Source organism: Salvelinus namaycush, chromosome 14 (genome assembly GCF_016432855.1).
Source record: "Salvelinus namaycush isolate Seneca chromosome 14, SaNama_1.0, whole genome shotgun sequence".
NCBI classification, from domain to species: Eukaryota; Metazoa; Chordata; class Actinopteri; order Salmoniformes; family Salmonidae; genus Salvelinus; species Salvelinus namaycush.
In genome coordinates, this window is record NC_052320.1 from 10,720,613 (window position 1) to 10,792,701 (window position 72,089).

Consider the following 72,089-nt stretch of genomic DNA (forward strand, 5'->3'; position numbering starts at 1 on the left):
CTTTGAAGTGTAAAGTGTAGCAATGCAGGTGAAATCAGTAATTGACACAGACATGGTTGCGTAGCGTTCCACAGGGATGCTGGCCCATGTTGACTCCAATTATTCCCACAGTTGTGTCAAGTTGGCTGGGTGTCCTTTGGGTGGTGGACTATTCTTGAAACACACAGGAAACTGTTGAGCGTTAAAAACCCAGCAGCGTTGCATTTCTTTACAAACTCAAACCGGTGCGCCTGGCATCTACTACCATACCCTGTTCAAAGGCACTTAAATATTTTGCCTTGCCCCTTCACCCTCTGATTGGCACACATACACAATCAATGTCTCAATTGTCTCAAGGCTTAAAAATCCTTCTTTAGGAGAATATAAACTCAGCAAAAAAAGAAACGTCCCTTTTTCAGGATCCTGTCTTTCAAAGATAATTCATAAACATCCAAATAACTTCACAGATCTTCATTGTAAAGGGTTTAAACACTGTTTCCCATGCTTGTTCAATGAACCATAAACAATTAATGAACATGCACCTGTGGAACGGTCGTTAAGACACTAACAGCTCACAGACGGTATGCAATTAAGGTCACAGTTATGAAAACTTAGGACACTAAACAGGCCTTTCTACTGACTCTGAAAAACACCAAAAGAAAGATGCCCAGGGTCCCTGCTCATCTGTGTGAACGTGCCTTAGGCATGCTGCAAGGAGGCATGAGGACTGCAGATGTGGCCAGGGCAATAAATTGCAATGTCCGTACTGTGAAACGCCTAAGACAGCGCTACAGGGAGACAGGACGGACAGCTGATCGCCCGAACATCACACCTGCGGGACAGGTTCAGGATGGCAACAACAACTTCCCGAACGCACAATCCCTCCATCAGTGCTCAGACTGTCCACAATAGGCTGAGAGAGGCTGGACTAAGGGCTTGTAGGCCTGTTGTAAGGCAGGTCCTCACCAGACATCACCGGCAACTACGTCGCCTATGGGCACAAACCCACCGACGCTGGACCAGACAGGACTGGCAAAAAGTGCTCTTCACTGACGAGTCACGGTTTTATCTCACCAGGGGTGATGGTCGGATTCGAGTTCATCGTCGAAGGAATGAGCGTTACACCGAGGCCTGTACTCTGGAGCGGGATCGATTTGGAGGTGGAGGGTCCGTCATGGTCTGGGGCGGTGTGTCGCAGCATCATCGGGCTGAGTTTGTTGTTATTGCAGGCTATCTCAACGCTATGCGTTACAGGGGAGACATCCTCCTCTCTCATGTGGTACCCTTCCTGCAGGCTCATCCTGACATGACCCTCCAGCATGACAATGCCACCAGCCATACTGCTCGTTCTGTGCGTGATTTCCTGCAAGACAGAAATGTCAGTGTTCTGCCATGGCCAGCGAAGAGCCCGAATCTCAATCCCATTGAGCACGTCTGGGACCTGTTGGATTGGAGGGTGAGGGCTAGGGCCATTCCCCCCAGAAATGTCTGGGAACTTGCAGGTGCCTTGGTGGAAGAGTGGGGTAACATCTCACAGTAAGAAATGGCAAATCTGCTGCAGTCCATGAGGAGATGCACTGCAGTACTTAATGCACCTGGTGGCCACACCAGATACTGACTGTTACTTTTGATTTTGACCTCCCCTTTGTTCAGGGATCCATTATTCCATTTCTGTTAGTCACATGTCTGTGGAACTTGTTCAGTTTATGTCTCAGTTGTTGAATCTTGTTATGTTCCTACAAATATTTACACATGTTAAGTTTGCTGAAAATAAACGCAGTTGACAGTGAAGACATTTCTTTTTTTGCTGAGTTTCTAATCAACGTCACACCAAACACGATGACATTTCAAAAGGAGGCAAATAATTAGTCTGACAAACGTATTTTTTTCATCATTGTGATGTAGCCAGATTTACTTCAGATGCAGTATAACTTTAGCTAGCTAGCTAAGAATGAGGGTTTTTCACGCTCAACAGTTATCATCAATTTAAAACCTTCACTATAGGAAGAGACAAGCATGAAGAGGGAGGACGGGAGAGAGTGGAATGATAGAGAGAGCTGCTCTTAAAAGGGTAATGGAGAAAGTGAGAGATGAGTGAATATACCACAGACAAGGGCGAGTGAGGAAGGTAGACTAGGAAGGGATCAGGGAAGAAAAAAAAGGGGGGGTGGAGAATTAAACAAGAAATAAAGTGGAAGAAAAAAAGTGATTTGGGCAAGAGAGGCAGAGAGCTGGGGGGCAGGCAGCCTGCCTGGCAGAGGTCATAAAGCCTATTGCTGTATCCCAAATGGCACCAATTTCCCTGTATAGTGCACTACTTTTAACCAGAGTTCTGATTAAATGTAGTGCACTATATAGGAAACAGAGTGCCATTTGAGACAAATCCTAGTAAGATGCCTCTGGCTCTTCATATCTTTTACATTTCTAATTAAAACAGATAAAGAGTGAGGGAGACATCAATCCACCAGTGATTTCCCAGTTAAGGTTTTAGAGCAGGCTGTAAACCAGGCAGCCCGGCATCATTGATTTTATAATTAGCCACCGTCACCCCAGACATGAGCTGGAGGGTGCAGAGCAGAGGAGATGAAGGAGAGGGGGAGTTGGGGAAGGAGAGAGGTACAGGTAGAGAGGCAGGAGGGTAAGAAAAGAATGCAGAATGTGGTCCGAGGTCAGAGAAGAGAGGGAGTGAGTGAGAGGGAATGGAAGAGAGAGGAGATAGATATTCAGAAGAGAAGATGAGACATGTGATTAGCAAATTAGTATCAGAAATGTCATACCCTGAAGGAAGCAACCCAAAATGTTTGAATATTTCTCTTCCATCAAAAAAAAACAGGCACATTAGACACAAATGATACAGATCCGTTTTTTTAATTTTATTATTACAGAAACCAATCCACACGCTTAATGACCCTATATATAAATACCAAAGAATATAATTTTTTTTAAATAGGTAAGATGACCTCAACAAACAAAACATCATACACACCAGCAAACCACTGGAGCCGTATTGCAATGAGAGTAGGTATCCTGGAAGAAAGTTTCAGCATACCCTCATGTAGCTCACAGTACACATAGAATAGAACTCCCACAGAAATCTAAAATGACGTCAACAAAAAGGATAGATCTCAGTGCTACGCAACTTTAGGTGCACATACCAGCATGTCAAATTCACCCACGGTAGCAAATAGAGGTGTTAGTACTAGATTACACTAGAGGTAGAGCTGAAAGGGTGTAGAGACGAAGAGGGGTACTCCAAAACCCTCTGAAGCTCAGCCTTCAATGATCAAGGATGTCCATCACAGTTGAATTACAGTGCATTTCTGTATTACATTTTGAATAAATGTGCAAATTAAACCATGTTTTCACTTTTTCATTGTGGCATATTGTGTGTAGATGGTTGAGAGAAAACATATATTTAATCCATTTTGAATTCAGGCTGTAACACAACAAAATGTGGAATAAGTCAAGGGGTATGAATACTTTCTGAAGGCACTGCATATGTTACAGATGTCACACTTTCACTACAGCTACACCTCTGTGTGAAGGAACACAGTGATGTCCTATACAGTAGAACCAATATCTCTAACCTTTGGACGAACATTTCAAACCTTATCAGATAGTTGTGAGAGGTTACATTTACCTTTAGAAAGAAAATCAGAGAAAGAAAAATAAAAGAGTAATAAACAAAACACTATGGTAATGATTATGATAATAACATAGACTGGATTAATAAGGAGTATCCAAGTGTAAAAATTACATTAAAATGTAGCCCCCAAAACATCTCTTATTGCAAAAAAACAGGTGCAAATACAGCAAATTACAAATCTACCAAGCAAAAAGTGTTCCTAGCACCTTCTTCTTTCTTAAAGGGGGCAATCTGCAGTTCAAACAACAACAATCGCAGATTGCCCCTTTAAATGACCTAGCTTTAGTATTCTCTTCTTATCAAACGTCATTAGCTTAAACTAAACCAGAATATAGCTTCATTACGATACAACTAAAGTTGAGTATTGGTTGAAAATCATGAAAAATATAGTATTATTAAACCAGTACTAATAATCTTTTCCAGGCAAACCTTCCATAAAGTCTTGTAACATTTGCATCTATAAATTACATTATGTTATCATGAGATTCCTTAGTTTACTAGTCTTGTTTGCCAGACTGATGACGCTTGGCTGAAGAAGAGACTATTCATTTCCCAATTAGTTTTTTAGGCACAAATGTAGATCTGCATCACTCTAGAGCAGAGCTTTGTGCAAACCATGTACTGTACGTCTAGTCTAATAAAACTGGTCATCTAGAACGAATACATTGATTTAGCTTTAAAACCAAACACTGATTTAAGGTTCAAATGTGGTATGATGTATGCTCTTATTGCAGGGACTCTACAGCCATCAGCCTGCAGGAGCAATAGCTTTATGTAGATGAGGATAGAATATATTATGAGTTTAATAAAAACATGAGAGAACATTAAAATGTCACTCCGACCACTCTAACAACTACCATTCTGCTCTACCATTCAACATTCATCTTGATTAATCTCTCTATTTCCAAACTTCCACCAACTGTTTTTCCCATTTCAGATGCTTCTCTGTCTGTAACTATCCTCTCAACTGTTTTTCCCATTTCAGATGCTTCTCTGTCTGTAACTATCCTCTCAACTGTTTTTCCCATTTCAGATGCTTCTCTGTCTGTAACTATCCTCTCAACTGTTTTTCCCATTTCAGATGCTTCTCTGTCTGTAACTATCCTCTCAACTGTTTTTCCCATTTCAGATGCTTCTCTGTCTGTAACTATCCTCTCAACTGTTTTTCCCATTTCAGATGCTTCTCTGTCTGTAACTATCCTCTCAACTGTTTTTCCCATTTCAGATGCTTCTCTGTCTGTAACTATCCTCTCAACTGTTTTTCCCATTTCAGATGCTTCTCTGTCTGTAACTATCCTCTCAACTAGCACTAGAACAGCATTAATAAAGCAAAAGTTAACTAATAATGAAGAACAGAAAGCTTATAATATAACATCTTAGGTTTGAATATGAGGAAAATCATGTTATGTGTCAGTACTTTACAAGGATTCTTCTAATATAGTTGTAGTGTGTTTCAATAACTATTATTACAGAATTTGCTGCGCAGACAGAAAAGTTCAAAGCAACTTTTAGATTTTAAATGGAGAGAACTGTGAATATAGCATCATCAACCAGACTGACTCAACCAGGCTACTATGAATATACTGTAACAAATAAATGCAATGTTTTTCATCGTTCTTTTCTAGGAGACGAAACATTGAAACAATTATACAGTATTTCTTTCTGGCTCGACTGAAATCAGAGGGAGCCTTTAATAACTGACTTATGTTAATTAGTGACCTGTCATGATGTCTCATAAAGTGACATAACACATTTCACAAAGCTCACGACATCAACTCCTCCTGCAACTGAAATAACCCTGTTATAAAACATTACTATTAAAAATCGAATTAACACTTTAAAATGTCAAATGTTTTACGCTTTATAACAGTCTTACGTCAGGTCGTAACTACGATTTGAGCTATTACGACAGGTATTATGTCATTCTTAAGACAATGTTAAGTATAATGGGGGCAACACAACAGCTTAAAGTCATACGTCAAAGAAAAAGTTCATATAAAATGTAAAAGCAAATTGCATATTAACATAGTTTGTCAAGAGTAGAGTTGAGTTGTAGTGTGTGTGCTTGTATGCTGAATAGGCAAGTTAAAGTACTGGCCAAACAGCCAGTGCTGGTGTAGATCTGATCCTGCTTCGCCACTCTACCACTGAGAGGTGTCAGCCAGGTCACTGATGACAGGGAACAACCAAGAAAGGAAAGGTGGTGAACAATCAATCAATCAAGTCAATCAATATCTTTATCGTCCCAATTGATACATTTGTAGTGGAGTCAAGGCACAGCAGAACTGTAGAAAAGGAATGCATATGAAAACAAAGAGGTGAGAGATGGAGGGAGGGAGAAATATAGAGGGAAAAGGTGGGAGAGAGAGTGCTTTAATGATGCTGAAAATTGGCCCGTGACTGCGGTACTAGCCTGTAGGCAAATCATTGCTACAGCCTGCTGTCAACGAATCTGTCCCCTTGTCCTCCCTTATCCCCCCCTCCCTCCCTCACTCCCTCCATGCGTCACTCACTGTGCCTTACACTGTCTTACACCATCTCTTTCTCCTCCTCCTCCTCACCCTCATTCAACTTCTTTTACGACCTGATATTGAAAACTTCCATCTCTGAGAGCCATACTCAGCCTATCATCGTAAATACTGTGTGTGTGTGTGTGTGTGTGTGTGTGTGTGTGTGTGTGTGAGAGAGCGAGAGTATGTGTGACAGTGTCTGCTTGAGTGTGCAGTGCATGTACAATACATGACTGTATGAGTGTCTGCAATGCCTGAGGGTCGGTGCAAGCATGCGTGTGTGAGGAGAATGACAGTGTGTGTGTGTGTGTGTGTGTGTGTGTGTGTGTGTGTGTGTGTGTGTGTGTGTGTGTGTGTGTGTGTGTGTGCGTGGAGAATGACAGTACAGTGTGTGTGTGTGTGTGTTACCTGAGGACAGTGGTCTCAGGCAGCAGCAGAGCTGTCTCGTCTCCAGAGCTGTGTCCTCCACATAGGGCTGTGTCACCCTCCTCCTCCTGCACACACACACACACACACACACACAAATACACACACGCAGAAATAGAGAGAGAGAGCAGCGAGGCACACATGTAATAATCATATACATGTCCAGCAATAAGCCATAATAGTGTAATCAGCCATAATAGTGTAATACGTCATAATAGTATAATAAGCCATAATAGTGTAATAAGCCATAATAGTGTAATAAGTCAATGTAATAAGCTATAATAGTGTAATAAGCCATAACAGTGTTATAAGCCATAATAGTGTAATAAGCCATAGTAGTGTAATAAGCCATAAGTGTAATAAGCCAATGTAATAAGCTATAATAGTGTAATAAGACCATGTAATAAGCTATAATAGTGTAATAAGCCATAACAGTGTAATAAGCCATAATAGTGTAATACGCCATAGTAGTGTAATAAGCGACAATAGTGCAATAAACCATAATAGTGTAATAAGCCATAATAGTGTAATAAGCCATGGTGTTATATACCATAATAGTGTAATAAGCTATAGTGCAATAGGCCATAATAGTGTAATAAGTCAATGTACTAAGCTATAATAGTGTAATAAGCCACAATAGTGTAATAAGCCATAATAGTGTTATAAGCCACAATAGTGTAATAAGCAACAATAGTGCAATAATGCAATAGTGCACAGGCAGGCCTAATTACCTTCACATGATAACAACTAAACCAAATGTGTCACAGTCAAAAGATGATAAGTCTTGTTATCACCAGCCTATAAGCCAAAGGAAACAGCCAGGCTAATTGTACAGGATATGAGCCCAGAATGAGTGTGTGTGTGTGTGTGTATGTGTGTGTGTGTGTGTATGTGTGTGTGTGTGTGTATGTGTGTGTGTGTATGTGTGTGTGTGTGTGTGTGTGTGTGTGAGTGTGTGTGTGTGTGTGTGTGTGTGTGTGTGTGTGTGTGTGTGTGTGTGTGTGTGTGTGTGTGTGTGTGTTTGTATGTGTGTGTGTGTGTGTGTGTGTGTGTGTGTGTGTGTGTGTGTGTATGTGTGTGTGTTTGTATGTGTGCGCATGTAAGAGCATCTGAAACCGCCTCTTACCGACTCAGAGCTGTGTGTCAGGGTATCTCCTGATTGCCTTGGCAACGAAAGGGGGGCGGGCTGGCTGATGACTACGCCCCCTCGGGAGAGGGGCGGTGACATATCCCTGGGGGAGGAAGGGGGGGTGGAGGGGAGCAGGGAGTCAGGCTGGGTCTGGGGGTCACACAGGCTGTAGTGGGCCAGAGGGCGGGAGGACAGAGAGGGCTGGCGGGGGGGCTGCAAGGCCTCAGGGTTTTCATCCTCAGAGTCAGACAGAGAACTGTCAGGGAGACCTGTCAGACACACAGAGTGGAAAAAACAGTGTTAAGTGATCAACAGAGCACGGCAAGGGTCAGGAGTTCTCCCTGGAGGGGCAAAACTCCTGGCTCTAGTCTCCGTCTACGTATCTACCTCATGATAGGTTCAATTAATCTCAGATTCTATTCGGTGTAGAAATAGAATCTCTTGTTGTGACAGCCCAGAGATCAAATGAGCACTGCTGTATTGCTGTACATACAGCTCAGTGTTAGGGCCGGGTCCACAATGTTTTAGTGTGGGTGTGTCCGCTCACTGGTGGGGGCGAACACTGCAGCGCTCCACTTGGCGTCTGCCACAGCCTCCATCCTCTGTTCCACTTGACGCATGTACTCCATCAGGTCCTGTACAGAGGAGAGCAGGAACGTCAGACACTCATCTACACACACAACTGTTATCCCAAGACAACATATTAACCCCTAGCCTCTACACCTCTAGACACATCAAATCAAATCAAATTGTATTTGTCACATACACATGGTTAGCAGATGTTAATGCAAGTGTAGCGAAATGCTTGTGCTTCTAGTTCCGACAATGCAGTAATAACCAACGAGTAATCTAACCTAACAATTCCACAACTACTACCTTATACACACAAGTGTAAAGGGATAAAGAATATGTACATAAAGATACATGAATGAGTGATGGTACAGAACGGCATGGGCAAGATGCAGTAGATAGTACAGTATATACATATGAGATGAGTAATGTAGGGTATGTAAACATAAAAGTGCATAGTTTAAAGTGGCTAGTGATACATGTATTACATAAAGATGGCAAGATGCAGTAGATGATATAGAGTACAGTATATACATATACATTATATTAAGTGGCATTGTTTAAAGTGGCTAGTGATACATTTTTGATCAATTTCCATCAATTTCCATTATTAAAGTGAGCTGGAGTTGAGTCAGTATGTTGGCAGCGGCCGCTAAATGTTAGTGATGGCTGTTTAACAGTCTGATGGCCTTGAGATAGAAGCTGTTTTTCAGTCTCTCGGTCCCTGCTTTGATGCACCTGTACTGACCTCGCCTTCTGGATGATAGCGGGGTGAACAGGCAGTGGCTCGGGTGGTTGTTGTCCTTGATGATCTTTATGGCCTTCCTGTGACATCGGGTGGTGTAGGTGTCCTGGAGGGCAGGTAGTTTGCCCCCAGTGATGCGTTGTCCCTCTGGAGAGCCTTACGGTTGTGGGCGGAGCAGTTGCCGTACCAGGCGGTGATACAGCCCGACAGGATGCTCTCGATTGTGCATCTGTAGAAGTTTGTGAGTGTTTTAGGTGACAAGCCGAATTTCTTCAGCCTCCTGAGGTTGAAGAGGAGCTGTTGCGCCTTCTTCACCACGCTGTCTGTGTGGGTGGACCAATTCAGTTTGTCCGTGATGTGTACGCCGAGGAACTTAAAACTTACTACCCTCTCCACTACTGTCCCGTCGATGTGGATAGAGGGGTGCTCCCTCTGCTGTTTCCTGAAGTCCACAATCATCTCCTTTGTTTTGTTGACATTGAGTGTGAGGTTATTTTACTGACACCACACTCCGAGGGCCCTCACCTCCTCCCTGTAGGCCGTCTCGTCGTTGTTGGTAATCAAGCCTACCACTGTAGTGTCGTAGGAATTATTATCTGTGTTTGTGTGTGTGTGTGTGTGTGTGTGTGTGTGTGTGTGTGTGTGTGTGTGTGTGTGTGTGTGTGTGTGTGTGTGTGTGTGTGTGTGTGTGTGTGTGTGTGTGTGTGTGTGTGTGTGTGTCTCCCTCCCCATAGCAAAAGGACAGAGAGCGTCTGGAGTAGTGGATAGGGGATAGCAGTTGATTCAGAAATGTGAATGTAAGTGGACAGTGGGAGAGGGGAAATGGTGGTTGAAGAGGTGGACAGGTGTAGAGAAGTGGTCCTGCCTGTTTCTCCAGCAGCAGCTGTTCCTTCTCCTTCTGGGCCACCCTCAGACTGGCCTTCAGCTCCTGGAGCTCCCTGCGTGTCTCACTCAGCTGCACCTGCAGGGGGCAGTCATCAATAGGAGTCATATACTGCTATACACAGCCTGATCAGCAGCACAGCACATCATAAGTAATCAAAGAGACTAGTTTTTCCAGTTTGAAGGTTTCAGCATGTTGACAGAAATATATAATAACCTAAAATAAAGTATTTTATCGGAATAAACCCACAATTCTGGAGTTGCAAGTGCCATGCTCTACCAACTGAGCCATACAGGACCAACAAGTCTGAATGGTTTTCAATACTATAGAGGACACATTTGAGTATCAGTGGAGGCTGCTGATGGGAGGACAGCTTATAATAATGTCCGGAATGTAGTCAATGGAATGGTATCAAACACGTTTTTTTGGGGTTTCATGTGTTTGATATCATTCCATTTACTCGATTCCAGCCATTATTATGAGCCGTCCTCCCCTCAGCAGCCTCCACTGGTGTGTATAGAGAGCTGATTTTGATTTCCAAGTTTGTTGTTGTATCTGGTCATATCTGTAAATGTTGATTTCCATGTGGTAGAGTAGGTGTTCCTCTTTACCCGGTTACAGTCCTTCTCTCTTCCCAGCTCCACTTCCACCTTCTCTCTCTCCATCCTCTCCTCCTGAAGCTTCTCTTCAATCCGCTGCATCTCTCCATTCAGCTTCTCCAGACGCTCTCTGTCCTTCTGCCAGGGTGAGAAACATACCGTTAACAGTTAGTCATTTAGCAGATGCTCTTATCCAGAGCGACTTACAGGAGCAATTAGGGTTTAAGTGCCTTGCTCACGGGCACATCAACAGATTTTTCACCTAGTAGGCTCAGGAATTCGAACCAGCGACGTTTCGGTAACTGGCCCAAGACTCTTAACCACTAGGCTACCTGCTGCTAGGCTACCACACAATCAAAAGAATGTTGATATGTTATTTTGCTGCTAAGACATTCTGCTACTTGCATTCAAGGTGAATGACTACTTGAGTAATCCAATTCATATGATTAGGTCCATCCATATGATTATTACTGTCTGCGGTGGTGTGTCCTACCGAAGTGGTGCGCTGCAGGCTCTGTCTCTCCTGGGCCCAGTGTGCTCTGCCCTCCCTCAGAGTCAGGCTGGCGTCGGCTAGCTGCAGGGTGAGCTGTGCCGCCTGGAGCCTGGCCTGGTGCAGCTCTGTCTGGCCCTGGTCCCTCTGAGCCACCAGAGCACACAGCTCTTCCTTCAGGCCCTCAGCACCACGCTCCCTGGCCCCCTGACGCTCTCGCAGGCCCCACATCTCAGCCAGGGAGGCCTCGCTCTCCGCCTGATAGGAAATATGAGAAGAGGGTGAGAGTGGGATGCCATGATAGTTCAACAACAATAACATGGTTTTGTTAGATGACTGGTGAGGCCTTGGAACATTGGGTACTTTCCTGTTGCATTGTCTTTAATCACCCTCGCCACTCCCTATCCAACTTCCCATCCCTATACTTCCAACCAGCAAAGTTTGCAATGTTGGTTCAAATAACCTCAACAGCAGTGTTTTTATAGATGACTGGTGAGGACAAGGGACAGCAATGTGTACTGCCATGTTCCTGTTGTATTGTCTTCTGTTCTTCCCCTCCCAATCCCTTACATCCTTTTATTAACTGTACTTATCCCTCTCTGGGTGGTGCCAGTCTCGTCTGTTTGCTCTGTGCTGTATTCAGCCTGTGTGTGAGGGTGGTGATGGTGTGTGGGTGATGGTGTGTAAGGGTGTTGCCAGGCTCACCTCTTTCCTCTGTGCCATGTTGAGTCTGTGTGTGAGGGTGGTGATGGTATCCCGTAGCTGCAGGGCGTGTGTGTCTCTCTGGGCCAGGGAGCTCCTCAGACCCTGGAACTCAGCAGACAGGCTCCGCAGTTCCCCCTCGGTCTGCTCCAGCTTGAGCTGAGGAAGACACAGGGAGAGAGGAAGAAGAGGAGGATGAGGAGTTTGGGATCAGACATGATGTGTGGTTAGGGTTTGGGAACAAAATGGCTGCTATGCTTCACCCAGGTAAGACACTACACGTTGGTAGTGAAAAACACTTAGAAAAGCACTAAATAAATCCAAGTCATTATAGTACCTGCAGAACTTTCCTCTCTTTCTCATCCTCCATCATTTGAACTGCTTGCTTTTTGTCCCTCTCCTTCATCCTACACACAGAGACAGAGTTAGCGTTAACCAGAGAATAGTTTAAGAATAACAAGCACAAAGATGGAAAGATAAGAGATTGAGGGAGACAAGGAAAGAGAAAATGTCTTTAACTTTTGGAAGTGTAATGTTTAATGTACTCTTGTTCTGTTTATTATCTATTTCACTTGCTTTGGCAATGTAAACATATTTTTCCCAAATGCCAATAAGCCCATACATTGAACTGCAATTTAATTGAGAGAGAGAGAGAGAGAGAGAGAGAGAGAGAGAGAGAGAGAGAGAGAGAGAGAGAGAGAGAGAGGGCGAGAGAGAGAGAGAGAGGGAGAGAGAGAGAGAGGGAATGAACTACAGGACAAAATACAAACCCTCCAATCCAAAAAGGCCTGTGGGGTTGATGTTATCCTAAATTAAATGATAAAATATACAGACCTCAAATTCCAATTGGCTAAACTCTTTAACATCATCCTCAGCTCTGGCATATTCTCCAACATTTGGAACCAGTGGAGTGGAGACAAACTTGACCCCAATCACTACCATGGGATATGTGTCAACAGCAACCTTGGGAAAATCTTCTGCATTATCATTAACAGCAGACTCCTACATTTCCTCAGCGAAAACAATGTACTGAGCAAATGTCAAATTGTCTTTTTACCAAATTACCGTACGACAGACCACGTATTCACCCTGCACACCCTAATTGACAAACAAACAAAACAAAACAAAGGCAAAGTCTTCTCATGCTTTGTTGATTTCAAAAAAGCTTTTGACTCAATTTGGCATGAGGGTCTGCTATACAAATTGATGGAAAGTGGTGTTGGGGAAAAAATATACATTATAAAATCCATGTACACGAACAACAAGTGTGCGGTTAAAATTGGCAAAAAACACACACATTTGCTTCCACAGGGCCGGGGGATAAGACAGGGATGCAGCTTAAGCCCCACCCTCTTCAACATATATATCAACGAATATATTCTACAAAAATATCCTCTGCGTACAACGTAGAACACCAAATAATGCACGCAGAGCAGAATTAGGCCAATACCCGCGAATGATCAAAATCCAGAAAAGAGCTGTTAAATTCTACAACCACCTAAATGGAACCGATTCCCAAACCTCCCATAACAAAGCCATCACCTACAGAGAGATGAACCTGGAGAAGAGGCCCCTAAGCAAGCTGGTCCTGGGGCTCTGTTCACAAACACAAACAGACCCCACAGAGCCCCAGGACAGCAACACAATTAGACCCAACCAAATCATGAGAAAACAAAAAGATAATTACTTGACACATTGGAAAAATGTACAAAAAAACAGAGCTAACTAGAATGCTATTTGGCCCTAAACAGAGAGTACACAGTGGCAGAATACCTGACCACTGTGACTGACCAAAAATTAAGGAAATCTTTGACTATGTACAGACTCAGTGAGCATAGCCTTGCTATTGAGAAAGGCCGCCGAAGGCAGACCAGGCTCTCAAGAGAAGACAGGCTATGTGCAAACTGTCCACAAAATTAGGGGGAATCTGAGCTGCACTTCATAACCTCCTGCCAAATGTATGGCCATATTAGAGACACATATTTCCCTCAGATTACACAGACCCACAAAGAATTTGAAAACAAATCCAATTTTGATAAACTCCCGTATCTACTGGGTGAAATAGCAGTGCGCCACCACAGCAGCAAGATTTGTGACCTGTTGCTACAAGAAAAGGCCAACCAGTTAAGAACAAATATCATTGTAAATACAACCTATATTTATGTTTATTTATTTTCCCTTTTGTAATTATCTGTTTGCACATCATTACAACACTGTATATAGACATAATATGACATTTGAAATGTTTTTATTCTTTTGGAACTTTTGTAAGTGTACTCTTTACTGTACATTTTTTTTGGTTTATTTCACTTTTGTTAAATATCTATTTCACTTGCTTTTGCAATGTAAACATATGATTCCCATGCCAATAAAGCACCTTAAATTGAATTGAAATTGAGAGAGAGAAAGATCAAAAGAAGGATTGAGATTGAGGTTGAGAGAGATAGATAGATAGATAGATAGATAGATAGATAGATAGATAGATAGATAGATAGATAGATAGATAGATAGATAGATAGAGAAAGATCAAAAGAAGAATTGAGATTGAGGTTGAGATAGATAGAGAAAGATCAAAAGAAGGATTGAGATTGAGGTTGAGGTTGAGAGAGATAGAGAAAGATCAAAAGAAGGATTGAGATTGAGGTTGAGGGAGATAGAGAAAGATCAAAAGTTGGGTTGAGATTGAGGTTGAGGGAGCTAGAGAAAGATCAAAAGTTGGGTTGAGATTGAGGGAGATAGAGAAAGATCAAAAGAAGGATTGAGATTGAGGTTGAGGGAGATAGAGAAAGTCTCTGACCTCTCCAGCTCAGTCTCTCGTTCCACAGCTTTCAGTGTTAGCGCTTTAATGTCATCCTCCAGCTCTCTGATTCGCTGTTTGCTGGCTGCTTTCTTGGCCAGTATGGAACTCTTCTCCTGAGCCAAGGCCTCCCCTGACGCCTCCACCTGCTGTAATGGGGGAGAGATACAACGGGAGAGAGAGACAGAGGGAGAAAGAGAAAGAGGAGAAAGGGAGAGAAAGAAAGAGCCAGAAAGAAAGAGATGTATAAAATCTACAGTTACATACACTTAGGTTGGAGTCATTAAAACTCATTTTTCAACAACTCCACAAATTTCTTGTGAACAAACTATAGTTTTGGCAAGTGGGTTAGGACATCTACTTTGTGCATGACACAAGTAATTTTTCCAACAATTGTTCACAGACAAATTATTTCACTTATAATTCACTGTATCTCAATTCCAGTGGGTCAGAAGTTTACATACACTAAGTTGACAGTGCCTTTAATTAACTTCTTGACGCTAGGGGTCAGATTATTATTATTTTTTAAATAACGTTCCCAAGGTAAACTGACTATTTCTCAGGTCCAGATCGTAGAATATGCATATAATTTACAGATTAGGATAGAAAACACTCCAAAGTTTCCAAAACTGTCAAAATATTGTCTGTGAGTATAACAAAACTGATTCTGCAGGCGAAAACCTGAGAAAATATAGCCCGGAAGTGATATATATATATTTTTTAATCTGTGTTTCCTGGCCAGTCTTTCTTCCATTTAAAGGGGTATCAACCAGATTCATTTTCCAATGGCTTCCTCAGGCTGTGACCTGGCTTTAGACATAGTTTCAGGCTTTTATTTTGAAAAATGAACGAGATTTTTCAAAAGTAGTCAGGTGTCCTCTGAATAGTTCCTGCGCGCCAGAGGGGAGCTCTCCATTTTCCTTTTCTCTCTTATTGAATAGGTTACGGTCCGGTTGAAATATTATCGATTATGTTTGTTAAAAACAACCTGAGGATTGATTATAAAAAACATTTGACATGTTTCTACGACCATTACGGATACTTTTGGAATTTTCGTCGAACGGAACGAGGCTGTAGTTTTCTCAACATAACGCGCAACCCAAATGGCGTTTTTTTGTTATAAAAGTAATATTTATCGAACAAAAATAACATTTGTTGTGTAACTGGGAGTCTCGTGAATGCAAACATCCAAAGATTATCAAAGGTAAGAGATTAATTTTATTGCTTTTCTGACTTTCGTGACCATGCTAATTTGGGGCTAGCTGTTGTAGCATTGATTGATACACTCACAAAAGCTTGGATTTCTTTCTCTGTAAAGCATATTTTCAAAATCTGACACGATAGGTGGATTAACAACAAGCTAAGCTGTGTTTTGGTATACTTCACTTGTGATTGCATGATTATAAATATTTTTTGTAATATTTTTGGAATTTGGTGCCCTGCAATTCAGCGGTTGTTTAGGGAAATGATCCCGTAATCGGGATCTGTGCGCAGAAAGGTTAAACAGCTTGTAAATTTCCAGAAAATGATGTCATGGCTTTAGAAGCTTCTGATAGGCTAATTGACATCACTTGAGTCAATTGGAGGTGAACCTGTGGATGTATTTCAAGGCCTACCTTCAAACTCACTGCCTCTTTGCTTGACATCATCGGAAAATGTAAAGAAATCAGCCAAGACCTCAGAAAAAGAATTGTAGACCTCCACAAGTCTGGTTCATCCTTGGGAGCAATTTCCAAACACCTGAAGGTACCACGTTCATCTGTACAAACAATAGTACGCAAGTATAAACACCATGGCACCACGCAGCTGTCATACCGCTCAGGAAGGAGACGCTTTCTGTCTCCTAGAGATGAATGTACTTTGGTGCGAAAAGTGCAAATGAATCCCAGAACAACAGCAAAGGACCTTCTGAAAATGCTGAAGGAAACAGGTACAAAAGCATCTATATCTACAGTAAAACGAGGCCTATATCGACATAACCTGAAAGGCCGCTCAGCAAGGAAGAAGCCACTGCTCCAAAACCGCCATAAAAAAGCCAGACTACGGTTAGCAACTGAACATGGGGACAAAGATCGTACTTTTTGGAGAAATGTCCTCTGGTCTGATGAAACAAAAATAGAACTGTTTGGCCATAATGACCATCGTTATGTTTGGAGGAAAAAGGGGGATGCTTGCAAGCCGAAGAACACCATCCCAACCGTGAAGTACGTGGGAGGCAGCAACATGTTGTAGGGGTTACTTTGCTGCAGGAGGGACTGGTGCACTTCACAAAATAGATGGCATCATGAGGTAGGACAATTATGTGGCTATATTGAAGCAACATCTCAAGACATCAGTCAGGAAGTTAAAGCTTGGTCGCAAATGGGTCTTCCAAATGGACAATGACCCCAAGCATACTTCCAAAGTTGTGGCAAAATGGCTTAAGGACAACAAAGCCAAAGTATTGGAGTGGACATCACAAAGCCCTGACCTTAATCCTATAGACAATTTGTGGGTAGAACTGAAAAAGCATGTGCGAGCAAGGAGGCCTACAAACCTGACTCAGTTACACCAGCTCTGTCAGGAGGAATGGGACAAAATTTACCCAACTTATTGTGGGAAGCTTGTGGAAGGCTTCCCGAAACGTTTGACCCAAGTAACTTCTTTATGATAGGGGGCAGCATTTTCACTTTTGGATGAATTGCGTGCCCATAGTGAACTGCCTCCTACTCTGTCCCAGATGCTAATATATGCATATTATTATTACTATTGGATATAAAACACTCTGAAGTTTCTAAAACTATTTGAATGATGTCTGTGAGTATAACAGAACTCATATGGCAGGCAAAAACCTGAGAAAAAATCAAAACAGGAAGTGAGAATTCTGAGACTGGTCAATGTTCAACTCATCGGCGATTCAATTCCCTGTAAGATATGGATCTGTTTGCACTTCCTACGTCTTCCACTAGATGTCAACAGTCTGTAGAATGTGGAATGAAGCTTATGCTGTGTTGTGGGGCCGGATGGGAGGGAAATGAGTCAGTGGTCTGGCAGATTGCCAGTTCCTGGTCACGCGCTTTCCTCATGATACCGCCGTGCGTTCCATAACTTCTACAGACATTATTGGATATATATGATAACAACATCCTGAAGATTGATTCTCTACTTAGTTTGACCAGTTTATTCGACCTGTTATATAACTTTTTGAAGTTTTCGTCCGAGTTCGCCTGCATTTGCGCGAGCGTTTGGACATGTTCACTAAACATGCTAGCAAAAGTAGCTACTTAGACATGAGTAATGGACATTATCGAACAAAACAACGATTTATTGTGGAACTAGGATTCCTGGGAGTGCATTCTGATGAAGATGATCAAAGGTAAGGGAATATTTATGATGTCATTTCGTATTTCTGTTGACTCCAACATGGCGGAGAAATGTTGTTATGTTTGAGCGCCGTCTCAGATTATTGCATGGTGTGCTTTTTACGTAAAGTTTTTTTGAAATCTGACACAGCGGTTGCATTAAGAACAAGTGTATCTTTAATTATATGTAAAACATGTATCTTTCATCAAAGTTTATGATGAGTATTTCTGTTATTTGACGTGGCTCTCTGCAATTTCTCCGGATATTTTGGAGGCATTTCTGAACATGGCGCCAATGTAAACCGAGATTTGTGGATATAAATATGCACATTATCGAACAAAACATAAATGTATTGTGTAACATGATGTCCTATGAGGGACGCTACCGTCCCACATATCCCAGAGAAGTTAAACAATTTAAAGGCAATGCTACCAAATACTAATTGAGTGTATGTAAACTTCTGACCCACTGGGAATGTGATGAACGAAATAAAAGCTGAAATAAATCATTATCTCTACTATTATTCTGACATTTCACATTCTTAAAATAAAGTGGTGATCCTAACTGACCTAAGACAGGGATTTTTACTAGGATTAAATGTCAGGAATTGTGAAAAACTGAGTTTAAATGTATTTGGCTTAGGTGTATGTAAACTTCCGACTTCACCTGTATATATTCTATAAAGTATGGTATCCTGAGCCTCCTTGTAGATGGAAAAGCACATTAGACTTGTAAATGAACTCCTGCTGCTTTGGCATTTAACATAACAAGATCATTTACATCTGGGGTTGTGATCTTGTCTATCTACGTCCAATCACATTTTACACAGACACTGGGGCTACTTGGACATAATCAACAACCTTGGCATGGACATTAACCCTGTCTTGTAATGTTACATTACCTCCTGCCTCCTCTCCATCTCTTCCATCCTGTCTCTGCTCTCTCGCAGCTCTTCCTTTAGCTCAGAGATGTTCCTCTCCAGCTGCTCACTTCCTCTGTCCCAAGCCTCTCTCGCCTTCCCGTACTTCTCCTTCTCTCTCTGCTTCATCCTTTCTGCCCCCTCCCGCGCATGGATCAATTCGGCCCGCTCACGCAGACACTCTTGCAGGCGACTCTGATCGAGAGAAAGAGAGAAAATGAGTCCCCCTAAAACATGATCTCGATCTCCATCTTCCATCTCTTTGGAACAGTGTATTGATTACCACCTCTGTTCATACATTTCATCCACTTTCATTCATATCCAATTTCATTCACTCTCTCTATAAGTGAAAGATGGAAATATGTACTTTGATCCCCCTCCTCCTTAACTACCCCCCCCCCCCCCCCTCCTCTCTGCTCACCTGCAGTAGCTCAGCCCTGGGTACAACCAGCAGCATGTCAGTCCCTCCCTCCTCTCCGTGGGCTCCTTCCTCCAGGGTGACCAGGTCTTCCAGAGGCTTGGGGGCACTGAAGGTAAACTGGGGGCTGGCAGAGCACACCTCCCCCTTCCCATCCACGTACACAAACTGGTACTGTTGGGAACTGGGCTTGGGAAGGTAGGAGGCTGCACGACGGAGGGAGGGGTAAAGGGAAATGGTCAATGGATTATTTAACTAGATGTCTACATGCTTATCCTCTTAAATGTAATGGCAAAATGTAGATTTACACCTAAATAGACATACCCAAAAGTAACTGCTATTCATGTGTAATTACATGATTCTGACATGCCAAAACTTGGTATATTTGGAAAGAAGACATCTGGGAGATTATAAGGAAATGATCAAAAAATAGATTGGAGTTACGTAGTTCAGAATACACAAGATTAAGCACACACAAAATAACCGTTTCTTTGTTGTTGTTTTTTTAAGTATTCTTTCATTGACAAGCTATGAGTGAATTATTGATGCCCAGAGCTGGAAACACATCAGATGGCTTCCACAACATGTGAACAATATCAGGGAACAAAATGGGCTTGATAGACCTAACAACTAGTAATGGGCAGATGTTTTAGTAAGTGGTGTCAGGTGTGGACACGGGATGTTTCCAAGTGCAATCCCTAAATGCTATTTGTTCAGTATAAAAACATAATTTCTACTATATCAACTTCACCCAAACATTGTGGTGGTGTTATGGGGTATCCAGGGTACATTCAAGTGTCCTTTCAACCTCTCCAAACTGTCAGAATGTGGTAATTGCACACTGGATGTGCCTAAAAGTTATTGTTCACTATAAAAACGACATTTCTACAACACCAACCTCTCTCAAACATTGTGGTGGTGTCGGGGGACAAACAGGGGATATCCAAGTGTTTTTATCATATTTCTCATGTGCAAAGATATAGTCACTCTGTGGACATTCAATGTTTTCATTAAGTCATACATCATCAGATAACATTGGCAATAGGCTGGATTTGTTCCTACCAACCTAAAGGTTTCATTTCATACCTCCCATGTATCTATAGCTCAAACACAGACCAAATGGAAGCTTACCTTGTAAGATGTTTGGTGAAAACGTTGTGTAAAATAAACATTTTGACTCTCGGGTCTGGTGATCAATAACAGTAGGTCACTGGCAGACAAATAAGACATCCTCATGATCTGTGGAGTCCCGGCTTTCGGTGTGTATCAACGTATTCCTTGTTTATTTTGTTTATGCTTCACAAAGCAAACCGGAATGAAATTAGGTCATCTGCTCGGCCTGCCCTTATACATTAGTATGCCCATGGATTATAGCCAACATCCGCACTGAGCTAAAGGCTAGAGCTGCAACTTTCAAGGAGCGGGACTCTAACCCGGAAGCTTATAACCATCAAACAGGCAAAGCATCAATACAGGACTAAGATCGAATCGTACTACACCGGCTCTGACACTCGTCAGATGGGGCAGGGCTTGCAAACCATTACAGATTACAAAGGGAAGCTACTGTGAGGACACTTGTCACAGCATAAAGTCTGTAAACTACTGTGAGGACACTTGTCACAGTATAAAGTCTGTAAACTACTGTGAGGACACTTGTCACAGTATAAAGTCTGTAAACTACTGTGAGGACACTTGTCACAGCATAAAGTCTGTAAACTACTGTGAGGACACTTGTCACAACATAAAGTCTGTAACTACTGTGAGGACACTTGTCACAGTATAAAGTCTGTAAACTACTGTGAGGACACTTGTCACAGTATAAAGTCTGTAAGCTACTGTGAGGACACTTGTCACAGTATAAAGTTTGTAAACTACTGTGAGGACACTTGTCACAGTATAAAGTCTGTAAGCTACTGTGAGGACACTTGTCACAGTATAAAGTTTGTAAACTACTGTGAGGACACTTGTCACAGTATAAAGGCTGTAAACTACTGTGAGGACACTTGTCACAGTATAAAGTCTGTAAACTACTGTGAGGACACTTGTCACAGTATAAAGGCTGTAAACTACTTTGAGGACACTTGTCACAGTATAAAGTCTGTAAACTACTGTGAGGACACTTGTCACAGTATAAAGTCTGTAACTACTGTGAGGACACTTGTCACAGTATAAAGTCTGTAACTACTGTGAGGACATTTGTCACAGTATAAAGGCTGTAAACTACTGTGAGGACACTTGTCACAGTATAAAGGCTGTAAACTACTTTGAGGACACTTGTCACAGTATAAAGTCTGTAAACTACTGTGAGGACACTTGTCACAGTATAAAGTCTGTAACTACTGTGAGGACACTTGTCACAGTATAAAGTTTGTAAACTACTGTGAGGACACTTGTCACAGTATAAAGTCTGTAAACTACTGTGAGGACACTTGTCACAGTATAAAGTCTGTAAACTACTGTGAGGACACTTGTCACAGTATAAAGTCTGTAAACTACTGTGAGGACACTTGTCACAGCATAAAGTCTGTAAACTACTGTGAGGACACTTGTCACAGTATAAAGTCTGTAAACTACTGTGAGGACACTTGTCACAGTATAAAGTCTGTAAACTACTGTGAGGACACTTGTCACAGTATAAAGTCTGTAAACTACTGTGAGGACACTTGTCACAGTATAAAGTCTGTAAACTACTGTGAGGACACTTGTCACAGTATAAAGTCTGTAAGCTACTGTGAGGACACTTGTCACAGCATAAAGTCTGTAAACTACTGTGAGGACACTTGTCACAGTATAAAGTCTGTAAACTACTGTGAGGACACTTGTCACAGCATAAAGTCTGTAAACTACTGTGAGGACACTTGTCACAACATAAAGTCTGTAAACTACTGTGAGGACACTTGTCACAGTATAAAGTCTGTAAACTACTGTGAGGACACTTGTCACAGCATAAAGTCTGTAAACTACTGTGAGGACACTTGTCACAACATAAAGTCTGTAAACTACTGTGAGGACACTTGTCACAACATAAAGTCTGTAAACTACTGTGAGGACACTTGTCACAACATAAAGTCTGTAAACTACTGTGAGGACACTTGTCACAGTATGAAGTCTGTAACTACTGTGAGGACACTTGTCACAGTATAAAGTCTGTAAACTACTGTGAGGACACTTGTCCCAGTATAAAGTCGGTAAGCTACTTTGAGGACACTTGTCACAGTATAAAGTTTGTAAACTACTGTGAGGACACTTGTCACAGTATAAAGTCTGTAACTACTGTGAGGACACTTGTCACAGTATAAAGTCTGTAACTACTGTGAGGACATTTGTCACAGTATAAAGTCTGTAAACTACTGTGAGGACACTTGTCACAGTATAAAGTCTGTAACTACTGTGAGGACACTTGTCACAGTATAAAGTCTGTAAACTACTGTGAGGACACTTGTCACAGTATAAAGTCTGTAACTACTGTGAGGACACTTGTCACAGCATAAAGTTTGTAAACTACTGTGAGGACACTTGTCACTCTGTATTCACCCCTGACTGCTGTAATGTAATGTATGGTTGGTTATTCAGTCTGGTCTGGTCTTTGTACCATTGTCCCTCTCATCCTCATTATTCAAGCTCCTACTTCTTAAAGGGATTGATTCAGAGCCGGACAATGACTTATTTAAATTCAAACAGGGAAAGGGAAAGAAAGCGAAAGTGAGAGTGAGAGAGAAAGAGAGAAAGAGAGAGAGAGAGAGAGAGAGAGAGAGAAAGAGAAAGAGAGAGCGAGAGTGAGAGAGAGAGAGAGAGAGAGAAAGAGAGAAAGAGAGAAAGAGAGAGAGAGAGAGAGAGAGAGAGAGAGAGAGAGAGAGAGAGAGAGAGAGAGAGAGAGAGAGGAGAGAGAGAGAGAGAGAGAGAGAGAGAGAGAGAGAGAGAGAGAGAGAGGGAAACAATCTGATCATCTCCTTTCTATAACACAATGTAACTTATTGAGTCCTTTCTCTGCTTTAAATATCATTCAGGAGCCTACAGTACCATCCAACAGGCTAATTCCATTTACTGAAAGATCAATTCAAAGTTAGAGCTTTTCCTTACAGACCTTGGCAGAGTATGAATGTTGTGAAATACAGATCTATACCAACACACTGTTGAACGCTCTCACACTTTTATTAAGTGTGGATATCTATCTTTATTTCATTACTTTATACCCTAAACCTGTAAATTACTGGATTTATGTATGCTATAGTCTCTGAACAGAGTATAAATGTTGACCAGGCACACTGTCAGAAATAGAGGAAGGGTTTGAAAAGAGAGCAGTACCCTGGAAATGGACACAGCAGTTGACATCTGTGCCCTCCTGGTAGCCTGCCGGGGCCAGGGCCCAGACAAAGGTGTGGTAGTCCTTCACTGACAACCATCCCACCTGAGGGAGTCAGCGGAGAGAGAAGAGAGAGAGATCAACATTGAGAGACAGTGAGAGACCGACAAGGGGACAGGGAGATAGACAGGGAGGCACACACGTAAACACACAACAATTCTGGTTGTTAATACATCAAGAATTGTTTTGCATTCCACTTTATTTACACTCAACAGAGTCTGCCACTCCTCACACTCAGTTTGTAGTTATCAGGTTAACTTGATCAGGTTAACTTTACCTTGAAGAGTCCGACCCAGTCATGGTTGGCCCAGGTATGTTGTGAGCTGATACTGTAGTGGCACTCCACGCGGCTCTGAGGGAAGTAGCTACTACCCACGTTCCTAAACTCCACCCTCCAAGCCTTCTCCATGGCAACACAGTAACACAGGTAGACTGGCGAACACCTGTGGGAATACATGGTAAAGGGAGGAAAAATACAGTCAGGCATCCCTTTTATTTCACAATACGTATAACCACAAATAAATTAGTCAAACACTTTTACATACTTGCGCTGCACTTGATTGAAATGTTTGATAAGACAGAACCAATAGAGTAGTCACAAAAATGCAAACTTCAAGCTAAATTAAGCACACCTAAAATAATTTATAATATTTGACATACAGTATATATTTGTCTGGAACTCAAGGACCTGTTCAGAGGAGCACATTGAGAAGTAGGTAAGAGGTGACTGCTGTGAAACAAATGGCTGAGAGAAAGAGAGGTGTACTCTGGGAGTGTTTGTTCAATGTAAGTGGATCTCTTCAATGAGCATATGGAGGTCATGTAGAGGCATGGGGGAAAGACACCACCTACACCCTGACACCCCAGACCCTGACACCCCCTACACCCTGACAAACCCAGCACCCTGAACCCCCAGACCCTGACACCCCCTACACCATGACAGACCCGGCACCCTGAACCCCCAAGCTGCCTGACACCCCCAGCCCCAGCCCCCTGACACCCCTTCCACTGACACCCTCAACCCTGACACCCCCAGACCCCTGGGCTACTAACACCTCGATGACAGTGAGGCCCATAACTACCATGATTCATTACCTCTACTACATGACAACACACACACAAAGACACTCTGCCAAATGCCAACAACACTGTCACAGACTATTTATTTCAGCCATTGCCCAATGTCTTATTGTTATTGTTCACCACTCTAGTTATGTGTCGACATGCATATAGGCCTACAGATGACTTCATGCTTAAAAAGTCAACAGCTACGTGGGACTTCAATTGCACTCTACGCATGCTGACTGCAAAGCTGAACGCTCAACCACCCTAATCATTTCACACAGTTAGGCATAATCTAGTATTGAGGCCGAGACACAGTAGCCAACAGGAGAGGTGCGATACCGTTCACTATTGTACTGGCATAAATCAAATCAAATGTTATTTGTCACATGCGCCGAATACAACAGGTGTAGACCTTACAGTGAAATGCTTACTTACAAGCCCTTAACTAACAATGCAGTTTTAAGAAAAATAAGTGTTAAGAAAGTATTTACTAAAATAAAATGAAGTAAAAAATATAAAAAATATAAATACATTTAAGATTTTAAAAAATTGACAATAAAATAAACTGTAACAAGGCTATATACAGGGGTTACCGGTACTGAGTCAATGTGCAGGGCACAGGTTAGTCGAGGTAATTGAGGTAATATGTACATGTAGGTAGAGGTAAAGGTGACTATCTTTAGGATTACATGACTCAGTCTAAATCCCAGTAATACAATGTAACCTCAAATGAACAAAGTAAACAGGGGCATTGTGATAGAGAACGGTATGGAGCAGTAGGTCATTTCTAACTTGTATTTGACTAACATATTCTCCATATTACAAAGATTACAAAAGGTAAATAGTGAGTCTTGAGAATAATGTTTATATACTGTTTAACCCACTTCATATGTATAAACAGTATTCTAGTCAAGGCTCATCCTATATAACTACTGCTGTACACACCTTTTCTATTCATATACTGTCTATAATGTCCATACACACCATCATATACATATGTATTTATATTCCTGACTCTGACATTGCTCGTTCTAATATTTCTATATTTCTTAAATAATGTATTTATATTTTTGGATTTGTGTGTATTGTTTTGTATTGTTAGGTATTGCTGCACTGTTGGAGCTAAACATTTCGCTACACCTGCAACATCTGCAAAATATGTGTACAAAACGAATAACATTTGATTTGAATGTGTATTAGGTAATACCACGTTTATAGGACATGTATAACCCATTAAGAAGCACAACAAAAACAACCTGCATTATTCCACCTGACAAGAGCATTTGTGTTATGTTTATTTTGTTAGAAATTAACAAAAGTCCACAAATAATACAATCTGTGATTAAAAAACGACTTATTTTACTATATAAGATAAAACAAAAAATACCTCTAAACTGTGCGAGTGTTCAAATAACACCGCAGGAGATGAGTGTTCAAGACAAGGCCCAGTAGCCTAGCAGCAGTAGCCTAGCAGCAGTAGCCTCCAGTGTGCGCACTAGACCAGTGGTTCCCAAATAGGGGTACTAGGATTCCTGGGGGTACTTGGCCTAACCACAGGGGGTACTTGAGAAGACTCGTGAGATCATTGGCCTACTGGTAAAAATGCACATGAGGGACATGAGGGGGTACTTCAGGGCTACTGCGGGTAAAGCAAAATTCAGCTGGTGCTACAGTAAACGAAAAAGGTTGAGAGCCATTGCACTAGACTAGTTAGGACAAAATAAACTCTCTCTTTATGCGCAAAAGCAATAATAATCAGGACCATCGGGCCCGTCAACCGATCTCACCGTAATCTGAAATCTCACCGTAATCTGAAATAGAAAAGAAAACTTGTGCACCAACAACAAATACTTGTGCGTTAGCATCACTAAACAGGACAATAAGCTAGTTTTCCTTTGTCTGCAGAGGGAGAACTCTACGCAGATACAGAGCGACAGAGTTTCTTCTACTGTGACGTACCTTATTCTGACCTTTTTGGTCTCCAATTGAGTCGTCACTATTAGATTAAAGTGAGGCAAAGTGTCAGAAAACGGTGTCAGAAAACAACGGTTCTAAAGATGCATAACGGCGTCTCTTTGGCTCAACTGTTCCACTAACCTAGAACAGTAACATAAACACATGCATCACAGAGTGGTGGTGTGTTTGCTGCATTATGGGAACTGCTGTTCTTTATGACTGACTGAAGCACAAATCTGAAGCTAGAGATGATAGAATAAAACTACAACCCCCAAACACAGATGAGACGCTTGAAGGTGCATAACGTTCTACTGTAATGTGATGCTTGTAGCGTCCATGGCTGGTGATTCATTATGTTTTATTCGCCGATTGCAATACACGGTCACTCTCATTGGTCATACCACATGGCCTTATAATAAACGGTCCTACTCCAGCCGCAAGTCATTGATGTGCAGAGAAAAACAACTCATCGGGTTTAATATGAATTGCGAAATAATGGATGAAGGGTAGATTTTGATGAGAGCAACCATATCCACTGCATTTGCAACAACAAAATGTGTTATTGCTATAATTGCATACTGTCCATCATAGCTGCTTGCTCCCAATATGGTCTTATTTAGTCCTGTAAAATGATAGGCTATGAATTACTTGCCCATCTCCAGGAAAAGCAGAGGTCTTAATTTACTCCGGAATGACACTTGAGCACGGCAGCAATGACAGGTGAAGAGACATGACAGGAGAGATGTTGGCGAGGTAATATTGCAACGTGACCCCAATAAACTACCTTCCAGTGAATGCGTTATAACATTGGCTGAAATAGTACTCACACACAACTATTTCATGTTTCTAAATGATTTCCTAATTCAGACGAAGGGTACTGCTATGGGATCCCCCATGGCTCCTAACTATGCTAATTTGTATGTGGGTTACATGGAGAAACAGTTTATTTTCAATCCTCTCAAAAATGTTTTCTTGCCTAACATCATTATTTGGAAATGGTATATTGATGATATTTTTGTTCTATAGAGGGGTGATGTAAAACAGCTCCAGGCATTCCATACTTTTCTTAACTCCTGTTCTGAGCATCTGAGATTTACTATGCAATCTGATACACGTCAAATCAGTTTTCTTGATCTTCTGATCTTGTGTGAAAATAATGTTCTAGACACTGATCTTTACAGGAAACCTACTGATCGTAACAGTTTGAGGGCTGACAGTTGTCACCCACTTCCCTTGAAAACTAGTTTGCCCTACAGCCAATTCTGTCGAATCAAAAGAATTTGCAAAAAACAATCAGATTTCGACAGAAATATGGCTGAGACGCAAAGAAAGTTCAAGGAGAGGGGGTACAAAAATGATCAGATTAATATTGCCATTGAGAAAATTCAAAACAAAACGAGACATGACCTTTTTCAAGGACAGTCTCGCAAAAAGACGCATTCTTGCATTCTAACTACCCGCTATTCAAAGCGCTCTGAACAAATTAAGGGAATCGTTCACAAACATTGGCACATTCTAAAATCCGATGATAGTCTCGGTAATGTGTTTTCTGACCTTCCCTTGGTCATATTTTCGCGGGGCAGAAATCTCAGAGACCAATTGGTACACTCTGATTTACCACCCCAAGATATTCCTGAACAACGTCTATTTGCGCCCCTACTGGATGGAAATTACAAGTGTAATGGCTGTGCTCAATGCAATGGCACTTATAAATGCAGATCCTTCAAACACCCACAAACAGGGAAATCGATCCCAATCAAAGGTGTTATTACGTGCTCCACTAAGGCAGTTATTTATCTTATAACTTGTCCTTGTGGTAAAAATTATGTGGGTAAAACAAAGCGCAAATTAAAAGTACGTATCTCAGAGCATCGTAGCACCATTAGGTGCCAAAACTTAACCTACCCAGTTGCGGCCCACTTTTTGGAGGCAGGCCACTCGATTTCGTCTCTGCGTTATATTGGCATCGAACATGTCACCCTCCCTAGGAGAGGGGGTGACCTTGAAAATGTATTGTTAAAACGAGAGGCTGCTTGGATCTTTAACTTAAAGACCCTTGCTCCCTTCGGTCTCAACGTGGACTTTGATCTGAAGCCATTCTTGTGATTCTTGTGATTCTTGTGACTTTGCCATTGTGGTTGTTTGTAGGCTTGTGTGGTCTTAAGTGAGTCTATGATCGTATGCTATCCATTTGAATTTATTGTATGCTGCTCTTTCTATGCCATTTTAATATTTGAGAAATTAACCAATGATATTAGGCCACTCTTGGCCATGATTACAGACACCTGTGTGTCTTGACACTATATATAAACGAGTCATCCCGCAGTGTCTGTGATTGTACCCTGATGAAGACAGCTTGCCTGTCGAAACGTTGGTAAATTAAATATTTTTGCATCTGAGCTCCTAGAGTGTGCGGCTCTGCTTTATTTTCAGGCGAGGTAATATTACCTGACAACACTCCATGTGGGAAAAGGTGCTAGACTAATAAGTATCTGCCTCCCTCACTCTAGCCCTGGTGTGCAGTGTGTTGACAGCATATCATGCTTATCCAGGGGCACAACTTTGGTTTTAGAAGTGGGGGGACGTACTGTAAATAGGAATAAGAGTGACCAGTAGCAGGATAAATGGATACAAATGGTAATGGGAAATCAATAATCAATGAGCAGCAGTATAATGGTAGTAATACATCTAATCAATAATCATTATAGCATCAATGTAGATGTGAGGTGGTTTGTACGTGTGGGTGTAAATGTGGACCCAGAGTAGCCAAGGGAGATGTATTAGGCAGACTTGTTGTCCCTGACATCACACCGCTTGCTTAGCGAGGACCACTTCCACCTGATTCAGCTCACACTGAGGCTCCAACCGAGGTTTTACATTTTTGTGATGTTTAAAAATATATAAAACCAGGTAGTGAGTGCATAGAGAACAGAATTTGCCTCAATCACATGAAGGACAAAACACCCACTGTACAGAAAATGATTAGACTATATATGTACTGTACATCATATTAGTTACTGGGTAAGCAATGTGAAAAGGATTAGACTACATGTACATGAGATCACATAAGTTACTGGGTAAACACTATGCCAAGCAATCATAAGTTACTGGGTAAACACTATGCCAAGCAATCATAAGTTACTGGGTAAACACTATGCCAAGTAATTATAAGTTACTGGGTAAACACTATGCCAAGTAATTATAAGTTACTGGGTAAACACTATGCCAAGCAATCATAAGTTACTGGGTAAACACTATGCCAAGCAATCATAAGTTACTGGGTAAACACTATGCCAAGCAATCATAAGTTACTGGGTAAACACTATGCCAAGTAATTATAAGTTACTGGGTAAACACTATGCCAAGCAATCATAAGTTACTGGGTAAACACTATGCCAAGCAATCATAAGTTACTGGGTAAACACTATGCCAAGCAATCATAAGTTGCTGGGTAAACTCTATGCCTGTCACAACTTCTGCCGAAGTTGGTTCCTCTCCTTGTTCGGGCGGTGTTCGGCGGTCGACGTCACCGGTCTTCTAGCCATCGCCGATCCATTTTTCATGTTTAATTTGTTTTGTCTTGTTGTCATACTCACCTGGTTTCAATTCCCTAATTACATGTTGTATATGTTCCCTCTGTTTCCCCCATGTCCTTGTCGGGAATTGTTTATTGTAGTACGTGTGCTTTATGTGACTGGTGCGATATGGGTTTTGTTATTTTTGTATGCCGGTAGTTATGTACATTAAACGGCTCCGGCTATTTACCAAGTTCTGCTCTCCTGCGTTTGACTTCCATGCCACCAGTTACGCACCGCTGACAATGCCAAGCAATCATAAGTTACTGGGTAAACACTATGCCAAGCAATCATAAGTTACTGGGTAAACACTATGCCAAGCAATCATAAGTTACTGGGTAAACACTATGCCAAGTAATTATAAGTTACTGGGTAAACACTATGCCAAGTAATTATAAGTTACTGGGTAAACACTATGCCAAGCAATCATAAGTTACTGGGTAAACACTATGCCAAGCAATCATAAGTTACTGGGTAAACACTATGCCAAGCAATCATAAGTTACTGGGTAAACACTATTCCAAGCAATCATAAGTTACTGTGTAAACACTATGCCAAGCAATCAGAAGTTACTGGGTAAACACTATGCCAAGCAATCATAAGTTACTGGGTAAACACTATGCCAAGCAATCATAAGTTACTGGGTAAACACTATGCCAAGCAATCATAAGTTACTGGGTAAACACTATGCCAAGCAATCAAATGCACTTGTTATTGACCCCGCGACTGGTGTCTGGAGTACTTGAGGGTCAGTTTTCTGGAAATAGATTAAGTCTCTAAAATTACCAGTGTTAAAATTGCCCAAAACAACCAATTTGTAGCCTACAATATGTATTAAATTTTATTCACACTTAATAGACAATCAACAAATTCTAATTTGTTTGGTGACAACAACAGTACAGATAAGACAAACTGTAGGCTGTAACATGGGACACAACATTACAGTAACATCTAGATAAATACATTAGCTATATTGTTGCAAGTAGGATGTTTCACTTATTTATGTTATAAATGTGGATCACATGTGGGTGTACAGTATGTAATTAGATTGTAAGGATGTAAGGATAAAGATATATTTAAGCTCTAAATAGTAATCTACTCAAAACAGTTAATAATAACCGATGATGGGTGCTGACATCAACATTTTATGAGCATGTAGTGCCTTTTGCTTCCAAAAAAAACAGAAGAAGGTTGTCTCCCACAATGCTTTAGTTCTGACCTCAAGTTGCAGTTGGTGAGGAGCAAATGCAGAAATGTCCAGTTGACCGCTGTCAAAAGTTCATGACCTTACATCATACTGTGGTTGTTGTAAAGGTCATGCAGTCGACAGTAAGTCAGACAATTTTTATACCCATAATGCAACACACTTCAAAAGGCGGTGACCAACGTTGGTCAACGTCTTGACAAAAGTGATCCTCTCAAACGGGTCCAACGTGTGCACTCATGAATTTAAATGCATTGGATTGGTGTAATCATTGGCTAAAAGGAGTGTCCACCATTGGGAAATCAATGATGGGAAGTGTGCAACAAGTGCACACTTTGAGAGAAGGGTGGAGAAATGTTATGCAGTGTAGTCCCCTCATGGTGCCGGTAGAATCTGCCTCAGTGGACACCAGATGGCAGTGTACTTTAACTAAACCTGTATGAAGCCTCCAGAACCTCCACTCAGTTGATATACTGTAGATATAAACAGATGCCTTCACCATGTCAGGTTCACAGTCTATCCCTGTAAGTCAGAACTGGGAATTGTCTTCCACCAGCTGGAAATATGGGATATGTTTCAAGATTATGATGATGTGTATAAAGCAAATGATCCCTTCCTCTTTGTTAGATCATTTATTGCATGTTACTAGGCTACACCATCGAAATACAGTAGGCACATTCAAATGATGTCAATACATGGCCCCCTGATTTCATTGTCTTCTGACTGTTGATGTCAGTCCTACACAACACTATAATTCTGCTATAGTTCCTCGAGCAGCCAGTGCAGACAGTAGTGCTAAGGTAAGACAATACTCACCCGACTCCATGTTACAGAAAATGAAGGTTCCATGTCGTTTCTTTCTTGTCGTTTTTTCCTCATATTGCTTCTAATGTGATCATGAACTATACCAGCCCACTTGTCAGAGATTTGATACCTGGACATGAACACATTGTAGGAGTAGGGATCCTTATCCTAATAAGGTGGCTATCAGATGTAGTTCATTGTTTGCAGACAGACAGTGTACTGTATAAGAGTAGCCAATAAAGAGTGTTAAGATGGTTTTAACAGAGTGGAGTTGGCTGGCACACACACACACACACACACACACACACACACACACACACACACACACACACACACACACACACACACACACACACACACACACACACACACACACACACACACACACACACACACACACACACACACACACACACACAGGTGATTAATGGTTGTAGGACAGCGTGTTACTGACCTGGCTGATCACAGTCTTCTGTTCTGACTGCAGGCCCAGCTAGCCATCTCCTGTCAAATCTCTCTCTGCCACACCCTCCTCCCTTCCACCTTCTTCCTTCATTACTCTCTCCAATTTTTTTATTATAAAAAAAAAAAAAAATTGATGTTAATAAATGGTGTGGAAGCCCGGTAAGAATGATGGCCTGGTGTTGACTTTCCTTTAAGCAGTATAAATCTGATCAGAGGTCTGATGGGGTCTGATGGGCTTAAGGGAGCAACACAACGTATCACAACATGACCACTGGGAGGTTGTGACCTAGCTGTACCTCACATTTTGGCCTCTGTGTTTAGTAGCAGCCTACACTGTCTGTCAACTGCTGGTCAGCCTGGTAAGAGATGGGCTTTGGATGTATCTCAAGACATTAGAAGATATGTGCAGGTTGTAGTTCTGGTTCAGTCTTGGTCTGTGTTAGTTTACTGCACTACAGACAGTACATGTCTCATTCAAAGAGAATGGCAGGTATGCAGTAGTTATAACTGTACCTTGACCCTAGCACCCATCCGTTACCAAGGGGGGATTTTTGAGGAGTATTTCTGTCTGTTATAAAGCCCTATTGTGGGGAAAAACTCATTCTGATTGGCTGGGCCTGGCTCTCCAGTGTTTGGGCCTGGCTGCCAAGTGGGTGGGCCTATGCCCTCCAAGACCCACCCATGGCTGCACTCCTGTCCAGTCATGTAAAATCCATAGATTAGGACCTCATTTATTTATTTAAACTGACTGATATCCTTATATGAACTGTAACTAGGTCAAACATTTTTTAATTGTTTCATGTTGTGTTTATATTTTTTTTCAGTATAGTTGTCCAATTGAAATCACACCATTCAATGTGTCAGACTGAGAAGTGAGAACAGACACTTCAAAATCACTTTGATATGATCTTATTTGAGCCACAAAGGTCTTCAGCAGTAAGCCTGATTCTCGTTTGATGTCTTTTGTGCAGCAATGGATGACTGACTACATGAAAAATACAAATATTCAAAGCTGGGTGATGAAGTCACTTTAAAATAACGGGAGAGCTTTAGGCAAAGGGGGCATCAGTTGAATAATGGCAATACGTGAGGAGGAGGAGGGGGAGTAGGGGGAGGAGGGGGAGGAGGAGAAGGAGGGGGAGGGGGAGGAGGAGAAGGAGGGGGGGGGGAGGAGAAGGAGGGGGGGATGAGGAGGAGGAGGGGGTGAGGAGGGGGGGGGGGGGGTGAGGAAGAGGGGGATGGGGATGGGGATGAGGAAGAAAGGAAGGGTGTAACCGATAAGGGTTATATGATAATTGAGTTGAGAAAATGCACTGGAAGGGTAGTAGACAAAGAAAAAGAGGAGTGAAGGAGAGGGTAAGTGACAGAGTCACTGAAAGGAGGGCAGAACAGAGGAAGGGAGAGGAGATGTGAAGGAGAGGGTAAGTGATAGACAGAGTCACTGAGAAGGGAGCAAAACAGAGTGAGAGGGGGTGAGGTGGAGGAGTGGGGGATGGATGGACGGTGGGTGGGTATTTAGTATGCACGGCCTGGCTGCCCCATCTGCTTAGCGCAGCAGCCACACATCGTATAACTGTCTTGCGGCCTCCCGGACACATAAAGAATGCCTCACATTTGACGTAATTCTGCAAAATTAATGACAGCTTTACTTCGCTATGGGCCGTGAGGGAATGATTAGTGTTTGATCGGCCATCTGATCAGACACCGGCCATGCCTGAGCATGGAGGGAGATGGAAGAGGGGATACACATTCCTGACGCCACCGGCAACACAACACACATCCTGAAGCAATAACACACCCTGTGCCAATAACACACACACACCCTGTGGCAATAACAGAAACACACCCTGTGGTAATAACACACACAAGCCTAAACCTCCGCTGTACCCCAGAGTTCTTGGGTCTGGCTCCTTTCTCCCACCCCCTCCAACGCTGACTGGCACAGAACCGACCATCTCATTATCCCACAAACCCACTGTAGGACAGGACAACCCCCCCCCCCCAGTCCCATCTCTCTCTCTCTCTCTCTCTCTCTCTCTCTCTCTCTCTCTCTCTCTCTCTCTCTCTCTCTCTCCCTCTCTCTCTCTCTCTCTCTCTCTCTCTCTCTCTCTCTCTCTCTCTCCCTCTCTCTCTCTCTCTCTCTCTCTCTTTGTTCTGTTGTGGTCCCTCTGATCCAGACACCCCCCCCTGTAGGAAGGAGGAAGCAGCTCCCTCTGGCGTAGGGATTGGGGGCTCTGCCGTTTTTCTATCACTCCAGACGGGCTGTGGTGGCTGTCCTGTGCTGCAGTATTTCAAGGCAAAGTGGGCCAACAGGCAGCAGGCATTCAATAGAGACAAGCCTAAGGTCGCACTCTGGCCCATTTTACAAGATATGCTTTATTGCAATTGTGATTGGAATTGGGTATTCGTTTTTAAAAGAGATTGGGAGTTTTTGCGAGGGGAAATTGATCCCCTTCTGAACGATAGATGGATAGCTGGGGGTTGGGAGAATGGAATTCCTTCTCCTCCCTTCCTTTAATCCTGTCCTACCCAGAAACCAGCCCCTCCCCCATCCTCCCCTTCTCCTGGGCGGCCTGCATTTACAAGCAGACGGGGCATTCCGTTTTACAAGTGAGCCTGGTGTGTCTCGGTGTGCTAGCAACATTAAAAACAAACCCGTCTCGTCTGTGCAAAGCGTCAGAAGGCTGTTGTGCTTTTACTTCCACTAGGCTCCTGTGGGTTTTTATGTAATGCAGTGCAGTCACAAACCAAGCAGACAATTATACTGAGCTCATAGATAAACTAGTGATTGAGGGTTGGGATATTGGTTGGTTGGTTGGAAGAATGCTGTAGGTAGTGTTAGAACTGGGGGAGAGGTGGTGATGGTGATGACAACATACTAGTTACTACTACTGTGTGCCAAGGTGAACATTTCGCAACAATGTGCACCACAGTATTTCAATTAAATAAACAAAAGCCCCTTTATATGAAATTGTAGTACTTTTATATCCTACAATGAGACTGATTGTGAAGTGGACATGTGGTTTGTGAAAGTCACACAGTGTCATATCTATACTGAATGGCATATGGAGAAGTTAACTTCTCATCTGACTATAGTGCTCTGAACTCAAACCAACCACAGAGAGTCTAGCTCAACACTAGGCATTGAAGGGCCTGCCGTGCCAGCACAGATTGGTGGACAGATTGGAGTTCCAACTCTCTGATTGGATATAGATTTAGAATATTCCAAATGGTTGTATTTTAGAATAAATGACTGTGGAAAAATATAATTGGAGTAAATAAGATGGCAATGTCTCCTTGCATCTGTTTCTACTTCAATTCCCTACTAGTTCATAATCCTCTGTTTTCTATTTTCCTTTCCTGACATCCTTCCTTTTATGTTTGCATGCCTCGCCATCACTCTGTCTTTCCATCACAGTAGTAAGTCTTTCATATCTCTCTCCCTCTCTCTCAGCCCGCTCCACCTTCCCCTCCTCCACCTCTCCCTCTCTCTAAGGCTGCTTCACCTTCCCCTCCTCCACCTCTCTCTCTCTCTCTCTCTCAGCCCGCTCCACCTTCCCCTCCTCCACCTCTCTCTTTCTCTCAGCTCGCTCCACCTTCCCCTCCTCCACCTCTCCCTCTCTCTAAGGCTGCTTCACCTTCCCCTCCTCCACCTCTCTCTCTCTCTCTCTCAGCCCGCTCCACCTTCCCCTCCTCCACCTCTCTCTCTCTCTCAGCTCGCTCCAACTTCCCCTCCTCCACCTCTCCCTCTCTCTCGGGCTGCTTCACCTTCCCCTCCTCCACCTCTCTCTCTCTCTCAGGCTGCTTCATCTTCCCCTCCTCCACCTCTCTCTCTCTCAGGCTGCTTCACCTTCCCCTCCTCCACCTCTCCCTCTCTCTCTCAGGCTGCTTCATCTTCCCCTCCCCCTCCTCCACCTCTCCCTTTCTCTCTCAGGCTGCTTCACCTTCCCCTCCTCCACCTCTCCCTCTCTCTCTCAGGCTGCTTCACCTTCCCCTCCTCCACCTCTGTCTCTCTCAGGCTGCTTCACCTTCCTCTCCTTCACCTCTCTCTATCTCTCTCTCTCTCTCTCTCTCTCTCTCTCTCTCTCTCTCTCTCTCTCTCTCTCTCTCTCTCAGGCTGCTCCACTTTCCCTTCTCCACCTCTCTCTCTCTCTCTCTCAGGCTGCTCCACCTTCCCCTCCACCTCTCTCTCCTTTTTTTCCCTCCTCATTTTAGATTTTTGGCTGAGCCAAAGACCTTTCTCAGCGCAGTGACCTTTCTGGTTTTAAATTAAGCCCCACTGCGGCATGTCTCTCTTCATAGCCCGCCAGTTACGAGCCTTCAGTGGACCGCAAAAAAATAACGATTCTGATGAAATGGGCCCTTTAAAAAGCTCTTCCGAGATTCCTTTTACATTTTTCCTCCCGTCTTTCCCTCATTTTTCCCCTTGCTCTCTTTCTGGATGCATTCATATTCACACTAATGAGGAGCGTCCAAAAGAGCAGGCTTTGGAAATTTGAGACACACACATACACACACACACACATTGCTGCTCATTACTGATGGATTTTAAAGTGATTTATGAAAAGTGGGCAACCAAAGCTAGTTACGTGATTGGTTGTTTTCCTAGGAAGAGGCAATTTTTCATTTCATAACCCACTTGTGGCCTTTTCAATTAGACCATGGTTAAAATCAATACAACCCCCTTGTTTGCCTTTGTTGTGTACTATCCACTGTATTGGCATAAAAGGCATGATTGTAGTGAAATACTGTTGTAGATTTGTATTCATGCATATACAATATTAATAATCCAGTCCATCTCTACAATGTCGGACCCAGGATTCGATCCCACAGCACGCCACAACATAACCCATAAACTAGCATGGTAACCATCTGCTACATCAACTGCATAGCATGCAGGGCAATTTTGGATGTCAATTGAGTCATTGAGAAATGGGGTGGGGAAATGAGGTGAATATAAAGTCACACATCTTTGCCATACAGATCCATTCTACCTCCCAGGTGCTTTGGATGGGGAGGTGTGTCATATGAGCCTTATATAGGCATGTAGTCTCATTGTTCTTTTACATTTTAGTCATTTAGCAGACACTCTTGTCCAGCGCATCACATACCACAGTCATAGCAAGTATATTTTCCCTCGATAAAGTAGTAACCGGTAAAGTCAGTGCTAGTAGGGAAATACTTGTTCTTCCTCTTTTGGGGGGTCTTTTGTATGCAACACCACTTTCCTGACTTTGTTTTGGAAAATGGAAACTATGTGGATGTGTCTCAGTCAGACATATTGTGCTACAGTGAAATATCTCTCCATTTAATCACAACAACATGGAGCTGCTATCAGGGCATACCTGTTCATTACACCTCTATAAAACCCTGTCAGTCTGAGAAAGCTATGGCAATTACAGGGAATGATTAGAGCAATTAAGTTCCAGAGGGAGAACTGAGGGCTGGTATGGAGCCTGTACCAACTACCCCCGCGCTTAGAAAAAAGGTTACATATAGAACCAAAAAGGGTTATATCGCTTGTTTCATATATGGAACGCTTAATAGTTCTATATAGAACCCTTTTATAGGGGTTTTTGATCAGAACCCTAGGGAACCTTGTATGGTGCCATTTATACATTTTGGCTACAAATAAATAAGCATATTTTTAGCTCAGAATATAATATATCAAACAATTAAATAATGGACAAAAGAAAAACAGCATAGTTGTGAGATTTCATTCTCATTATATGCAAACATAGTTTGGAAATATGCACTGGTGGCCAGGGAGGCATCTTTGTTTGAACGATGGCCTACGTCATTCATGGTACCATTTCCGGCTGACTTCTTTATGGAACAGTACAGTAGACTAGGGGTTGTTGCCTGGCTGGTTCCTGAGAATAATAATACGTGCTAAAATATTAGTTAATCATAAATATAAGTTAATCTGCCTAAATGAAGGCAACATGCTATGCAGCCATGTAATTATTATGATGTAGAAGAACAACGTACAGCGGTTGTCGTCAGCAGCAGCCGAAAGAGAGATCCTCTGCCACTGATTGTTGGGGTAATGCCAGACTGAGCAAAACATAGATAGGGTTTTAAAAGTCATGTACTGATGAACTAATCTATTGAAACACCAATACTTATTATAAATCATTTATTATAAATCATTTAGAAATCACATACCTCCTTTCTGTCACCACACGGCCCATTACCTGCATTCAACAGAGGTCAACAACAGTCTTCTAAAGGCTTCATGAAACATGGCGTCCTCAGCTCACTGCACACTGAAATACTGAAATAAAGTCAAACATTTGCTAATTGCCAATGTCAGGCTCTATGTAATATATTCAAACATTTACAAAAATCCCATTTATTTGTAAGGGTTACAGTTAGCTAGCTTGTAAAGTGGCTAATTCAAGTAGCCTAACACTCTGATTCTGAAACAACCTTATATATCTAGCCTATAGTTCATCATATGATTATGGCTTAAAGGTGCTTGGTGGTGCCCCTTGCTTAGTGGTGTTGCAGACTCTGGGGCCTTTCAGAACAGGTGTATATATACTGAGATCATGTGACATATCATGTGACACTTAGATTGCACACATGTGGACTTTATTTGACTAATAATGTGACTTCTGAAGGTAATTGATTGCACCAGATCTTATTTAGGGACTTCATAGCAAAGGGGTGAACACATATGCACGCACCACTTTTCAGGTTTAAATTATTTTTTTGAAACAAGTCATTTTTAAAATTTCACTTCACCAATTTGGACTATTTTGTGTATGTCCATTACATGAAATCCAAATAAAAATCCACTTAAATTACAGGTTGTAATGCAACAAAATAGGAAAAACGCCAAGGGGGATGAATACGTTTGCAAGGCACTGTATGTATACATTTTTAGTAAAGGGTTCCTTAATCTTCTTCAAATAACCAAAAGGTTCCATATACAAGTAGTGAAAAAGCACACATTGATATTCGTTGTCTCTGGAAGAGGTCAGCACTATAGGCTTTATATCAGGAAAGGAAGATGGCTGCATTTAAACACATTAGTTCAGCCACACATTTTCCATTTCCAGATTCCACCTCATAAAATTCCCACTATCACCGCAGAAGCCCAGACACACAGAGCACGTAAAACAGAGACAGAGTGGAACATTTACAACAACCTGTGACTCTGTGGAAATATGCAGAAAATACTGAGCTGTTCCTTTCTTTCTTGGTTCTATTAGAACTTGACTGAGAATCCGTATTTAAAACAATCCAAATGCTGTGTTTAGTGTGAAGAAAATATTCTTGAATATAGAACAATTCCATCTATTTCAAGCAACAAGCAGGGTTTCTTATAGAATATCTAAATCAATGGAAACTGTTTTCAAATGACAGGCAGGGTTTCTAAATTCCCTCTGCTATGCTCATATGCACCCCCCCTCCCCAAGTTGCCTTGGAAACCCTAATGAATTATGGGCTAGCCCAGTTAAAACATGTATGGTATTACCCCATCCCAGGGTGTGTCCTGGCTGTCTATAAATCATTTATCTCATCGTGCTGGTCCCCTCACCCCTCCTCCCTTCCTCCCTTCCTTCGATGAAGAGAAGGGAGGAAAGAGGAAAGAAAGAAATGAGAGGAAAGGAGAAGTGAGGAGCCGAGAGGAGAAGACAGGAAAAGAAAGCAGAGGAGCGGAGAGGAGCAGAGAGGAAAGGACAGGAGTGGAGAGAAGAGAAGAGATGATACCAGGCTATACATGTCAGTGAGCATAGCTGAGCTGTTCTCAACTTGCTTACCTGGTTAAATAAAGGTTAAATAAAATGTAATTAAATTGCCTTGACACAATCCTATCTCGCAGCTCTACAGACAATTCCTTAGACTTTATGGCTTGATTTCTGCTCTGACATACACTGTCAACTGTGGGACCTTATATAGACAGGTGTGTGCCTTTCCAAATCATGTCTAATCAATTGAATTTACCACAGGTGGACTCCATTCAAGTTGTAGAAACATCTCAATGATGATCAATGGAAACAGGATGCACTTGAGCTCAATTTTCGAGTCTCATAACAAAGGGTCTGAATACTTATGTAAATAAGGTATTTCTGTTTGTTTTATTTTATACATTTGCACACTTTGTCATTATGGGGTATTGTGATGTCATTATGGGGTATTGTGATGTCATTATGGGGTATTGTGATGTCATTATGGGGTATTGTGTGTAGGTTGATAAGGACATGTTTTAATTTAATCCATTTTAGAATAAAGCTGTAACGTAACAAAATGTTGAAGAAGGGAAGGGGTCTGAATACTTTCCAAATGCATTATAAATTATTCTCACCCATCTACACCCATCAGACTTCTTGTCATGTTTTGTCATTGATCATCATGTCTTGTCCCTGTGCTTCCCTCTGCTGGTCTTATTAGGTTCTTTCCCTCTTTCTATCCCTCTCTCTCCCCCTCCCTCTCTCCCTCTCGCTCTCTCTCTCTATCGTTCCGTTCCTGCTCCCAGCTGTTTCCCATTCTCCTAACTACCTCATTTACTCTTTCACACCTGTCCCCTATTTTACCCTCTGATTAGAGTCCCTATTTCTCCCTCTGTCTTCCGCTTCTGTCCTTGTCGGATTCTTGTTTGATGTTTGCTGTTCTGTGTCCTTGTTCCGCCCTGTCGTGTTTTCGCCTTCTTCAGATGCTGCGTGTGAGCAGGTGTCTATGTCAGCTACGGCCTGTGCCTTCCTGAAGCGACCTGCAGTCTGTGGTCGCGTCTCCAGTCGTTCCTCTCTACTGACGAGAGGATTTCAGTTTCCTGTTTTGGATTACCTTTGATAATATCCAGGAGAATCATTGTTTGTTTAAGACTGGAATAAAGACTCTGTTTCTATTACGTCGCTTTTGGGTCCTCATTCATCAGCATAACACTTCTTGCACATTTTGTTGTGTCACAACCTGAATTCAAAATTGATTAAAATGGACTTTTTTTCTCACCCATCTACACACAATACTCCACAATGACAAAGTAAAAACATGTTTTTAGAAATGTTTACAAATGTATTGAAAATGAAATACAGAAATACTGCATTTACATAAGTATTCCCACCCCCTTGCTATGACACTCTAAATTGAGCTCAGGTGCATCCGATTTCCTTTGATCATCCTTGAGATGTCACTACAACTTCATTGGAGTTCACCTATGGTCAATTCAAAGGTTTGGACATGATTTAGAAAGGTCCCACAGTTGATAGTGCATGTCAGAGCAGAAACTATACCATGAAGTCCAAGGAACCGTAGATCTTCGAGATAGAATTGTGATGAGGCTGGGATCCCGTGTGGCTCAGTTGGTAGAGCATGGCGCTTGCAACGCCAGGGTTGTGGGTTCGATTCCCACGGGGGACCAGTACAAAAAAAAAAGTATGAATGTATGTACTTGTAAGTCGCTCTGGATAAGAGCGTCTGCTAAATGACTTAAATGTAAAATGTAAATGTGATGAGGCATATATCTGGCATATATCTCCATCTAACTTAACTTGACAAAGCTTGGGAAAATCTGCAAGGAAGAATGGGAAAAAATTCCCAAATCCAGATGTGCAAATCTAATACAGATATACCCAAAACGACTCATAGCTTTACTCGCCGCCAAAGGCGCTTCTACAAAGTATTGACTCAGGGGTGTGACTACTTATGTAAATGAGACATTTCTGTGTTTGATTTTCAATACATTTGCCAACATTCCTAAAAACATGTTTTCACTTCGTCATTGTGGAGTATTGTGTGTAGATGGGTGAGAAAAAAAGTCCATTTTAATCCATTTTGAATTCAGGTTGTGACACAACAAAATGTGCAATAAGTCTGAATACTTTCTGAAGGCTCTGCATAGCGCAGACATCTTCACCTCACTGTGCAACAAACATCACCACACATAGCTTCAATCAGGCCGACTTGCTTTAACACGATACTTCTTCTCTTACTGTTGTGCTTTCAGACAGGTGTGGAAACCTTTGATATGCTTTTCACGCAGACAACCATTTTCTACATGTATGCAGACGTTCCCGTTCTGACAGTAAATCGTGTGATTGTTTAGTGGCTCTGTAGTTGTAGCAATAAGTAATTAAGAAAGTGAGATTGATGAATAATGGTTGTAGATTAAATGCAGTGAAAGCTGCAGCTCCAGATAGCACGATTTAGGGTAACTTGACTATAGGTTGATTAATTGTGTTATTAAGTAATAAAAGGGTAAAGCATCGTGAGTTGGGTTGTGGGCTAGAATATGAATGAGGGGTAGGAATAGGGAAAGCAGTGCAATGGTGTGTGTTGGGTGGAACAATGTATGGCTGTTTCACAAAACGTTGATGTTGCATGAAAAATGAGGAATAGTGATGGAAATAGTACAGTAATGATTTTGATTGATTGTTATGGAAGAATGAATCAGTAATGGTATGAGTAGTTAGGAGGAGATAATTGTGCTGTTTGGTACTTGGTGGTGGCATGTTTAGCCACTGCCACTGCTCGTGTGTGAAAGCTCACTCAGAACCCCAGCAGAGTCCCAATACCAGTTCAAACTGCAATGCAGTGATGTGATGTTCTTGACTTTCTCCCTTTCTCATAGTTCTACATACATTTAGGTGGTCTGTATTATACTGCTCCCTACATATAAGACACACTGCGTCCTCCCTCTCCTTATCTGAGAAATAATACTTTTTTACAGAGTTTAAGCAGTAAAAAGCCAGGAGCAGATAGCCTATAAATCTGGCCGTAAAAATGTTGAGTTGTCAGTGGGGCCATCAGCTATCAATCATGCATCGGGGCAGGCTGATGAAAGGGAAATGGGTGATAAAACCCCCCAGCATTTTAGGGAAATTATGTCCAGTCTTCCATTTGCAAAGTGCTGCAGTTGCATCAGGGCAGAATCTTAGTCATTGGTTAGCTAGTGAGGGTGGTGATGGTGTTGATGGTGGTGAAGGTGGTGAGGATAGTTAGGCTGGTGAGGCTGGTGGGGGTAGTTAGGCTGGTGAGGCTGGTGGGGGTAGTTAGGCTGGTGAGGGTAGTTAGGCTGGTGAGGGTAGATAGGCTGGTGAGGGTAGTTAGGCTGATGAGGGTAGTTAGGCTGGTGAGGCCGGTGAGGGTAGTTAGGCTGGTGAGGGTAGTTAGGCTGGTGAGGGTAGTTAGGCTGGTGGGGGTAATTAGGCTGGTGAGGCTGGGGAGGGTAGTTAGGCTGGTGTGGGTGGGGAGGCTGGTGAGGGTAGTTAGGCTGGTGAGGGTGGGGAGGCTGGTGAGAGTTGTTAGGCTGGTGAGGCTGGTGAGGGTAGTTAGGCTGGTGAGGGTAGTTAGGCTGGTGAGGGTAGTTAGGCTGGTGAGGGTGGGGAGGCTGGTGAGGGTAATTAGGCTGGTGAGGCTGGTGAGGGTAGTTAGGCTGGTGAGGGTAGTTAGGCTGGTGAGGCTGGTGAGGGTAGTTAGGCTGGTGAGGGTGGGGAGGCTGGTGAGGGTAGTTAGGCTGGTGAGGGTGGGGAGGCTGGTGAGGCTGGTGATGGTAGTTAGGCTGGTGAGGGTAGTTAGGCTGGTGAGGGTAGTTAGGCTGGTGAGTGTGGGGAGGCTGGTGAGGGTAGTTAGGCTGGTGAGGCTGGTGAGGGTAGTTAGGCTGGTGAGGGTAGTTAGGCTGGTGAGGGTAGTTAGGCTGGTGAGGGTGGGGAGGCTGGTGAGGGTAGTTAGGCTGGTGAGCTGGTGAGGGTAGTTAGGCTGGTGAGAGTAGTTAGGCTGGTGAGGGTAGTTAGGCTGGTGAGGGTAGCTAGGCTGGTGAGGGTAGTTAGGTTGGTGAGGGTGGGAGGCTGGTGAGAGTAGTTCGGCTGGTGAGGGTGGTGACGGTAGAAGACGGGCAGGTCTGTCTTGGTGTGAGAGAGAAAGAGGAGAAGGAGTGAGAGACACCATGGTTGGTGAGGTGGGGGTTTGAGGAGGTTAGGAGAGAAAGGAGAGATAGGGAGAGAAAGAGAGAGAGAGAAAGGGAGAGAGAGAGAGGAGCGAGGGCGAGAGGGGAGTGGCATTTTATGAAATTATACGACTAGCATAAATCCCTTCTACACTCCCGTTTTTCTCTCCTTCATTCATTCACTTCCCTCTCTCTCTCTTTCTCTGTCTCCTCTATCTCTTCTCTCTATCTCTCTCTCTTCATTCATTCACTTCCCTCTCTCTCTCTTTCTCTGTCTCCTCTATCTCTTCTCTCTATCTCTCTCCTTCATTCATTCACTTCCCTCTCTCTCTCTTTCTCTGTCTCCTCTATCTCTTCTCTCTATCTCTCTCTCTTCATTCATTCACTTCCCTCTCTCTCTCTTTCTCTGTCTCCTCTATCTCTTCTCTCTATCTCTCTCCTTCATTCATTCACTTCCCTCTCTCTCTCTTTCTCTGTCTCCTCTATCTCTTCTCTCTATCTCTCTCCTTCATTCATTCACTTCCCTCTCTCTCTCTTTCTCTGTCTCCTCTATCTCTTCTCTCTATCTCTCTCTCTTCATTCATTCACTTCCCTCTCTCTCTCTTTCTCTGTCTCCTCTATCTCTTCTCTCTATCTCTCTCCTTCATTCATTCACTTCCCTCTCTCTCTCTTTCTCTGTCTCCTCTATCTCTTCTCTCTATCTCTCTCCTTCATTCATTCACTTCCCTCTCTCTCTTTCTCTGTCTCCTCTATCTCTTCTCTCTATCTCTCTCCTTCATTCATTCACTTCCCTCTCTCTCTCTTTCTCTGTCTCCTCTATCTCTTCTCTCTATCTCTCTCCTTCATTCATTCACTTCCCTCTCTCTCTCTTTCTCTGTCTCCTCTATCTCTTCTCTCTATCTCTCTCTTCATTTTCTCTCTCTGTGAATATTCCTCATCCTTCCCTACTTTTATTTGTATCTCCTCCTCACTTTATGTGATGCACCCCTATTTCTCCTCCTCACGATCCTTCTCTCTCTCATGAATCTCTCTCTATCCCCCTCTCACCCTCCCTCCCTCTCCATATATCCATCCCTCTCTCCATCCTTCTCTCTCCACCCCTCTATCTTCAGCACCTTCTCCATCTTTCTTTCTTTCTCTCTCTCTCTCCTCGACCCATCGGTTCCCTCCTCTGTGGTTTGGTTGCGTGCTATCTTTATTGATTGTGTTTTTGTTGCTAACCAGGTTTTATCCTCTAGCTGTCTGAGGAGACTGTATTGGCAGAGCCCAGAAGAGATTGACTTGTCTCTCAGAGATTGGTCAGATATGGGCTGGCTGGCTGGCTCAGCTGCTTGAAATAAAAGACAAGACCATCTGGATGTGATGTTTAATATACACTTTATCAGACCTCTCTGTGACAACATTCTGGATTGGCTGCTTCTTTATTACCAGTTTTTGCTTATTTTATTATATTTTTCTTCCAAAACTAAAAGAAAAAACCTGAGATATGATGCTGCTGAGGCATTTCAGTAAAAAGTAAAATTTGAAGTAAAAAATTGCTCAACGGCAATGTCGAGTATTTTTCTTGAAATTGTACAGAAATTAAATTTTACTGTGAATTTTTCATTGACATGTACAGTACAGTATATATTTGTGTTGTTCTTACAGAATGTCTGGCCACCTGTCTGTCCGTCTGTCTTTCCGTCTGTCTGTCTGTGACTGGTGCCGTGCAGGCATCGAGGAATGACGGACTGGAGGGAGGCCACATTTCTGAGAGTGCCTATTGAATTGATAAATGCCCTCCTTGTCTGATCTGTTTTAATTTAAGGTCGTTTGTTAATTAATTTGAATAGCCTAACAGCCGTTGGTTCCGCTCCAAAGATCTTGGTTTGAGTGATCTCATTCTTCACTGTGCTGAGCTGACTTCAAGTCAGTGTAAACCAGGTTCAGCGATGCATGGGCCTCTGCTCTTTGCCCGTATTAAAATAGCGCCTCGGAGTAGGACTGCTGATTTAGGAACGTGTCCCAGATGTAATTTAGATAATATATTCATCATGACATAAAAGGCCAAACTGATCTTATATCAGTGCTCCTACTCTGAGACTCTTTGTGGATATGGGCCCTGGTCTACTCTATGCTCCTATCATGTGACCATTAAGCCCCCTTGAAAGAGACAATGGGACAATGTTGCATTTGTCACACAAAAGAATGTAAGGGATTATCAACACATTTAAAGCTAGCGTATGATGATGAGCTGTGTGCTCTAAAGTATATGGCTTTGAATCTATAGGTTTCTGTGGAGGTCAGAGTTCAGGTAGGCCTCCCTTCTTCGCTAACTGCACCTATGTAGGTATAACGGTACAGGTATATATATTTTTTTTTGTGAGTCAGGGTTGGGGTCGATTCCATTTCAATTCCAGTCAATTTAGAAAGTAAACCAAAATTCCTCATTCCAAATGTTCCTAATTTAAAAGCATTAAAGATAATTGGAATTGGAATTTCAGTTCACTTCCTATATTGACTGGAATTTACATGGAATTGACCCCAACCCAGATATGAGTCATGAAGAGCTGCATTGGTCACATCAGGTTTTAGTCCCAGGTTAGAGAGAGTGAGTCACTACTCACTACTAAGCTAAGTGATTCTCTGTGGTCCTGTAATAGGACTTGGACATCACTACTAAGGCATCAGAGGAGCGCCCTGACAGCCAGACAGCCGGAAGGCATGAAGCCAGGCAGTGTTAGTCTCAGGGGCTATGCTGCCACCTATAGCCAAACTGTGATACTGTCATTTTTTGTAAAACATTTTTATTTAACCTTTATTTAATACATAGCAATACATAGTGCACAACTCTGGGGGCATCAGGTCTCAACCTACCCCTTACATACAGTGGCTCAGTAAGGGTGAGTCATAATGAGAGAGAGCGAGAGAGAGAGAGAGAGAGAGAGAGAGAGAGAGAGAGAGAGAGAGAGAGAGAGAGAGAGAGAGAGAGAGAGAGAGAGAGAGAGAGAGAAGTCTGCGTGTACGTGTGCGTGTCTGTGTGTGTGCTCAATGATATTGGAAACTAGAAGAAATAGAAGTAATGGAGTCACAATAGTCTGAATTTGATTAGATCTCAAGAATAGTCTGAATTTGATTAGATCTCAAGAATAGTCTGAATTCGATTAGATCTCAAGAATAGTCTGATTTTGATTCGTTCTCAAGAACATTCTGAATTCGATTAGATCTCAAGATTCTGAATTTGATTAGATTTCAGGAATAGTCTGAATTTGATTCGATCTAAGGAACAGTCTGAATTTGATTCGATCTTAAGAACAGTCTGAATTTGATTCGATCTCAAGAACCGTTTGAATTTCATTAGATCTCAAGAACAGTCTGAATTCCATTAGATCTCAAGAACAGTCTGAATTCCATTAGATCTCAAGAACAGTCTGAATTTGATTCGATCTCAAGAACAGTCTGAATTTGATTCGATCTCAAGAACAGTCTGAATTTGATTCGATCTCAGGAACAGTCTGAATTTGATTCGATCTCAAGAATAGTCTGAATTTGATTCGATCTCAAGAACAGTCTGAATTTGATTCGATCTCAAGAACAGTGAATTTGATTCGATCTCAAGAATAGTCTGAATTTGATTAGATCTTAGGAACAGTCTGAATTTGATACGATCTCAAGAAGAGTCTGAATTTGATTCGATCTCAAGAACAGTTTTAATTTCATTAGATCTCAAGAACAGTCTGGATTTTATTAGATCTCAAGAACAGTCTGAATTTGATTCGAAATCAGGAACAGTCTGAATTTGATTCGATCTCAGGAACAGTCTGAATTTGATTCGATCTCAAGAATAGTCTGAATTTGATTCGATCTCAGGAACAGTCTGAATTTGATTCGATCTCAAGAATAGTCTGAATTTGATTCGATCTCAAGAACCGTTTGAATTTCATTAGATCTCAAGAACAGTCTGAATTTCATTAGATCTCAAGAAGAGTCTGAATTTGATTCGATCTCAAGAACAGTCTGAATTTGATTCGATCTCAAGAACAGTCTGAATTTGATTCGATCTCAGGAACAGTCTGAATTTGATTCGATCTCAAGAATAGTCTGAATTTGATTCGATCTCAAGAGCAGTCTGAATTTGATTCGATCTCAAGAACAGTCTGAATTTGATTCGATCTCAGGAACAGTCTGAATTTGATTCGATCTCAAGAACAGTGAATTTGATTCGATCTCAAGAATAGTCTGAATTTGATACGATCTCAAGAAGAGTCTGAATTTGATTCGATCTCAAGAACAGTTTTAATTTCATTAGATCTCAAGAACAGTCTGGATTTTATTAGATCTCAAGAACAGTCTGAATTTGATTCGAACTCAGGAACAGTCTGAATTTGATTCGATCTCAGGAACAGTCTGAATTTGATTCGATCTCAAGAGTAGTCTGAATTTGATTCGATCTCAGGAACAGTCTGAATTTGATTCGATCTCAAGAATAGTCTGAATTTGATTCGATCTCAAGAACAGTTTTAATTTGATTAGATCTCAAGAACAGTCTGAATTTGATTAGATCTCAAGAACAGTCTGAATTTGATTCGATCTCAGGAACAGTCTGAATTTGATTAGATCTCAAGAACAGTCTGAATTGGATTAGATCTCAAGAACAGTTTTAATTTGATTAGATCTCAAGAACAGTCTGAATTGGATTAGATCTCAAGAACAGTCTGAATTTGATTCGATCTTTAGTGAGAGTAAGAAACACATGATACACATTGTTAAATTGGATTTATCTCATGTAACTTATTGCCTCAGCATTCTAAAACAGAGCATACATTATGTTAAACATACAGTTTGTGTTAGTGTGTTGATGACCAGTGTGTGTGGAATGTAGCTTTAATGGCTATCATTATTGACCCAGCTCTCTGAACAGTAGGTGTGTGTAACTAAAGTTTTATGGCTACTGAAACTAGGTTGTCTTGTTATGTTGCAATGAATCCTGTTGCGCCACGTGACATAACACCTTATCTCATAAGTGTTGGGTGACTGTTGGGTGACTGTTTGGTGACTGTGGTGCATGTCATGGATGCCAGCGGATTACACAACTTTATTGACAACACCACAATGTGTGGTGATGTCTGACGAGCATGTAGGCTAAGGCAGTGAGGTGCTCACAGGGACAACAAGTGGTGGTGCAGCCTCACCATAATGATGATATGTGTTATACTCATATTCTGAAGGCAGAGAGGAGAAAGGTAGGCTGTAGTACCACTAAAGTCTGCCAGGGGGCAGCGGAGCACACACATAGAGCATGTTCTCTTGGTAGTTGAGCACATGTCAAACTCATTCCATGGAGGGCAGTGTCTGCAGGTTTTCGCTCCACCCTTGTACTTAATTAACGTCACTAATTAATAAGGAACTCCTTTCACATGGTTGTCTAATAGATCTTAATTGGAAGAAAAAAACTCAAACCTGCAGATACTCGGCCCTCCGTGGAATGAGTTTGACACCCCTGGGGTAGAGCATAGCATCATGAGAACCAGAGAAGTCTGAAGGACATATCCCTGTTACTACGTAGCTTCCTGCCTCTATCTGCCTCCTCTCTCTCCTCTGACAGTATATGTATATCAGTGGAGGCTGCTGAGGGGTGGACGGCTCATAATAACGGCTGCAACAGAGCCCGTCCTCCCCAATTGAGGTGCCACCAACCTCCTGTGATATACACTATATATACAAAAGTATGTGGACATCCCTTCAAATTAGTGGATTTGGCTATTTCAGCCAAACCCATCAGTGACATGTGTATAAAATCGAGCACACAGCTATGCAATCTCCATAGACAAACATTGGCAGTAGAATGGCCTTACTGAAGAGTTCAGTGACTTTTAACGTGGCACCGTCATAGGATGACACCTTTCCAACAAGTCAGTACATCACTTTTCTGCCCTGCTAGAGCTGCCCAGGTCAACTGTAAGTGCTGTTATTCTGAAGTGGAAACGTCTACAAGCAACAACGGCTCAGCCGCTAAGTGGTAGACCACTCAAGCTCACAGAATGGGACCGCCGAGTGCTGAAGCTCGTAGTTCGTAAAAATAGTCTGTCCTTGGCTGCAACACTCACTACCAAGTTCCAAACTGCCTCTAGAAGCAACGTCAGCACAATAACTGTTGGTCAGGAGCTTCATGGAAGCAGGGTTTGGTGAATGTCAGGAGAACACTACAGTACTTGCCCGAATGCATACTGCCAACTGTAAAGTTTGGTGGAGGAAGAATAATGGTCTGGGGCTGTTTTTCATGGTTCGGACTAGGCCCCATTGTTCCAGTGAAGGGAAATCTTAACGCTACAGCATACACTGACATTCTAGACGATTCTGTGCTTCCAACTTTGTGGCAACAGTTTGGGGAAGGCCCTTTCTTGTTTCAGCATGACAAAACCCCCATGCACAAAGCGAGGTCCATACAGAAATGATTTGCCAAGATCGGTGTGGAAGAACTTGACTGGCCTGCACAGAGCCCTGACCTCAACCCCATCGAACACCTTTGGGATGAATTGGACAATGACTGCGAGCCAGGCCTAATCACCCAACATCAGTGCTCAACCTCACTAACGCTCTTGTGGCTGAAAGTATTCAGACCCCTTGACTTTTTTCACATTTTGTTACATTACAGCCTTATTCTAAAATAGATTAAATAAAAAATATTCTTCATCAATCTACACTCAATACCTCATTGTGACAAAGCGAAAACAGGTTTTTATATTTTTTTGCAAATGTATTAAAAGTAAAAAAACAGATATACCGTATTTACATAACTATTCAGACCCTTTGCTATGAGACTCAAAACTGAGCTCAGGTGCACCCTGTTTCCATTGATCATCCTTGAGATGTTTCTACAACTTGATTGGAGTCCATCTGTGGTAAATTCAATTGATTTGACATGATTTGGAAAGGCACACACCTGTCTATATAAGGTCCCACAGTTGACATTGTATGTCAGATTACAAATTAAGCCATGAGGTCGAAGGAATTGTCTTTAGCGCTCCAAGACAGGATTGTGTCGAGGCACAGATCTGGGGAAAGGTACCAAAAAATGTCTGAAGCGTTGAAGGTCCCCAAGAACACAGTGGCCTGCATCATTCTTAAATGAAAGAAGTTTGAAACCACCAAGACTCTTCCTAGAGCTGGCCGCCCGCCAAACTGAGCAATCAGGGGAGAAGGGCCTTGGTCAGGGAGGTGACCAAGAACCCGATGGTCATTGACAGAGCTCCAGAGTTCCTCTGTGGAGATGGGAGAACCTTCCAGAAGGACAACTATCTCTGCAGCACTTCACCAATCTGGCCTTTATGGTAGAGGGGCCAGACGGAAGCCACTCCTCAGTAAATGGCACACGACAGCCCGCTTGGAGTGTGCCAAAAGACACCTAAAGACTCTCAGACCATGAGAAACAAGATTATCTGGTCTGATGAAACCAAGATTGAACTCCTTGGCCTGAATGTCAAGCGTCATGTCTGGAGGAAACCTGGCACCATCCCTACAGTGAAGCATGGGGGTGGCAGCATCAAGTTGTGGGGATGTTTCTCAGCAGAAGGAACAGGGAGACTAGTCAGGATCGAGAGGAAGATGAACAGAGCAAAGTACAGAGAGATCCTTGATGAAATCCTGCTCCAGAGCACTCAGGATCTCAGACTGGGGGGCGAAGGTTCACGATCGAACATCTCTGGAGAGTCCTTAAAATAGCTGTGCAGCGACGCTCCCCATCAAACGTGACAGAGCTTGAGAGAATTGCAGAGAAGAATGTGAGAAACTCCCAAAAACAGGTGTTCCAAACTTGTAGCGTCATACCCAAGAAGACTCGAGGCCGTGATCGCTGTCAAAGGTGCTTCAACAAAGTACGGAGTAAAGGCTCTGAATACTTATGTAAATGTGATATTACTAAAAATCTGTTTTTGCTTTGTCATTATGGGGTATCGTGTGTAGATGGATGAGGGGAAAAAATGATTAAATATATTTTAGAATAAGTCTGTAATGTAACAATGTGGAAAAGATTATTTCACTTATAATTCACTGTATCACAATTCCAGTTTTGACTTAGTGCCTTTAAACAGCTTGAAAATTTCCAGAAAATGATGTCATGCTTTAGAAGCTTCTGATAGGCTAATTGACATAATTTGAGTCAATTGGAGGTGTACCTGTGGATGTATTTCAAGGCCTACCTTCAAACTCAGTGCCTCTTTGCTTGACATCATGGGGAAATCAAAAGAAATCAGCCAAGACCTCAGAAAACAAATTGTAGACCTCCACAAGTCTGGTTGATCCTTGCGAGAAATTTCCAAACGCTCAGGACGGAGATGCCTTCTGTCTCCTAGAGATGAACGTACTTTGGTGCGAAAGGTGCAAATGAATCCCAGAACAACAGCAAAGGACCTTGTGAAGATGCTGGAGGAAACAGTCACAAAAAATATCTATATCTACAGTAAAAGAAGTCCTATATCGACATAACCTGAAAGGCCGCTCAGCAAGGAAGAAGCCACTGATCCAAAACCGCCATAAAAAATCCAGACTACGGTTTGCAACTGCACATGGGGACAAAGATCGTACTTTTTGGAGAAATGTCCTCTGGTCTGATGAAACAAAAATAGAACTGTTTGGCCATAATGACCATCGTTATGTTTGGAGGAAAAAGGGGAAGCTTGCAAGCCGAAGAACACCATCCCAACCGTGAAGCACGGGGGTAGCAGCATCATGTTGTAGGGGTTGCTTTGCTGCAGGAGGGACTGGTGCACTTCACAAAATAGATGGCATCATGACAAAGGAAAATGATGTGGATATATTGAAGCAACATCTCAAGACATCAGTCAGGAAGTTAAAGCTTGTTCGCAAATGGGTCTTCCAAATGAACAATGACCCCAAGCATACTTCTAAAGTTGTGGCAAAATGGCTTAAGGACAACAAAGTCCAGGTATTGGAGTGGCCATCACAAAGCTCAATCCCATAGAAAATTTGTGGGCAGAACTGGAAAAGCGTGTGTGAGCAAGGAGGCCTACAAACCTGACTCAGTTACACCAGCTCTGTCAGGAGGAATGGGCCAAAATTCACCCAACTTATTGTGGGAAGCTTGTGGAAGGCTTCCCAAAATGTTTGACCCAAGTTATAAAGGCAATGCTACCAAATACTAATTGAGTGTATGTAAACTTCTGACCCATTGGGAATGTGATGAAAGAAATAAAAGCTGAAATAAATCATTCTCTCTACTATTATTCTGACATTTCACATTCTTAAAATAAAGTGGTGATCCTAACTGACCTAAAACAGCAAATTTTTACTAGGATTAAATGTTAGGAATTGTGAAAACCGGAGTTTAAATGTATTTGGCTAAAGTGTATGTGAACTTCTGACTTCAACTGTATATGTATGTGTAAACTCAGCAAAAAAAGAAACGTCCTCTCACTGTCAACTGCGTTTATTTTCAGCAAACTTAACATGTGTAAATATTTCTTTGAACATAACAAGAGTCAACAATTGAGACATAAGTAACAAAAATGGAATTATGTGTCTCTGAACAAAGGGGTGGTCAAAATCAAAAGTAACAGTCAATATCTGGTGTGGCCACCAGCTGCATTGAGTATTGCAGTGCATCTCCTCCTCATGGACTTCACCAGATTTGCCATTTCTTGCTATGAGATGTTACCCCACTCTTCCACCAAGGCACCTGCAAGTTCCAGGACATTTCTGGGGGGAATGGCCCTAGCCCTCACCCTCCAATCCAACAGGTCCCAGACGTGCTCAATGGGATTGAGATCCGGGCTCTTCGCTGGCCATGGCAGAACACTGACATTCCTGTCTTGCAGGAAATCATGCATAGAACGAGCAGTATGGCTGGTGGCATTGTCATGGTGGAGGGTCATGTCAGGATGAGCCTGCAGGAAGGGTACCACATGAGGGAGGAGGATGGCTTCCCTATAACGCATAGCATTGAGATTGCCTGCAATGACAGCAAGCTCAGTCCGATGATGCTGTGGCACACTGCCCCAGACCATGACGGACCTTCGACCTCCAAATCGATCCCGTTCCAGAGTACAGGCCTCGGTGTAACGCTCATTCCTTCGACGATAAACGTGAATCCGACCATCACCCCTGATGAGACAAAACCGCGACTCGTCAGTGAAGAGCACTTTTTGCCAGTCCTGTCTGGTCAAGCGACGGTGGGTTTGTGCCCATAGGCGATGTTGTTGCCGGTGATGTCTGGTGAGGACCTGCCTTACAACAGGCCTACAAGCCCTTAGTCCAGCCTCTCTCAGCCTATTGCAGACAGTCTGAGCACTGATGGAGGGATTGTGTGTTCCTGGTGTAACTCGGGCAGTTGTTGTTGCCATCCTGTACCTGTCCCGCAGGTGTGATGTTAGGATGTACTGATCCTGTGCAGGTGTTGCTGCATGTGGTCTGCCACTGCGAGGACGATCAGCTGTCCGTCCTGTCTCCCTGTAGCGCTGTCTTACTTGTCTCACAATACGGACGTTGCAATTTATTGCCCTGGCCACATCTGCAGTCCTCATGCCTCCTTGCAGCATGCCTAAGGCACGTTCACACAGATGAGCAGGGACCCTGGGCATCTTTCTTTTGGTGTTTTTTCAGAGTCATTAGAAAGGCCTCTTTAGTGTCCTAAGTTTTCGTAACTGTGACCTTAATTGCCTACCGTCTGTAAGCTGTTAGTGTCTTAACGACCGTTCCATAGGTGCATGTTCATTAATTGTTTATGGTTCATTGAACAAGCATGGGAAACAGTGTTCAAACCCTTTACAATGAAGATCTGCGAAGTTATTTGGATTTTTACAAATTATCTTTGAAAGACAGTGTCCTGAAAAAGGGACGTTTCTTTTTTTGCCGAGTTTATATGTATATGTATATGTGTATATGTATATGTATGTGGTATCTAGGCTACATAGATACACTATAACAATACATAGCACATTTAGATGACATGCACATAGAGATGGTTAAACATAACTGAGGTAAACAAACACAAGCTGATAATGTGAACGTTTTTGTCACGCTCTGATCTGTTTGACCTGTCCTTGTGCTTGTCTCCACCCCCCTCCAGGTGTCACCCATCTTCCACATTATTCCCTGTGTATTTTTACCTGTGTTTTCTGTCTGTCTGTTGCCAGTTTGTCTTGTTCGTTTATGACTACCAGCGTTTTCTCAGCTCCTGTTTTTCCCTAGTCTCCCTTTTTCTCATCCTCCTGGTTTTTTATCTGTCCTGACCCTGTACCCGCCGGCCTCACCACTGCCTGTCTCTGACCCTGAGCCTGCCTGCCATCCTGTGCCTTTGCTCCACCTCTGGATTGTCGACCCCTGCCTGCCTTGACCTGTCGATTGCCTGGCGCTGTGGTTACAATAAACATAGTTACTTCACACAGTCTGCACTTGGGTCTTACCTTGATTCCTGATAGTACGAACTGGCCATGACTGACCCAGCAGACTTGGACCAGCTCCGCAACTCCATCTCCTCCCAAGGAGCCCTCATTTGTTGACACAAGGAGATGCTTCGTGGTCTGATGGAATGGTTCCAGGACGTGGCCGAACACCACGACCTAGCATTGGACGTTTTGCAGGAGCAATTCCGTGGATTGCCTACTAGGTAGCATACCACGACGGTAACCTCCCAGCCCCTCAGTAACCCGGCTGGTAGCAGTGCCGTCACCCTGGTTTCCCAGGAACCCCGCCTACCTCCCCCGGAGCGATACGATGGAGATTCCAGAAACTGCCGGGCCTTTCTCTCCCAGTGCTCCCTTGTTTTTTGAGCTGCAGCCTTCTTCATTCCCCTCGGACAGCTCGAAGATAATGTACATTATTACGCTGATGTCCGGGAGGGCACCCGCCTCGGCCACGGCAGTTTGGGAGCAACAATCCACCATCTGCCTCAGTCTGGAGGTATTCGTGGCGGAGGTGAGAAAGGTTTTTGAGGCTCCGGTGTTCGGGAGAGAGGCTGCCCGGAAGTTACTCCAGCTTCGGCAGAGCTCCCTCAGTGTGGCAGCTAGTCTGCCCTCAGTGTGGCAGACTAGCTGCACGCTGACAGCGGAGGGTACCTGGAACCCGGAAGCGATGTTCGACATGTTCCTGCACGGATTATTGGCGGGGGCGAAGGACGAGCTTGCAGCCCGGGAACTACCAACGGAACTCAACTCACTCATCGCCTTAACCATCCGGATCGATGGACGGTTACAGGAACGTAGGAGGGAGAAGAGGTCTGATTGCGGTCCCAATCGCTCACTCAAGGATCCCACCTTGCATCTGATGAACTCCGGAAGTCCCAGAGAGGACCCGAGCTTACCTGAGTTCCTCCAAGAGCCTGCGAAGACTGACGTGTTGCCTCTTCCCGAGCCGATGCAGCTCAGCAGGGCTAGGCTGCCTTCAGCCGGACGTGTACACAGTCTGAACACCCAGAGTTGTCTGTATTGCGGTACTGTCAGTCATTATGTGTCTACCTGTCCCTTCAAGAGACCCAGCTCATTCATTGGAGTGAGTACTCTGGTGGGTCTTAAAGATAATTATTCTTCTCCCCTTACTCGCCCACCTCTCCATGCCACCCTGCTGTGGGGCGACAAGTCCAAGTCTCTCCAGGTACCCATCGACTCGGGGGTCGATGTGAGTCTCATGGATGTTACCCTGGAGTCCGAGCTGGCCATCCCCACTCAACCCCTCTCCATTCCCATGTGTGTTAGAGCGCTGGACGGGCGCTCTATAGGCTAGGTCACCCACCAGATCACACCCATCAACCTACAAGTGTCTGGGAACCACAGCGAGACGATCCAATTCCTGCTGGTTGAGTCTCCGCAGGTTCCCGTGGTATTGGGATTCTCTTGGCTCCAGTGACACAATACCTCCATTGACTAGGCTACTGGTGCCATCGTGGGCTGGAGCCCGTCCTGCCACGAGCATTGCCTGAAGTCAGCTCTGCCTGCCCCAGGATATTTTCCTGGGGGCTTGGAAATTGCCCCGGACCTTTCCGCCTGCTCCGAAGAGTACCAGGACCTCCGGGAGGGGTTCAGTAAGGCCCAGGCCACTTCGCTTCCGCAGCACCAACCGGTATCCAAGAAGGCCAAGCCTGAGGCGCTGGCAAGCTGCTATAGTGCCGCGGCTACTACACCAGAAGCCGAGACCTTCCCCCCCCGCTCTAAGATCATTAGCCCCTCTGCTGTTCGTCCTCTGTTGTCCCATACCCTCTGTAATTTTCCTACCTTTTCTGTATCTAGAGTTAAAACCATATCTGACTGCCCCTTCTCTCCTGTTTCCAGGCTCTCCCCTCTCCCTCGTCTCATCGACGGCCGACCGGCGTACATGATGAGACGCCTCCTGAAGGTTTGACCTCGGTGCAGGGGATTCCAGTACCTGGTTGACTGGGAGGGTTATGGTCTGGAGGAGAGGTGCTGGGTCTCCGCTCGGAACATCCTGGACCTAGGCCTCATCTCTGAGTTCCAGCGCCGGCACCCCGCTCAACCAGGTATGTGCCCAGGTAGGACACCTGGGGGCGGGTTTTTGCCGAGTTTATATGTATATGTATATGTGTATATATATATATGTATATGTATATGTATATATGTGTATATGTATATGTATATGGTATCTAGGCTACATAGATACGCTATAACGATACATAGCACATTTAGATGACATGCACATAGAGATGGTTAAACATAACTGAGGTAAACAAACACAAGCTGATAATGTGAACGTTTTTGTCACGCTCTGATCTGTTTGACCTGTCCTTGTGCTTGTCTCCACCCCCCTCCAGGTGTCGCCCATCTTTCACATTATCCCCTGTGTATTTATAACCTGTTTTCTGTCTGTCTGTTGCTAGTTCGTCTTGTTCGTTCAAGCCTACCAGCGTTTTGTCTCAGCTCCTGTTTTTCCCTAGTCTCTCTTTTTCTCTTCCTCCTGGTTTTTGACCTTTTCCTGTCCTGACCCTGTACCAGCATGCCTGACCACTGCCTGTCTCTGAGCCTGCCTGCCGTCCTGTACCTTTGCTCCACCTCTGGATTATCGACACCTGCCTGCCTTGACCTGTCGTTTGCCTACCCCTGTGGTTACAATAAACATTGTTACAGTCTGCACTTCGGTCTTACCTTGATTCCTGATAGTATTGAGGTTCGTCCCACTGTAGAGTCCTGCGATGGGTGTTATAGCTATCACTGCTCTCTGGTTTATGTCCTCTATTAATGTTCTGTTCATTAGTGGTAAATCACGTCACTGTCATTTTCCATTTAGAGGTCACACATGGCACAGTGAACTATAGAGTGAATTTGATCTGATCTATATGGATAGGGCTCCCGAGTGGCACAGCGGTCTAAGGCACTGCATCTCCGTGGTAGAGGTGTCACTACAGACCTTGGTTTGATTCCAGGCTGTATCACAACGGGCTGTGATTGGAAGTCCCATAGGGCAGTGCACAATTGGCCCAGCGTCATCCGGGTTTGTGTTTGGCCGGGCTAGGCTGTCATTGTAAATAAGAATTTGTTCTTAACTGACTTGCCTAGTTAAATAAAGGTTAAATTTAAAAAAATGGGAAAAGATATCTTAGTTCATCCATGCTGAAGTCCGATTCATACAAACAGCAGGCATGGATCTGTTAATATGTGTTCTGTTTATTAAAAAAGCATTTAAAAGTACTTATAAAATGAATTGTCAATGACTTTCCAAAATAAACCAGAAAGTTACAGTTCAATGAATTTGAAATGTGGGGCTGTAATTTCTCTGCTCATAAAATTGTAAAATAATTTAATTCCCTTTCAGTGCTCGTAGAGTTTATTAGCTATATGAATTAGGAACATTATTGTTATTGTACACTAAAAAGATGGAGCTCTGTTCAGATGCACAGTAAGCTATGTCTCAGCAGTGCAATGTATTTTCCCTACAGGGATCTCCTTACCACCAGAGCTATCAAGAAAACTAAAGGACATTTGAAAACTAGAGACATTATTTCAGTCATAAAAGGTACTGTCGATATAAACATCAATTTAACGTCTATTCCACATTGCTTCAATGTAATTTAATTGAAATGACGTGGAAACAACGTTGATTCAGCCAGTGTGTGCCCAGTGGGTAGTCATTTGTTTTCAATCTTATGCAGTCAGGCAGTTGAATGTTTTCAAGCATTTTGACTGACAATGTGTGTAAGGTCTACTGAACGGTTTACTTGTTGACTGCCGTCTGTAAATACAACCTTGTTCTCTAACCTGTGTACTTGTTGTTCGTTCAAACTGATAACATCCTTGGTGTTTCTAACTAGTTTTTTGCCCAGCATGTCACTTCTATTTCCTCAGCCCTCTATAAAAGAAAAGCCATAAAACTGAGACATTTTTTCAAGCAACTGTGTTAAAAAGAACACCTGTAAGTCCACACACAGACAAACCTCTCAACTGAAATGCCAGTGGCAAGTTTATGACTCTTGGGAATGGGGACAGACAGACAGACACACAACAACTAAATAGATGGTTTGTGTACAACAAGAACAACCCTGTCCCCCATTCTGCTGCAGTCTTCTCCGTTCTCTTCATAGTTCCAAGCACCCAACATCTGAATGGAGGTTTGGATTGGGAGCCATTTTGATTGGTCGTTGGTTGGTGAGTCTTTGTGTGTTTGCACTGCCCATGGTTTGGTTAGTGCAGGCAGACGCGAGGGCGGGCAGGCAGGCTGAGGCGCTGGCTGGTTGGTGGGGTGGGGGATGGTGAAAGCGGCAGACACACCAGACTACAGCTAGAAGCTGCTAGAAGCCGGTGCCTGCTGCAGATACCCTGATGACAAACTGCTGTTAATGTTTAAGTCATTGTAGAGTGGAGCCTCTGACCTCTGGGCTGGGAGACAGATTCAGTCAGAAAGCATTTGAGTACCTCAGGTCCTTCTGGTGATTTATTGCTTATCTGGAGGTTCTTTAGAGCAGTCTCTTGCTTTTTCTCTCTCTCATACTCTCTTCTCTCTCTCTCTCTCTCTCTCTCTCTCTCTCTCTCTCTCTCTCTCTCTCTCTCTCTCTCTCTCTCTCTCTCTCAATTTCAATTTAAGAGGCTTTATTGGCATGGGAAACATGTTTACATTGCCAAAGTAAGTGAAATAAACAATAAAAAATGTACAGTAAACATTACACTCACAAAAGTTCCAAAATAATTCTAACATTTCAAATGTCATAGTATGTCTATATACAGTGTTGTATTGATGTGCAAATAGTTAAAGTACAAAAGGGAAACTAAATAAACATAAATACAGGTTGTATTTACAATGGTGTTTGTTCTTCCCTTTTGTTGTGGCCCTTTTCTTGTGGCAACAGGTCACAAATCTTGCCGCTGTGATTGTACACTGTGGTATTTCACCCAATAGATATGGGAGTTTATCAAAATTGGATTTGTTTTCAAATTCTTTGTGGGTCTATGTAATCTGAAGGAAATATGTGTCTCTAATATGGTCATACATTTGGCAGGAGGTTAGGAAGTGCAGCTCACTTTCCACCTAACTTTGTGGGCAGTGTGCACATAGCCTGTCTTCTCTTGAGAGTCTGTAGATAGGTCAGTCACAGTGGTCAGGTATTCTGGTATTCAGGTATTCTCTCTGTTTAGGGCCAGGTAGCATTTATAATGTGGTTGGGTCTCATTGTGTTGCTGTCCTGGAGCTCTGTGGGGTGTGTTTGTGTTTGTGAACAGAGCCCCAGGACCAGCTTGCTTAGGGGACTCTTCTCCAGGTTCATCTCTCTGTAGGTGATGGCTTTGTTATGGAAGGTTTGGGAATCGCTTCCTTTTAGGTGGTTGTAGAATTTAACGGCTCTTTTCTGGATTTTGATCATTAATGGGTATCGGCCTAATTCTGCTCTGCATGCATTATTTTGTGTTTTACGTTGTACACTGGGGATATTTTTGCAGAATTCTCCATGCAGAGTCTCAATTTGGTGTTTGTCCCTTTGATGAATTCTTGGTTGGTGAGCGGACCCCAGACCTCACAACCATGAAGGGCAATGGGTTCTATAACTGATTCAAATATTTTTAGCCAGATACTAATTGGTATGTAGAATTTTATGTTCCTTTTGATGGCATATAAGGCCCTTCTTGCCTTGTCTCTCAGATCGTTCACAGCTTTGTGGAAGTTACCTCTGTCGCTGATGTTTAGGCCGAGGTATGTATAGTTTTTTTGTGTGCTCTAGGGCAACGGTGTCTAGATGGAATTTGTATTTGTGGTCCTGGGAACTGGACCTTTTTTGGAACACCATTATTTTTTGTCTTACTGAGATTTACTGTCAGGGCCCAGGTCTGACAGAATCTGTGTAGAAGATCTAGGTGCTGCTGTAGGCCCTCCTTGTTTGGGGACAGAAGCACCAGATCATCAGCAAACAGTAGACATTTGACTTCAGATTCTAGTAAGGTGAGGCCGGGTGCTGCAGACCATTCTAGTGCCCTCGCCAATTTGTTGATATATGTTGAAGAGGGTGGGGCTTAAGCTGCATTCCTGAGTCACCCCACGGCCCTGTGGAAAGAAATGTGTGTTTTTTTTGCCAATTTTAACCGCACATTTGTTGTTGTGTACATAGATTTTATAATGTCGTATGTTTTTCCCCCAACACCACCCTCCATTAATTTGTATAGCAGACCCTCATGCCAAATTGAGTCCAAAGATTTTTTGAAATCAACAAATCATGAGAAGTCTGCCTTTGTTTTGTTTGTTTATCAATTAGGGTGTGCAGGGTGAATATGTGATCTGTTGTATGGTCATTTGGTAAAAAGCCTATTTGATATTTGCTCAGTACATTGTTTTCACTGAGGAAATGTACAAGTCTGCTGTTAATGATAATGCAGAGGATTTTCCCAAGGTTGCTGTTGACTCATATCCCACGGTAGTTTTTGGGATCAATTTTGTCGCCACTCTTGTGGATTGTGGTGAACAGTCCTTGGTTCCAAATATTTGGGAAGATGCCAGAGCTGAGGATGATGTTAAAGAGTTTAGCCAATTTGTATTTTGTCCTGTAGTTCATTCAATGTAATTGGAGAATCCAATGGGTTCTGGTAGTCTTTAATGACTGATTCTAAGATTTGTATTTGATCATGTATATGTTTTTGCTGTTTGTTCTATGTTATAGGGCCAAAAATATTGGAGAAGTGATTTACCCATACATCTCCATTTTGGATAGATAACTCTTCTTGTTGTTGTTGGTTTAGTTTTTTACAGTGTTCCTAAAGGGGGTTATATTATATGGATTCTTCCATTACATTGAGCTGATTTCTTACGTGCTGTTCCTTCTTTTTCTGTAGTGTATTTCTGTCATGTTTTAGTGATTCACCATAGTGAAGGCGTAGGCTCAGGTTTACTGGGTCTCTATGTTTTTGGTTGGACAGGTTTCTCAATTTCTTTCTTAGGTATTTGCATTCTTCATCAAACCATTTGTCATTGTTGTTAATTTTCTTCAGTTTTCTGTTTGACATTTTTAGATTTGATAGGGAAGCTGAGAGGTCAAATATACTGTTTACGTTTTCTACTGCCAAGTTTACACCTTCACTACTACAGTGAAACTTTTTATCCATGAAGTTATGTAAAAGGGATTGAATTTGTTGTTGCCACACTACTTTCTTTCCATCTATAGCATTTCTTAATATTATTCAGTTCCTTTGGCTTTGATGCCTCATGTTTGAGTATTGCTCTTTTCAAGTAGACTGATTTTTCTGTGATCTGATAGGGGTGTCAGTGTGCTGACTGTGAACGCTCTGAGAGACTCTGAGTTGAGGTCAGTGATAAAGTAGTCTACAGTACTACTGCCAAGGGATGAGCTACAGGTGTACCTACCATAGGAGTCCCCTCAAAGCCTACCATTAACTATATGCATACCCAGGGTGCGACAGAGCTGCAGGAGGTGTGACCCGTGTTTGTTGGTTATGTTGTCATAGTTGTGCCTAGGGGGGCATATGAAGGAGGGAATGCTGTCACCTCCAGGTATGTGTTTGTCCCCCTGTGTGCTGAGGGTGTCAGGTTCTTGTCCGGTTCTGGCATTTTTGTCAACACAGACTAGTACATATCCCTGGGCCTGTAAATTATTGATTTCCCCCTACAGGATGGAGAAGCTGTCTTCGTTAAAGTATGGGGATTCTAGTGGGGGGATATAGGTAGCACACAGGAGGATATTTTTCTCTGTTGAGATAAATTCCTTTTCAATTTCTAGCCAAATGTAAATGTTCCTGTTTTGATTAATTTAATAGAGTGAGTTAGGTCTGCTCTATACCAAATTAGCATACACCCTGAGTCCCTTCCCTGTTTCACACCGGGAAATTTGGTGGATGGGACTACCAGCTCTCTGTAACCTAGAGGGCAACCAGTGAGTCCATCTCCTTTATACCATGTTTCTTGTAGGATGACAATGTCTGTATTTCTAATATCTTTGGTGAAGTCCAGGTTCCTGCTCTTTAGGCCAGAGGCAGATGACCTTGGGCCTTGGATATTCCAGGATGAGATTGTGAAGGCTTTGTGTTCCATAAAGTGTCCAATGTTGTTAGTCATGTGGTTTGTCCTCAGTGTGAGCAGATTCTGCTGAGCATCTGGTACATGGAAGCATCTGCTACATCTCTCTCTCCCTTTTTCTCCCCTGCCTCTCTATCTATCTATCTATCTATCTATCTATCTATCTATCTATCTATCTATCTATCTATCTATCTATCTATCTATCTATCTATCTATCTATCTATCTATCTATCTATCTATCTATCTATCTATCTATCTATCTATCTCTCTATCTCTCTATCTCTCTTTCTCACTCTCTCTACCTCTGTCTCTGTTTCTCTCTCTCTCTCTGTTTTTCTCTCTCTATTCCTCTTTTTCCCATACCTCTTTCTCTCTTTCCACCCTCTCTCTCCCCCCTCTCTTTCCCTGCACTTTCTCTCTCGCTCTGTTTCTCTCACTCGCCTCTTTCTCACTCTCTTTCTCCCCCCCTCTCCAGTCTAAGTCCACTAAAAAGGAAAATAAAAGGCTTCATAATGAGTTTCATGTGGAGCTCCAGTGGCATAAACATTTAGTTGTGTGTTGGCTTAGACATATTTACAATCAAATGTTATGTGTACCCATAAAAGTGTTTATTGATAGAAAAGCTCTGGTGACTGCAGCACAGTGATTGACATCACAGTTAAGGAAACAAAAATAAATGCATTTAAAATCGTTGGGATTTTGGATGGTCCTAGATCTGTTTGTGCCAACTGCTATGGTTACTGTCGCTGATAGGAGTTAGCTATACAGTACCAACAGATCTGGGTCCAGGCTACAACTCGTGTTTGTGTAGGACTTCAACCAGGCCTTTATAGTTCATGATTTAATGAACACTAAGTTCACCTAAAAATGTCTGTGATAATATAGATATATATATAGATGTTTATGTCTGATTGTCTTTATAGTGGATTTATACGGTATTTTTCCATTTCAATGGTATTTAAACAACAACAAAAAACATTCTGTTAATTATATACATTTTCAGTGGTAAAAATATAATTTGTAATTTAAATATGTATTTTTGTGATTGACTCAGACACTGAGTGTACAAAACATTAAGGACACCTTCCTATTGAGTTACACCCCCCCTTTTTCCCTCAAAACAGCCTCAATTCTTCAGGGTATGGACTCTACAAGGTGTTAAAAGCATTCCACAGGGATACTGGCCTATGTTGACTCCAATGCTTCCCACAGTCGTGTCAAGTTGAGTGGATGTCCTTTGGGTGGTGGACCATTCTTGAAACACACGAAAACTGTTGGACGTGAAAAACCCATTAGTGTTGAAGTTCTGGACACAAACCGGTGGGCCTGGCACCTACTACAATATGCAGTTCAAGGGCACTACAATCTTTTGTCTTCCATTCAACTTCTAAATTGCACACATCCATAATCCATGTCTCAATTGTCTCAAGGCATAAACATAATTCTTTAACCTGTCTCCTCCCCTTCATCTACACTGATTGAAGTGGATTTAACAAGTGACATCAATAAGGGATCATAGCTTTCACCTGGATTCACCTGGTCAGTCCATGTTATGGAAAGAGCAGGTGTCCGTAATGTTTTGTACACTCAGTATGTTTATTGGTTGGGGGAAAAAATGAGTTTAGAGACTGTGCGATTGATGAATTCTATTTACCAAGCACAATAAGTTTGCCAGTTGTTTTCTTTTCATGGCTCCAGAAAATGTGTCTGGTTCTATCCAGGGCCGGGGACCATTGGACTTGTCCCAGGGTTGGGGTAAACGGAGAGGGTATTTTCCCTCCACCCTAACAGACTACCCAGACTACCCTCTCAGGTATAGCATGAAAGTAAACCTCAGCCCGCCAGACAGAAACCGCTGGCCAACTCTATAATGCCCCAGATGTTAGTACCTGAGCAGCAACCACTGGCCAGCTCTATAATACCCCAGATGTTAGTACCTGAGCAGCAACCGCTGGCCAGCTCTATAAATGCCCCAGATGTTAGTACCTGAGCAGCAACCGCTGGCCAGCTCTATAAATGCCCCAGATGTTAGTACCTGAGCAGCAACCACTGGCCAGCTCTATAAATGCCCCAGATGTTAGTACCTGAGCAGCAACCGCTGGCCAGCTCTATAAATGCCCCAGATGTTAGTACCTGAGCAGCAACCGCTGGCCAGCTCTATAAATGCCCCAGATGTTAGTACCTGAGCAGCAACCACTGGCCAGCTCTATAAATGCCCCAGATGTTAGTACCTGAGCAGCAACCACTGGCCAGCTCTATAAATGCCCCAGATGTTAGTACCTGAGCAGCAACCGCTGGCCAGCTCTATAAATGCCCCAGATGTTAGTACCTGAGCAGCAACCGCTGGCCAGCTCTATAAATGCCCCAGATGTTAGTACCTGAGCAGCAACCGCTGGCCAGCTCTATAATACCCCAGATGTTAGTACCTGAGCAGCAACCACTGGCCAGCTCTATAATACCCCAGATGTTAGTACCTGAGCAGCAACCACTGGCCAGCTCTATAAATGCCCCAGATGTTAGTACCTGAGCAGCAACCGCTGGCCAGCTCTATAAATGCCCCAGATGTTAGTACCTGAGCAGCAACCGCTGGCCAGCTCTATAAATGCCCCAGATGTTAGTACCTGAGCAGCAACCGCTGGCCAGCTCTATAAATGCCCCAGATGTTAGTACCTGAGCAGCAACCGCTGGCCAGCTCTATAATGCCCCAGATGTTAGTACCTGAGCAGCAACCGCTGGCCAGCTCTATAAATGCCCCAGATGTTAGTACCTGAGCAGCAACCGCTGGCCAGCTCTATAAATGCACCAGATGTTAGTACCTGAGCAGCAACCGCTGGCCAGCTCTATAAATGCCCCAGATGTTAGTACCTGAGCAGCAACCGCTGGCCAGCTCTATAAATGCACCAGATGTTAGTACCTGAGCAGCAACCGCTGGCCAGCTCTATAATGCCCCAGATGTTAGTACCTGAGCAGCAACTTGACATTAAACCGAGAAGAACGGGCAGACACACACATGTATTTATTTATTTATTTAACTATGCAAGTCAGTTAAGAACAAATAATTCTTATTTACAATGATGGCCTACACCGGCCAAACCCGGGCCAATTGGGCACCGCCCTGTGGGACTCCCAATCACGACCGGTTGTGATACAGCCTGGATTCAAACCAGGGTGTCTGTAGTGACCCCTCTAGCACTGAGATGCAGTGCCTTAGACCACTCCGCCACTCGGGAGCCATACTGACAGATGGAGGGATGAATGGACAGACAGACAGGCAGACAGACATACACACTGGCCATATGGCATTTCGGATAGCTGTGATGTGCTGCTGTGCTGCTGTGCTGTGCTGCTGTGTTGTGACGTGCTGCTGTTACGTGCTGTGCTGTTATGTGTTGCTGTGCTGTGCTGTGCTGCTGTGCTGTTATGTGTTGCTGTGCTGTGCTGCGCTGCTGTGCTGTGCTGTGCTGTTATGTGTTGCTGTGCTGTGCTGCTGTGCTGTTATGTGCTGTGCTGTGCTGCTGTGCTGTGCTGTTATGTGTTGCTGTGCTGCTGTGCTGTGCTGTGCTGTTATGTGTTGCTGTGCTTCTGTGCTGTGCTGTGCTGCTGTGCTGTGCTGTTATGTGTTGCTGTGCTGCTGTGCTGTGCTGTTATGTTTTGCTGTGCTGCTGTGCTGTGCTGTGCTGTTATGTGTTGCTGTGCTGCTGTGCTGTGCTGTTATGTGTTGCTGTGCTTCTGTGCTGTGCTGTTATGTGTTGCTGTGCTTCTGTGCTGTGCTGTGCTGTTATGTGTTGCTGTGCTGCTGTGCTGTGCTGTTATGTGTTGCTGTGCTTCTGTGCTGTGCTGTTATGTGTTGCTGTGCTTCTGTGCTGTGCTGTTATGTGTTGCTGTGCTTCTGTGCTGTGCTGTTATGTGTTGCTGTGCTTCTGTGCTGTGCTGTGCTGTTATGTGTTGCTGTGCTGTGCTGTGCTGCTGTGCTGTGCTGTTATGTGTTGCTGTGCTTCTGTGCTGTGCTGTTATGTGTTGCTGTGCTTCTGTGCTGTGCTGTGCTGTTATGTGTTGCTGTGCTGTGCTGTGCTGCTGTGCTGTGCTGTTATGTGTTGTTGTGCTGCTGTGCTGTGCTGTTATGTGTTGCTGTGCTGTGCTGTGCTGTGCTGTGCTGCTGTGGTGTGCTGCTGTGCTGTGGTGTGCTGCTGTGCTGTGCTGCTGTGCTGTTATGTGTTGCTGTGCTGTGCTGTGCTGTGCTGTGCTGCTGTGGTGTGCTGCTGTGCTGTGGTGTGCTGCTGTGCTGTGCTGCTGTGCTGTGCTGTGCTGCTGTGCTGTTATGTGTTGCTGTGCTGCTGTGCTGTGCTGTGCTGTGCTGCTGTGGTGTGCTGCTGTGCTGTGGTGTGCTGCTGTGCTGTGCTGCTGTGCTGTGCTGTTATGTGTTGTTGTGCTGTGCTGCTGTGCTGTGCTGTTATGTGTTGTTGTGTTGTGCTGTGCTGCTGTGCTGTGCTGTTATGTGTTGTTGTGTTGTGCTGTGCTGCTGTGCTGTGCTGCTGTGCTGTGGTGTGCTGCTGTGCTGTGCTGCTGTGCTGTGCTGTGCTGTTATGTGTTGTTGTGCTGTGCTGTGCTCCTGTGCTGTTATGTGTTGTTGTGCTGTGCTGCTGTGCTGTGCTGTTATGTGTTGTTGTGCTGTGCTGTGCTCCTGTGCTGTTATGTGTTGTTGTGCTGTGGTGTGCTGCTGTGCTGTGCTGCTGTGCTGTGCTGTGCTGTTATGTGTTGTTGTGCTGTGCTGTGCTCCTGTGCTGTTATGTGTTGTTGTGCTGTGCTGCTGTGCTGTGCTGTTATGTGTTGTTGTGCTGTGCTCCTGTGCTGTGCTTGCGTGACATATGTAGGTTATTTACTTCTTTCCAATACATTTTAGGTTTGGAAAAGGCACAAAATATGACATCGTTATAGGATCCCAAATAATCTGGGTGCATAGCAAATTTAAAGGATTAAGGATTACATTTATTTCTATCTTCAATTTGCACACAAGGTCCAACCTAACTTGACTCCTGCTTTTAACCCAACCCCTCTAAAACAGAGATGTGCGGGGGACTGTTGTTGTCAGCTCGGGGATTCAAAATGGCAACCTTTTGGTTACTGGCCCAACGCTCTAAGTAGTGTACCATAAAATGAAAAGAGTGCCATGGGAAAGCCAAAAGGTTTATGTGCCAGAAGACACAAATAGTGACAAAGACTTTCTGGCTATTTAATTACAGGCTTCTTAATGGCTTCCATGTTGCACTGGAATACCACTGGTGGTGGTGGAGGGATGGAAAGAGTGGGATGGGGGAGGGATGGAGTAAGGGATGGGGGAAGGATGGAGGGAGGGAGAGAGGGAGGGATAGAGACAGGGAGGGAGGGTTGTGGAGAAGGAGAGAGGGAGAGGGATGAAGGTCGGAGGTAGGATTGGGGTGGGATAGAGACGGAGGGAGGGTGGAAAGGATGAAGGGAGAGAGACATTGATGGAAGGAGAGGGAAGGGGGGGGGATGGAGCAAGGGAGAGAGGGAAGGAGAGAGGAAAGAGGAGGGAGAAATAGAGAAGGAGGGAAGGTTGAAGAGAGGGGAAGGCAGGAAAGGAGAGTGAGCAAAGGAGGGCAGGATGGAGGGAGAGGAGGGACAGGGAGAGAGGGATAGAACGAGAGGGAAGGAGAGAGAGAAAGAGGGAGGGTGAGTGAGTGACTGAGTGGGTGAGTGAGTGAGTGGGTGAGTGAGTGACATCAGAGTGCTTAACTGTATCCAGATTGTGGCTAATTAAGTAGGGAGCATGCTGTAATGGAAACTGAGTTCAAACTCCTTCACAGGTGTCAAAGAAGACAGAGAAACAATACCTTCTAAATAATGTGGAAAGAGTTTGTATGGGGCACGGGGAGGGGGAATGGGGTGTGCACGGGTAGCGGGCTCCTCTCCTCTCTGGTGGAGTGTGTGTGTGACATTTTTTCTCCATTCGGTCAGGAATTGGACCTGAAAAGATCCATCTCTGTGCTTCACATTTGTGGCTTGTGTTCTTGGGTTTTATAGAACTAAGCGCCACGCACCCATTTTCCCTGTGCCTGCCCGCCTAACCTTGCATAAGTATAGTATGCCACGCTATACACACTATTGTCTCTGAGTAGAGTGGAGTCTTTATTATCCCGAGGGTCAATTCAGAACAAAGTGTTTTGTTGGTAGCTTAGAAAATAATATATTTTTCTTCAGAGGGAGTTGCTGTGGTTTATCGTAGTGGTATACACATATCTTTCTTTGCAATTATATTCCCGGGACACATAAAATAACGTCCCAGACATGGGTGTGCAGATGGAGACTAATGCCCACATGAGTCAAGAGAGAAATGGGGGGATGAGTCCCAAAGGCACCCTATTCCCTGTAGTGCACTAGTCCTAAGAGGCCGTAGTGCACTACTTTTGACCAGAGTCCTAAGAGGCCGTAATGCACTACTTTTGACCAGAGTCCTAAGAGGCCGTAGTGCACTACTTTTGACCAGAGTCCTAAGAGGCCGTAATGCACTACTTTTGACCAGAGTCCTAAGAGGCCGTAATGCACTACTTTTGACCAGAGTCCTAAGAGGCCGTAGTGCACGGTACAGGGAATAGGGTGCCATTTGGGATGTAACTGGGGACATATAAGTCTCTGAATGAAGCCTATGAATCTTATTCACTGTTAGTTATTAGGTTTAGTAAATTTACCAGAGATTAATATGAATAAGTCTTTGGAGATGTTGGCAATACAGTTTGTAATGACCTTTTGTAATCCTATAAGGCTTAATGTTAAGACCTACCGCTTTAATACCTGCATGCAATACCATCCCAGCAAGCAAATTGGTTGCAATGACGTCCGGTTGCCGTTTTTGTGACATCATGGTCAGGTTACATTCTGATTGTATTAGACGTCTAATTGTGTTGTTTTAGGCATCTTTTTAGCAACCAGAAATAAATGTCTTTACTGTAACTGGTTGTCCTGTGGTTATCTGTTGTCACTTCGACCAGAAAAACAGATTTCAACCAAAGATTACATCAATATGACGTCCAAAACCAATGTTGCTTGCTTGTCATTGTTATAATCACATCTAGGAATAATGGCGCCGGAGAGAATGGCTGCCGTTTTACAGTCTCCAAACCAATTGTGCTATTGTGTGTGTTTTGTCCCGTTATTTCTAACTTATTTTGTACATAATGTTTCTGCCACCGTCTCTTATGACAGAAAATAACTTCTTGAAATCAGGACAGCGATTACTCACCTCACATTGAAATACGATTTTTTCTTTAACGAGTTGGACGAGAGGGATTTACTCCAGACACCCGACAAGGCCCTCATCCCTGTCATTCGCAGGAGAAAGAGACGGAGATATCGAAGACGAAGGTCGGGGTGCCTCGTAAGGGTCCGGCGGCGAGTGGGTAATTTGCCTTTACCATCGGTCCTACTAGCCAATGTACAATCATTGGATAATAAAATAGACGAACTACCAAAGGGACATTTAAAAACTGTAATATCTTATGTTTCACCGAGTCGTGGCTGAACGACGACATGAATAACATACAGCTGGCGGGTTATTCACTGTATCGGCAGGATAGAACAGTAGCCTCTGGTAAGACAAGGGGTGGCGGTCTATCTATGTTTGTAAACAAATGCTGGTGCACGATATCTAAGGAAGTCTCAAGGTTTTGCTCGCCTGAGGTAGAGTATCTCATGATAAGCTTGACTCTGTACCGGTACCACCTGTATATAGCCTCGATACTGTTATTTTCACTGTCATTTAACAGTTTTTTTTTTCTTTACTTATCTATTGTTTACCTAATACCTATTTCTTACTTAAAAATTGCACTGTTGGTTATTGCTTGTAAGTAAGCATTTCACTGTAAGGAATACCTGTTGTATTCGGCGCACGTGACAAATAAACTTTGATTTGATTTGAAGCTGAAGACCACACTATTTACCAAGAGAGTTTTCATCTATATTCATCTACGCTAGCACTAAGACCGGACTAAATGAGCTGTATACAGCCATAAGCAAACAGGAAAATGCTCGTCCGGAGGTGGAGCTCCTAGTGGCCGGGGACTATAATGCAGGGAAACTTAAATCCGTTTTACCTCATTTCTACCAGCATGTTAAATGTGCACCCAGAGGGAAAACAACTCTAGACCA

At 43.2% G+C, this 72,089-nt stretch overlaps 2 protein-coding genes across 3 annotated transcripts; both read right to left on the reverse strand.

Annotated features, from left to right (window-relative positions):
- Positions 1-2,831: 2,831 nt before the first annotated feature.
- On the reverse strand, positions 2,832-26,706 carry LOC120059124 (calcium-binding and coiled-coil domain-containing protein 1-like). Of its 2 annotated transcripts, XM_039007937.1 has the most exons (15): positions 26,543-26,706; positions 23,796-23,961; positions 23,461-23,563; positions 19,159-19,361; positions 18,720-18,932; positions 14,477-14,625; positions 12,017-12,086; positions 11,683-11,838; positions 10,981-11,235; positions 10,500-10,625; positions 9,871-9,966; positions 8,238-8,325; positions 7,688-7,959; positions 6,544-6,629; positions 2,832-5,794 (listed from the first exon to the last, which is right to left on the reverse strand). In XM_039007937.1, the coding sequence occupies exons 2-15, from the start codon at positions 23,925-23,927 to the stop codon at positions 5,767-5,769; spliced, it is 1,977 nt and encodes a 658-aa protein (XP_038863865.1). In that variant the 5' UTR covers positions 23,928-23,961; positions 26,543-26,706; the 3' UTR covers positions 2,832-5,766. The 2 variants fall into 2 exon arrangements, with proteins under 2 accessions (XP_038863865.1, XP_038863866.1); XM_039007938.1 differs by lacking the exons at positions 2,832-5,794; positions 6,544-6,629; positions 26,543-26,706 and having other exon boundaries at positions 7,845-7,959; positions 8,184-8,325; positions 23,796-23,927.
- Positions 26,707-43,484: 16,778 nt separating this feature from the next.
- Positions 43,485-56,262, reverse strand: LOC120059605 (sporozoite surface protein 2-like). Its single transcript, XM_039008734.1, has 2 exons — positions 56,172-56,262; positions 43,485-44,275 (listed from the first exon to the last, which is right to left on the reverse strand). Exons 1-2 carry the CDS (start codon positions 56,260-56,262, stop codon positions 43,485-43,487), a joined length of 882 nt encoding a protein of 293 aa, XP_038864662.1.
- Between the last annotated feature and the right edge of the window lie 15,827 nt (positions 56,263-72,089).

Coding starts and splice junctions, on each gene's coding strand:
- LOC120059124 (XM_039007937.1), bottom strand. CDS start 23,927: ATGGAGAAGGCTTGGAGGGTGGAGTTTAGGAACGTGGGTAGTAGCTAC. Junction 7,960..8,237: donor TGCAGTGTTCGCCCCCACCA/GTGAGCGGACAC, acceptor TGTGTCTGACAG/GTCTCCCTGACAGTTCTCTG. Junction 5,795..6,543: donor CCTGAGACCACTGTCCTCAG/GTAACACACACA, acceptor CCCTGTCATCAG/TGACCTGGCTGACACCTCTC.
- LOC120059605 (XM_039008734.1), bottom strand. CDS start 56,262: ATGAAGAAGGCTGCAGCTCAAAAAACAAGGGAGCACTGGGAGAGAAAG. Junction 44,276..56,171: donor ATCGTATCGCTCCGGGGGAG/GTAGGCGGGGTT, acceptor TACCCTCACCAG/CTCACCAGCCTAACTACCCT.